Raw genomic sequence first — 71,653 nt, forward strand, 5'->3', positions numbered from 1 at the left:
AAAGTTTTATGTTAAGTGTTACCACGATTAAGACATTAGTTCCAATGTACCGTGTATTGTATCGATTGATGTTAATGCTTTCCATGCAAATGTTATGGATTGTTTTTATGACAGCAAGTGTGACCAATGTGCATTGGGTTACCGTGAAACAAGATTTTTTTTATGTAAGATACTTTTCTGGAAAAGCTGAGCTGAAGAAACTCATTAATAGCCAAAATCTCGCTAATAGCGAAATTGCTCCAGCAGCATTTCGCTAATAGCCAACCTGGGGGCGAAATTTCAGTTTTCTACAGAAGCTGTCAGTTCGTCTCTAGGGTCTGCAGTGGCTATTGGGGGTCATCTTTCACAATCTTTTGCACAATAGAAACCCTTTATGACATCAAGTATCCAATGCACATTACATCCTAAGATTTCCAAAGGAAAAATGCATGGACAATCATTAACGGAATCGATCCGGCTTAGGGTAACATTAGAAGTTAATGTGTTAAGAGTTAAGAAGGGGCATGAATCAGTAGTTTCGAGGTTCCGGCGTACGGAATGGACGTTACGGATGTGAAGACATGAGACGAAAAGTAAAGGGGTAAAGAGTTATGTGATATCACAAGATTCCCGGAATATGTGAAGTTATGGGTATTCCTCGAGCTTATGTTTTGCCTAATTAACTTGCTAAGGCTCGTTGCAAAGATGGATTTTAATATCTGCAAAATTTGAAAATAAATACATGCATATGGGTGATTGGAGTTGGCATACCTAAACTAAATAAGGGTTCTGTAGGTCCTGGTTCGTCACGACTCACGTAGAGTAGTAACCAGGATGATTAAGCAATGCATAGCATGCGAGAATACAAAGATGCAATGTTGGATGTTCAAGGAAGGCATGTGCGAGTACATGAAGAGTCTTCCATGGAAAATCATAAGAATGATTCATGGAAATGGTAACTATGTAGTAACCAGGATGTGAAGTTTCACTCGTTTCAAAGGGTTAACATTTACGGCTAAAGTCGAATGAGGAATCAGAGTAGTGCAGCCGAAGTTTGGCCGGTAAGAGTTTTAATTAAGTCCACAAGGTCTTGGATATTGAAATAAGAATCACTACGAGAAGATTAGGAAGTTTGATGTATCAGATGCAAGGTAACAAAACTCGAATAGTTGATGAAAGACGTGGAAAGAATATGATGAATATGTTCTCTTTTAAGTGTGTCAAGAGAGGTATACGTAAGGTCTAACCGGATTATGATCAAAGATGCAATGAAGCTAGAAGAGTGGTAAGAATCATGTTTAAAGTACCATACATTTCCTTTCTCTGATTTTTATTCGTCTTGGGCGATTAGAGTTGATACGCATACTTAGGTCTGAGGTCCAAGTATTCAAAAATGAAAATTCTACATGATGATCTGATAAAGTTCGCTGATGGCGAAATTTTATAGAATTTCCAGTAGTAGTTCGCCAATAGCGAAATTCAGGTGATGACATCAGGTTAGTACATGTCTATCATTTATTTTCTAATTACTTATCCTAATGCTTTGTGCCATCCCTCATGTTCATCTATGCAATCATATATAATTCAAAGGAAATCCTCAATCCTTAAGAATGTGATGTGTAACCCTAAACCCAAATTTAGAAGGATAATGCAGGGAACACATGAACTTGATGTAACAAACAATGACACAATAAGAGTGCTTCTAGGAAGGAAGACACGTCCATCACATTTTACACGATGAGATTCATACCCTTTTATGCCATTCTTGTTAAGTGATAACGATACTTGATATAATAATGTCAAACGATGATTTTATAACTCCAAAAGTTAAGATGGGTGTTAAGGGACTTGGAAACGATGTTTATTCTAAAAACATGATATCTTTATATTCTAAAACTGATGACACACGTCGTAAGCGAGTAAGCTCACTTGAGACGTGCAGACTTCAGGACCAACTCGTCATTGGCGATCTTGGGGTGAGTTGTAAACCTTTTTCAAAAATATAGTGACTCGTCCTGTGGTTCAGCAGTACCGTTATGGGCTTAGTTTCGCAATGTCCTTTTAAAAGTCATACATCCATTCGTTCCAAGAACCCGTATACCAATGTTTAGAAGATTTCTTGAAGCAAAATGTTAGAACAAGTATCATTATTATCTAACAGGATGCGGCACTTGAAAGTATGTAAAACACTAGGGAAGTTATGGTTTGACTAAGTGAACAACAATGTTCGTCGAAGGACCGTATAGATTCCCGCTAAGAGTACTCAGGTGCAATTGGGATAAATCGAAAGGTTTCCTAGGACTCTGAGACGAGATAAGAGAATTGTAGAATCGTTGGATAACCAACGTAAGTAAGAGACATGAGCCTCAAGGTACAGTAAGGAAGGTTACGTATGAACTATGTGTGTGCACAACAAGATACTTTAAACACAAGTAAGCACTGCATGGCAAACCTGGATTCCAGTAGGACCCAAGTTGAAAGGCAAATCCTGAGTGTTCCAGTTAATGATAAGTTACTTTTACGAATGGTTAATGCTAAGCGGATAAGATATGGATCCGAGATAACCAGTCCACATGCAGCAAGGGTAAGTTTCAATCACGATGTTTCAAAAGAATGCCGAATTCTGAGGAGGATATCAAGACTAAGAGAACTATATTTGGTTATATGCGGATTAAAAAAAAGCAGGATGAATTACATGTTTTGATGAGGAAAGTATACTTCGAACTCTTTTGAGTGTGTATGATCACACTTTGTATGACTGAAACCGAAGATGGAAGGTTTTAATCACAATGATTGGTAAGTAATCTCTAAATTTTGAGGACGAAATTTCTTTTAAGGGGGTAGAGTGTAATATCCCACTCGTCAGTATTGGAATAGTACCAGTCAAACGTGTTAGAGGACAAATGTTCATGGAAAGTAAGTATGATGGAGAATGTTTATTAAACGACATCAGTCAAGCACGAGTTAAGTATCGGTGTCGGTATAAACACGATCAAGAAGAAGGAAAAATGGTAAAAAGCCACAAGGGGCTATTTAAGCCACAAGGGCCATTTTCATTCATATTTACAAACTCTTTATCTCTCTAGGTTTTGAGAATTGGAATTCTCTCCTCCCTCTCTCTAAGTGTCGTGCTCCCTCTCTTCTCCGACCCTTCCTAAAGATTGATCCAACCTTGATTCAAGTTAAGCAATGTTCCCTCATGATATCATAAGCATATGGAAGCTTAGTTCTAGTTTGATTTCACTCTTTTCATCACAAGGGCAAGATTGAAGAAGTTAGGGTTTGAATGATGTGAAGTGAAGGTGATGCTTGGAGGCTTGGGAATCAAGTGCAGATCATGTTAGGTGAGTTCTTAGATAGAACCCACCTTTGGGATTATGTGTTTAATTTTAAAAGGAAAACATGAATTCTAGGGTTCTATGTATTGAGATTAGTTTCCCTTTTCATGTCATGCTTGCTAAACATGTAAATACTTTTTATATGAATGTTTTTCAAGTATCCTATGATCAATAGAGTTAAAGTATACTTTGAGTCACTTGGTTTTGAGGTTTTTGAGCTAAAAATGCCATTTTTACAGGTTCTGAACTGTCATATCTCGGCGAGGCGAGCAAGGACTCGTCATGGCGAGTTTGACCACAGAACACAGGGTTTACTCGCCATGGGCTCGCGTTGAACCCATGGCGAGTTGACATCACAAAAATGTGTTGTTGGCTCATTCCAGGCAGTTCTTGGCAGCTTCGTGTCTGGTTTCTCAATGCTGTCTTTATAAAAGTAAACCCCGCAAATCAAGGTCCTCTTTGATAATATTTTAAAAGGTTTTCTTGGGAATGAAGCAAGTATTTAACTTATTTAGTAATGCATGGCATATGAGAGAAATGATATGTTTTAGGTTGGGTAGCAAACTAATCTTTAAGAAAGGGAATGAATGTAGAGCCTCGACATAGCTTGTCGAGAACTAGAATGTTAAGCATGAACCCTATGTATGTTAAGTCGTGAAGTGATTAGTGTATTCTCTTCACACATGAACAAGTATGTAGTTTACCACTAATCAGATTGATCAAGGATCCGAGGTAAATGAGTAAGCATGTATAGGTTAAACCCTTCATGTATGTAAGATCAAGACTATAATGTAAGATGCAGTTTACCGCTAATCGGATCGATCACGGATCCGTGGTAAATGAGTAAGCAAGATGTAGGTGTCGTGTCTCTTGTGATCCACGCAAGGTTGGGATCACAAGGGGTTCTCGCCAGGGGAACGGGATAAGCTCCGCAAGGGAGGCCCGCACGTCACTGAGGGAGTCCGATGTACCTTAGCTAGGTTTTCATCAGTCATGTATGGGATTGTACCCGGGGTTACTCCACCCGGGGCTCTCCGTAAAATGAATCAAGATAATAATGTTTGTTCAACGCTAACATCTAATCTAATGAATGAATGAATGAATGAATGAATGAATATGACTATGTATGACATGAAATGATTATGATTATGATATGATGTTAAACATGTAAAGTTTATGAAATAGAGCAAGTTATGAAGTTATACCGATGACGTTCATAGGTTTCCCTAATCGTCCGGTTTAGGACCGTGTCATGAATATGTTATGTTAAGTCTTGATGCGTTTAGCGTATCTTGAGTTAGCGGTCCTAGGATCCCTTGACCGCTGTAACATCCCAGACTACTTTTAGGATTGCCGACTGACCCTACAAACCAACACGAGTCTTTTCAGCGTGTTTTGTCCTCACTCGCACGCTTATCGGGAAACTTCCCAGTAGGTCACCCATCCAAAGACTACTTCAAGTCAAGCACCCTTAACTGTGGAGTTCTAATGGAATGGGCTACCAAAAAGGAGATGCATCTGGTTGATATAGGTAGTACCAAACAATTCTTATAAGTCTTCCTTCAACCATGTAGTCCCATACCTACACGGCCTCGGAATCCCTCTCATTCCGGTGTGATTCGGTTCCTCTAGAATCTGTCAGGAGCCGTTCATTGTCGTGCCTGGTGCATCGGCGACCACTCCCCTTCCCTCATCAGTCGTGGGTGTTACAACCGCCATGACACGTATGATGTAAGCAAGACCTATGACAAGTTAAGATGAACCTACGATGGATCTAGTATGCACGACCGTCTGGGCAAGCATGACCACACACGTATAATCAACCGTCAGGTTGTATTGTAGACACGTGGTAACCGTAGGTTTCCCTCGAGGTTACCTATAGCGTAGGATTAGGTAGAACTCACTGACACATTATGTCTCATCCCAATCCTTGTTTGTTTCAGATAAACATGTTGGTATTGCAGGCTCGTAGCCTGATGGATATTTCAGAAAGTGCTCGTTCGTACCCGTTGCAGGATGTCATGGATTTCAAGGATGTATTCTTTATGTTTAGACGAGTAGTGATGTATTATTAATGTATGAACGCATATTGTTGTATAAAATATTCATTTGAATGTATTCAAGTTGTAAATTTTAATGTATCCAGTACTAAAGATAATGCACATGCTAAACTTTCTAGATACGTTTAGTGTGGGATTTACATACATACATACATATATATATATATATATATATATATATATATATATAGAGAGAGAGAGAGAGAGAGAGAGAGAGAGAGAGAGAGAGAGAGAGAACGTATACTATGAGAATGACATTTCTATATGAGAATGGTGAGAATGATTAGGAGCTATCAGATCAAAATAGATGGTTCAAATTAAAAGCTATATTTTAATTAAGACATGTGTCTTTCCACACTCAATCAACCTTTCTCATTTCCATTAAACTTTCTCTCTCCCCACCATCAGAATTCCTTTTTCTCTCCCCACCATAAAAATTCTTTCTCTCCAACGGCCACCTCTATTCCGGTGACCACCTATATTCCGGCACCACCTCTCTCTCAGGTGAAGTTTAATGGTTCTGACAAGAACAAGGACGTCGGAAAACCTGACGGCGGTGATATGGAGAGGAAGAACACGAATTCTATTAGCTTTGAAGGAATTAATAACAGTTTGATTAGATTTAAGGAAGAGAAGCTTTTCCATTGATGAAGAAACACGATTGATTTGAGAAGAGGAACTGTGATCGATAAATTGAGGAGAAAAAACAAATTTAAAGGAATCAATGATTCCCTGAAAGAAACTCATCCCTTTGTTTAAAATTTCCATTACTTTGTTTTTTATTGTTTTCCAACCACAAAATCGTCAACTGTGATTGAGGTTTTTTTTGTTTAAGATCATTTACAATTTTCATCACTTTGTTTTTTATTGTTTTCTCATCTCACGTAAGCCAACAATGGTGGAATTGGAAATGCCGGTAGAATTGGATCGTAAATGGTTTCAAGAGAAACAATAGGATAGGAACAATCACACATATTCTTTAAATTGGATTTTTTAATCTTAGCCGTTCATTTTAATTTGATGGCTCCTAATCATTCTCATCAATCTCGTATAAACATGTCATTCTCATATGATATGTCCTCATATATATATATATATATATATATATATATATATATATATATATATATATATATATATATCCTTATATATTAATTTTGTTAGGTCTACAGCAATTTAACCTAATATTTTTCCGCTCATTTGCTGTATTAGGTTAGCAGTAATTTAACCTAACAAATTTCATCTAAAAAAATGCATCGCACCAATTTCATTCCTATCCTTTTGCCTTTTTTTTTCACAATATTTTGTACACTTATGCCTTTTTTTGACAATATTTTGTACACTCGGCTACCCTAATTTCCATGTAAACTTGGATATATCATCCTTATTTATTAATTTTATTAGTTCTGCAGCAACTTAACCTAATAATTTCCCTCTAAAATGCTGCATTAGGTTAGCAGCAATTTAACCTAACAAATTCCCTCTAAAATGCAGCAATCCCTAATATTTCTACTCACTGATGAGTTTTTCATTCAATAACTTCTTCGGTTGCGAACACATAAGCAGGCCTCTCAAGGCACCTAATAATGATCAATGGAACATCATTTCGATGATTTACTTTGATCATAGAAGATAAAGTAGCTAGAGCATCTGCCGTCTGGTTCTCGTCACGAGGGATGTGGTGCAGCTCCACTTTGTTGAAGAAAGTCAGCAATCGCCTTGCACAGGAAATGTAAAATCATCTTTTAGACTAGCTTTGTTCAGGTCTCGGTAATCAACACACATCCTGACCTTACCATCTTTTTTCGGGACCGACACTATATTGGCTAGCCACTGAGGGTACTCTGATGTAACGAGGAAACCTGCGTCAATTTGCCTTTGTACTTCCTCTTTGATCTTGAGAGCCATGTCAGGATAGATTCTTCTCAACTTCTATTTAGCTGGCGGACATTCAGGCCTTAAAGACAAATGGTGCACCACGATATCAGTATCCAATCCTGGAATATCCCGGTATGACCATGCAAATACATCAATGTACTCTTTGAGAAGTTCTAGCACTCGCTTCTTGATAGTCACTTCAAGTGATGCCCCAATTTTGACTTCTTTCTTTTCCTCCTTGGAACCTAGGTTGATCACCTTTAATGCTTATCCATGAGGTTGAATGGTCTTTCTTTCATACTCGAGCAATCGAGAGATTTCGTTGGGAATTTCTTCATCCTCCTCTTCTTCAGCTTCGTACACAAGGAACTTAAAGTTGGGAGAGAGCATGGGGTTATGATGTTCAACGGGTTTATTGATGTTTAATCTACACATATGATTTATGATTGATTTTAGGAAATGAGTAAATGCAGATATTTTGGAAATGATTATTTTTTGGGTTTTTGTATTAAAAACGACATTTTTATTTGATGATGGTAATTTGTTGATGCAAAAAGCCCTACATAAGTTCACTTTCGCCTCGGGCGGGACGAAAGGATTTTTTAAAAGCATAAAAACGACAAGTATATTACTTGGACAAGTGAGTAATGTAAGGAACGTCTACAGCGACCCAATTGTGGCTAATCCCTCCTCATGTCTTAAATTTGTGCGGCACTTCTTCAGGATCATCTTTAATAATAGCAATGGCTTTTGGTGGGGAATGAATGAACCCGGCACTATGGAAAGTATCCTTGATTATTGGCTCAATGACGATACTTGGTTTGGAAGTTCCTGCAGATGGAGAGAAACCCAGCCCCTCTCGACGGTTGTTCTCTGGAAAGTCTATCACCTGCCCCCAGCCTGTAGACACGCCATCTTATATCACCTTCTGTGTATCTTTTAGGGAAGAAATGGATGCATCACTCCTCTTTGTGTTCTCATCTTCTAAGGAAAGTCCTTGGAATGACGTCCCGTCAGCAATATCAGCACTAATAAAAGAGAAAGCCGGTAGATGGCTCTCCAACAAAGCTTTTTCCCCTCCTACGGTCACTGATGACATCTCATCATTACGTAATTTTTAATGTAATTTTCTGAAGAATATTGGAGTTCACAGCAAGTTTGAGCATGTTCAAGTGCAAAAGACAGGAAAAATTGAAGACTTGAAGCAAGTGCAAAAACGTCTTACAATTTGGTAAAAACGTGACACGATTTTGTGAACTAAAAATGCATGCTCTCGACATTGGGCAAAATGTGTCACGATGGGAAAAACATGACACAATTTCAAGAAACCCTAATTCAGTTGTTTGTTGCATAAGCTAAAAATGTTTCACGATTTACTTAAAATGTGACACGATTTGGGTGAATTTCTGAGCCTATTTAAGCTGAAGACTATTCTGAAAACAAGGGTTACAAATTGAGAAGAGCAAAGTACGATTTTGAGACTTAAAGACGGCTAGTAGGCCGATTTCTTCAATCTTCTATCAGTTCATGTATGTTTTAATTCCTATATTGATTATGCTATTTGTAAACTCGATTATGAGTAGCTAAATCTCTAAGAGATTAGGTCTGAGATGATTCTTTGTACCCTAATTGAAACATGTTGATGTGAAACTCTATCTATTGTGAATGACAATCTAGTTTTTATTCAATTCAATTGTTTTTAATGCTTTTTATATCCTGATAAAATATAAACATGATTTAGTGAGAATGAATGACTACAGACCATAGCTTTCAACTTAGACCTAATTGAATTGTTCAAATAAACATGGTCAGTCAAGGAATGGATAATTGTTTGTTTGTGATATTGAGTTAACGTTCTTAAAACCTTCAAATAATATTAGACCACCTAAGGAATTAGGGGCTGTAATCGGAGAAGATGGTCCTAAGTCAAGGGATTGATTAGGGCTATTTTGTTAACCATCGTGAAACTAGAGAAGCATTCATAAGAAATAGGTGCAGTATACCAATTAGGGGAACTTAGATGATTCGAAAGACCTAATCTCATCTCTCTCTCTCTCTCTCTCTCTCTCTCTCTCTCTCTCAAACTTTCTAATCAAATCTTTACTTTTTGCTATTTAAATCTTATGCAATCAAACTGTACTTGCAAAAGTACGGTAAGGATTCTAGGGCTAAGAATCGTATACTAGGGTTTTAGACTGATGATTAGATGCCTTGAGAATGCTCTCAAGAGTGGTATTTATAGCCTGCTATGGGCTTGGGCTTCGGTTGCTTGGTTTCCAAGTAACAGGGGTATTTGTGTATTTTTTGGGGCTTTTGGGCGGTTTCTAGAGGCTTCTAGAAGTTCAATGAGGCGGCGCCCTTTAGGGGGCGCGCCAGGGCTCAGGGATCCTTCTGGAGGGCGACCAGGCCTTTCCAGAGGGCGCCCAGGTCTCTCTGGAGGGCTTAGAGCCTTCTTTGGAGGGCTCCTATGCCCTTAGGAATGGGATGACGGTCCACAAACCAATCAACTGCCTAGGGCAAAACAATATAAATTTTACACATCCTAAGTAATAACGCTACTGTTTTATTGAAGTTAACACAGTCCTCGTGGATACGATCTTTTCTTTACTACTTCGATAGTTTTCGGTACACTTGCCAGATATCTATCAAGTTTTTGGCGCCGCTGCCGCGGACTGTTGAAATATTTCAACAAGGCAATTGCGTTATAATTTAGGAATTTAGCAATTTATTTTCGTGTTTTAAAATTTTTAAATTGTTTTAGTGTTCACTATTTAATTTGTAGGCTAAAGTGCACTTTTCACCCCTTAAGTTTTTAAAAGTTGCGATTATTGCCCCCTATGAAAAAAAATGACAAAAGTAACCCCCTATGTTTAGGGAAATATGCTCTTTTGACCCCTTAACATAAGGGAAATATGATTTTTGACCCTTTATCTTCTCAAAGAGTTGCGATTATGACCCCTTTATTGGGACATGTGGTGTCTTCTCAGCAATTTTGGGACGAAAGGGGCCAAAATTGTCACTTTTTTAAATAGGGGGCCAAAATCGCAACTTTTTGAAAATTAGGAGGCGAAAAGTGCAGTTTAACCTAATTTGTATTGTGTAGTGCTACTAAGGTATTTTGTTGTTTATACGTGGTAGAGGACGTTCAGTTGATCTACAGTACGACCCTGAGATTGAGAGGACTGGAAGAGCAAATTGGAAAGCTGTCTGGTTATCAAAATCAGTCCCACCTAGTCCAAGAACACGATACACTAGTCCAACACCTACTGAACCTGAATCGATCCAATCTCCTAAGTCTATCACAATGGGAGATGTTAATGATCCATTGAGACCTAAGATGGGTGACTATGGTTCCAAAATCACTTGAAAGATAGGCAGTTTGATGGGTCGGATAATGTGAGTCCTTATGAGCACGTGAGTCACTTTGCTGAAACCTGTGAGTTTTGTGTACCCCTAGCAACTGTAACTGATGACCAAAAAAAACTTAGGTTGTTTCCTTTCACCTTGACCGGAAAAGCTAAAGATTGGTTGTTGACCTTACCTAATGGAACTATCCAAACTTGGGATAAGCTTGAACTGAAATTCTTAGAAAGATTTTTCCCTATGTCCAAGTATTGGGAGAAGAAACATGAGATCTCAAACTTTAGGCAAGGAGAGAATGAGTCACTTTTTGATGCCTGGGAGCGATTTAAATTGCTGCTTAAAAGGTGTCCTGGCCATGAGTTTACCGACAAACAATACCTCCTAGTCTTTACCGAGGGGTTGACACACAACAATAGGATGTCTCTAGATGCTCCGGCTGGTGGTAGCATGAGAGTGAAAACAGATCATGAAGTTCAAACGTTAATCGAAAACATGGCCCAAAATGAGTACTGTGATGATGCCGAGAAAAAGAAAAGGGGAATTTTTGGGTTAGTGACAACACCACCATCTTAGCAAACCAAGCAACCATGAACAAACAGTTAGAATTTCTTACTAAGAAATTTTATGGGTTAAGCATTGGAAAACAAAACCAACAGGTAGCTGCAATAGAGTGTGATCTTTGTGGTGAGGGACATGCCAATGGTGAGTGTGTACAAGAAGGAGCAAGTGAGGAAGTCAACTACATGGGAAACTATTAGAAGGGAAACCCATATTCGAACAGATACAACCCAGGTTGGGAAAATCATCCTAATCTCAAATACACCAACAACAACACCTTGAACCCTTTGCTACCTAACCCTCAACAACAGCAACCACAGCAAAGGAAGCCATCAGCTCTTGAAGAAACCATGGTTAGCTTCATGAAAATGACTCAATCCAACTTTGAAGAGATGAAAGCAAGTAAGGAGGCCGAGAGAAAGAACAATGAAAACCGATTCATTTTCAAAGCAAAACCAAGTTAAACCTCATTGAAATCATTCACAATCATTTCTTGGAATCGGGAATACAATATACAACCTTAATCCCACCTCCTTTTCTTAAGAAAAACAAGTTTCGGAAAATTTGATGTTTTGGCGTTTTTCAAAAGCTTAAGGTGCGAATCACTGAACTAAGTCCACTTCAATTCACTTGATGTTTATAGAGCTTTAGAAATTTCATTTACATTTAACTACATCAAGTAATCAGTTTGGAATGGTCCGGATCAACCCAAAATCCTAAAAACGACAAAATATGAGCTACTGCACTGTACAACTCGCCATGGCCACTAAATCACTCGCCATGGCTAGTTGACATCAACAACTGGACATGATTTTTGGATAGGAAAATTTGGATTGTGTTAAGATCAACAAAATCGTCATCGTTAGGGAATAGTATAAGGCCATAGATAAGTAGGGCAAGGATAGACTCAAAAGCATTGGTACTGGCTGCTTCGGCAAAGTTGAAGGCTTTATTGAATAGGAATTTGGAAGGTAGACATTGGAGACCTCCTTTGGTAGTAAGGTTAACTATTACCTCGGATGTTTCAAAGTGAATGACTGATGTGATGACTGAGGGCTTAGGAAATTCTAGATCGCTGAAGGGTACTTCGTCGGATACTGGCAAACCAACCCAGTAGGAATATTCTTCTAAGGTGGGGACCAGTTAGCAGTCGGGGAATGTGAAACAATGATAAAGTAGGTCATAGAATTGGAAGGTATCAAGGATTCCTTCCTCAACATTTGTCTTGAGGATGCTAAGCAGTTTTCCATAACGAACTCGAAAGTCCTCTGGGCTAGTTACTAAAGATCCTAGCTTCCTTAAATTTAACAAATCAGGGCACTTGAAGTTATATTTCTTTGTGCTCCTCTTTACAGGGTCCATATCTGTGATGTTTACAAAAAAAAATTATTTAAGTCCTTCGATATGAATGAGAATTTTTTTTTATGAATGCATGCATGCATGATTATGCTAAAAAAATAGGGAAAACATGGGTAAATGCGCCATATGGTAGGGACTATGGTTAAATTTGTACTTGTATCACGGGTTATACCAAATTCCCAAAGTCATTGACCCCTTCCGGATATTATTAGATTACAGGACTGACTCCTGGTCCAACAACATTAGCAAGAAAGTATCATTTAAGTGTGCTTTCAGGTGTCAACTAATTTCAAGACTACTCTTGATTAGTCACCGCACTACGCCCTAAAAGGCCAAGATGGGTTAAAGGTAACACTAAAGGTCCTCAGTTTCACGGGACGCTCAAAAAAGAAATAATGTCAATCACGACTACTCATGACGACATAGTATTACCTTCAAGAGGCCTCCACTGAGCGGGGTTATATCACATGTGTACACAAAACCCAAGACTACTCTTGGTATGGCACTTTGATTATACCACCATCCTATCTTATTGTTTCCTTCAGGTCCACGTATAGGACTTATCTGACCACTCACGAAAAAGAAAAAAAACACATAGGCACGTATTTACATATTTATTTTCTTTTTTTTAGAAAATTATAGAGCAAAAATAAATAAAACCAAGTTAGGCTCAATCCTCTTAGGGGAAGTCCCCAGTGAAGTCGTCATTTCTGTCGCGGTGATTTTCGGAGATCAAGCTATTGATTAGCGTTGACTCATAAATTTAGGTTCATCACCGAGCTTTAATTTTTTCCAAGGGAAATGGGGAAAAGTTTGAATAACTCACAATTTGTTTAGTGTTTTTTATTTTAAAAGAAATGACTCAAATGTGATTAAAATGGATTAAAGTTTTGTTAAGAAAATAAACGGGAAAAATCACTTGACTGAAAATCAAGGTTTTTTTAGAAAGAAAAAAAGAATTCTTTTTTTTTTTTTGTGAAATTTGTTTTTTTGATTATTTGAATGTTTTTTGTTTTTATTTATTATTTTTAAAAAGCCTAAAAATTTCGTAATGACATTGGATCAAAACGAACCCCCTTTCCCTTGGATAATTAACTAGCCTAATTTTTTGCATTCTTTCTTTTAATACATAAAAACGGAATAAATAAATAAAAATAAAAGCAGATGCATGATTTTTTTTTCTTTATAGTTACAATTGTCCTAAGTACATTCTAAATCCAAACAAATAAATAAATGACAAAATTAAAAATGCACATGATGATGATAAATATAAATAACATGAAATGCAAAATAATTAAATAAAATGCACGAAAATAAATAGTAAAAAAAAAATAAAAGGAGAGGGGATGCAAGTAATAAAACAGGGGGGGTGCAGGAAGCAAAAAAAATCAGATTTAGGCCAAGGAGTTTAGATCTGCGCATGGGCCTTCCATATTAGATCTGGACCGTTGATTTACTCAACGTTCCAGCTTTGATCTGGAAAGAAGGATATAAATAGTCTTTTTGCTGAAAAAATTTCATGTCTTGTAAAACCTTCTCTCTCATCTCTCTTTCTATAGAGAGGCTCTGCCCTCTCTCTAGAAATCCGGTCTTGCTCTCCGGCGAGGTTTCCAGTTCCGGCGCGGTGGCCGGCCACCTAGGGGGCGGCGCTGCTGTGCCGTAATAAAAAAAACACTTTTTTAAAAAAAATTACTTTTTAAAACCCTTTTCCTTTCCTCTTTCTTTTTCTCACCTTAAAACTCAAAAAAAAAAACCAAGGGCCCTAGAACTAGAAATATAAAAAGAACTACCTATTTATGTATTTGGATCGGCTTTGATTGTGTTTGGGTACGGTTGATGTTTGTTTCGTCGATGTGTTGTTGGTTCTGTGTTCTGGATTCGGTTTGTGTGATTGTTTTGGCAAGGTTTGTGTTTTCTAGAACAATACAGCTTTGAGGTGTTTGTGTCGTGATATTGATCTCGGGTTTTGTTGGTTTGTGAGGGTTTTGATTGTGTTTGGATTGGAGTTGGCTTGTTGCTGGTTCGTGATATGTGATTGGATCCTTGGTGTTGGTTTCGTGATTGGTTTTTTAACAGTCACGAATTTGTAGCATTTTTTTTTGTGGTTTTTCTTGTTGATTTTCGTTGTTGACAGTGTGATTCTAGCTTTTTCTTTTATGTCCCTCGTCTCTGATTCCTTGGTTCTTTTTAAAGGCTTTTCATTTTTTAAAAAGGAAATTTGATTAAAAGGCCTTAAATTGGATTGAATGAGCTTTGATGGGAATTGGACGCGTTCTGGTGAAATTGCAATGAAAGAAAGCTGACTCTTGTAACCTGGCCACTGATTGTGGCGTGAGAAAAACCTTTTAGACCCTTGACATGTTTTCAGACTTACTCTAAGTAAATAAATAAAAAAAGAATAGAAATAACCTAAATAAAAAATAAAGATAAAAATAAAATAAGTAAATAAATAAAAACTAAAAATAATAAAAGTAAACTAAAATAAAATAAAAAGACTAAAAAAAAAAAAGCAGGCCCGAAAACGAACCAAAAATGAGGTATTTTAAAATACCTCTCTGCCGAAATTTTCTTTGAAAAGTCAAAGAATATTCCGGGTCAAAAACATGTGACAGTGGGATCTTAGGTCAAAAATTGGGGTATGACATTCTTGTTATTGGAGTGTTGTTTAATTTGAAGTTGAAGGAATTTTGGATGTGGGTAATTTGAGAGAGATTTGAGATTGGAAATGAGAAAATGAGGTTCTGTCTGGCCTTAAAACAGCAAACAGCGTAACTTAACTCACGCAGCGTGAGTTAAGTCACGCTAGTGTAAATTTCTGGGTGAGTTAACTCACGCACCTTTGGCCAGTGGCGTGAGTTAACTCACATACCTTTCTGCACCACATTTGTCACGTTTTTTGGATGGTTTGGACAGTGGTCAGATGGTTTACCACGTTTTTTACACATTTTTGACCCACCATAATGGTTAGATACAACCTAGACTTGCATTTCCCCTATAAATACTATTCCAACCTTCACCATTTCTCACATTCTCTCCTCCTCAATCTCTCCTCCTCTTTCTTCTCCGATATAAGTCTTAGAATCAAGGTGATGTTCAATTGAAAAATGAGAGTGATAAGAAGAAAGCAAAATCGACTCTAACATGGCACGGAGTCGAATGTGATGGTTTCGTAAAAAAAAAAAAAACCAATTTGAAGGTGCCCATGTACAATCATTCCAGGTTGAGGATGAGCGGAAGGACTTGTTATTTTGGTTCTCAACCAAAAGCAGGTGCCCCAGGGACTGTCGAGGACAACCCAATTTACTTAAGCGACGAAGGAAATAATTAAATGTAATGACTTGTAATAAATTTAAATGTTATTCCACATTCCTTTCGAATGTATGGCTTGAACAAATTTGAATAAAGTTGCATTTTGAATAAAATTGCGTATTAACTAACTAACACTAGCGTGAATTAACTCACGCAGCGAGACTTAACTCACGCAGAAAACACAAATAGTGTGAGTTAACTGAAGCTGCGAGTTAACTAACGCAAGGGCAATATGGTCTTTTCAGTTGGGAGCGAGCAATTTCTGTTGGGTAAAGTACATAATTCATATCCGAATACATTTGGGCTTAGCTAAGTTACAAGACCCAATATACTCACAATCTTTCAGTTTTTTTTATTTCATTATTTTTCAAGTTTTGTCAACCATACGTTTTGGAACAAGTAGTTATTTTTTTAAGAAAGGAACAACCCAAACAAAGAAACTTAGTGCATGACCAAAATTAACTTTTTTATAAGTATGAGGAATTGTTGATGGGATATAGTTTTTAGTAGTGTGAAATAATATGATTTTTTATGTATATATTTTTTTTATAGAAATAAAAATTATATATTTAATTACTACCGGTCTGATTCCGGTTGAACCCCGGTCCGAACTTTAAACCCTAAACCCATGCCTACACCGGTTTAATGTCCGGTCCGGTTCTGATTACCTTGCTAGAGAGAGTTGAGAGAGAAGTGAAGATAGAGAGAAAGGGAAGAACCCAAGTGAAGAGGAGTGAAGAGGAGATCTAGGAATCACAAGAGGAGTGAAGATTTTTATAGATTAGCTAAGTTTTAGAGGAAACAAGGTAAGGGGGGATAGGTTCGTTCTACTTAATAATCTACAATCTCTGTTCGAACAAAATGTGTTTAACAATAAACCTTTGAGAGTTTTGATGATAACAAGGTATTAAAAATTGTCAATTGGATAAGCTAATATTTGTTCAAGTGTACAGGACCAAAGACAAAATTTGACATCTTAAGTAGGTTCTAGATGAACAAAAGAGAAGGAATCAACAAAAAAGAAGCTTAAAGCGTCTGAAGAGAAGTGCTCCTGAAGTCAAAGTGCTCCTGAAGACAAAGTGCTCCTGAAATGATGACGTCATCAGAAACAAGTTCATCAGAAGCATCTCATCAGAAGCTGAAGATCACCAGAAGCTGAAGTTCATCAGGAGATGCAAGACTTAAAGCTTCAAGAGTTGTTCAATGGTTTTAAACTCGTCTAAGCATTGCAGAAGACTGGAAATGTAAAGCAACGGCCAATTTGAGAGGATTTGAAGGCAGTGGATGCTTATCTTCAAAAAGCGTTGACAAAGTACAATTGTACGAAGTGTACAACCACTACCTCCACTACTCTGTTTCTGTCTCTGCTACAAGACAAGAAAAACAACTCTGCCTGCAACGATGTTCCTTCACAATGTGAATGAATTTGATAATGATCCTTCATAGGACAACTACCATATCAGGCAAAAGATCATTGGTGATTGATCAATGCTTCAAACGACTCTTTTTGATGTGCTGGCAATTTCACAACGTCTCTTTCACACCTCTATATAAAGGAGTGAAGACTTAGAGATTGGTAGAAGACTCAACAACAATTTACAAGTGCCAAAAATCTGCTGAAATTGTTCTGCATTCAAAAGTTCACTTAGAATTTCTTATCAACTTTCATATCTTAGAAATTCTAGAGTCTTAAGAGTCTGTATCTGATTTGTATTGTGAACACCACTGATTCTATATCAAGTGTTCAACCTCAAACATTTTTCTTTGTAATTCTGTTTGATTAGAAGTCTCTTTCAGTTGTGCTTGAGCAATAGAAGTCTCTTGATTGTGTTCAGGAGCAAAGGAAGTCTCTTGCAGTTGTGCTTGAGCAGTTTGAAGTCTCTTGCTAGTTGTAGCAGTGAGTAGTTGTAATCAGATATTACCTTATAGTGAACTCTCCTTGGAAGTGCAAGGGGGATTCCGGTTTATGGAAGGAACCTGTATAATTGCTTTGTGTCTTTATTATCTCTCTCTCTGTTTTTATCCGCTGCAAGTTAGTTCTGAACATCACTTCAGAAGCAGTACTCTATCTGCTTCTGACCAAGTGTTTTCAGCTTAGGAGAAAACGAAGAAAAAGCTAACATAATTCAACCCCCCCCCCCCCCTTCTGTTTTTCTCACCTTCAATCTCATTTTTAGCTTATGGGTCATAATGATTTTGGTTGATTTGTGAAATTTGATGATTATATGTGTAATTTTATTGCTCATGATTAAGTGGTGATTTTGGATAAGTGAAATTTGTTGAAAACTTGTTGTTACGTAAATTTCATTGTTGATGTATGATAAGTTGTTTACTTTGAAGTTTTCGCTTAAATTGGTGAAAATAATGTTATTGTTGTTGATTGTTGATGAATTCATGATTATGTGCTATGAATGTTGTTGGGTATATGTTGGTGTTGTGAATTCATGGTTTTGTTGATGTTAAGTATGATGTTTGGTTAAGTTGTTGTGTTTTGGTGATTTTTGAGAAAATGGGTCATAAGAGGATAAGTTTGATTTTGATGGATTTGAATGGATTAATGAAGTTATTATGGTGCATTAAAGTGAGGATAATTTCTCTTTTTTATTGTTATGTTTTGGTGAGGAATCGTTTTGGAGAAAATCGGGTTTTTGAGCTAAAAGTCGTTTTAAGCATTTTTCAAAAATAAGTCATTTTGATTGATTTGAAATAAGTTGTTTTGGGTTAGAAAACAATATTTTGGGTCCGTATTGACTGTTTGAGTGTTTGGAACGAATTCGGTGAAATCGTAATCGAAAACGGATCGAAAATAGGACACTTCCCGCGCAAGAAAAACACGAGAATGTGCAATTTTGCGGATAGAGGAAAACGCACGGTCTGCTTCAGAAAGTGCACGGACTATACATTCTCTTGGTGGTCCGGAACAGGATTTTTTTTTCGTACTTTTAAGGTTCCAAATGTATCCCTATGAGATCCTAACACCTAAACCTACTTGATTAGAGTTTAATTGAGCTTATTTGATTGGATTAACATGGATTATTTTGATAAAAGAAAGTGACTTCAAACTTTTAAGGTTCCAAAGGTATCCCTATGAGTTCCTAACATCTAAACCTACTTTATTAGAGTTTAATTGAGCTTATTTGATTGGATTAACATAGATTATTTTGAGAAAAGAAAGTGATTTCAAAACATGAAGACAATGAGACGAACTTGAGAAATTTTGAGAAATGAAGGAACCTTGTGAAACGAATATGCTATGATTGATTACCCTAGACGTTAGATGATATGTAGGGATGTCTTGATGATGTGTAAGAATATGGAATCCTACTTTTGTTGAGAAAAATCGAAAATAGGTGATTTTGTGAAAATAGACGAACTTTGTCAAAATGAAGGTTCATGGTTGAATAACTTGCAAATGGTTTTGTATTCATGATAGTGTGATGAAATAAGAATGAATCAATGATGGTTGAGTGTTTAATATTTTGTTTATCATGATGTGGTTGATTTTCCGTCTATTATGTGAAATGTGCTTTGTGAAACAATGTTGTTTCTTTGGATGATAATTGTCGATGATGTTTATGATGATGACTCTTTTGTTGATTATGACTTGTTAAATGGTATGGATGTTTGATAATGCAATGGTGAATTTTGGTGAAGATATTATATAATGGTGTGAATTGTATAATATAGAATTGGTGATTTGTGCATGATAAATATGCATATGCATGATCTTACCTGGAAAATTCTATAATGCTACTTGTTGATTATATTTTGTTGTGTGAAATATTATTTAACTCCCAGTGGCCGTTTGGTTGACCACCTACCTATTTGTATGAATGGGTAGACGGCGTGCAGGACTGATAACTTATTGCTTGTGAGTTGCTTGAGGATTAGCTTGGAGCTACCTCATTTTCGTTCTAGTTAGGCTATGATTAGGGTGTCGGGCATTTATGTTTATTGTCATTTATCCTTGATGGATTTATTTTGGTTGAGTATGTTATTATGTATTTGAGACCTTGGGACATGGCGTTGGAGTTTTTTGTTCATGTATTGAGGATTATTACATGTTGAGATATTTTTGTATGAAGATTTTTCCCTGCGAGTTTTGAAAACACATTTATGCATGTTTTGATAAAACGAAGTTGTGGCATCTTGAGCTCTTTTGATTTAATTGAATTTTTGCATGATTTATTGCATATGGAGTTTAGGGTGTTATAAAATTTCAACATATGTTCCTACGAGGAAGCTTACCTCTTTTGTTTCACCTTTCAAACACAATCACAATCTTTGTAATAACTTGTTTGCATATATATGATACTCATTCTCTCATTGTTATGTCCTATCAAATTACAACTAAACTATTTAGAACCAATAGAAGGATCAAACATCATGCAAGAGCAAGAACATGTGAATGTTCCTCATCCAACACCAGCAGCATCCTATATAAATTGGGAAGAGAAAATGGGGGGAATTCTGCTCTTTACCCAAACAGTTTTGCTCAGTCCCAAAGTAAATTACACATAAGACCCTACGTAACTTAACATGCGCAAGTACAAAACGTACGTAACTTAAGTCACGTAGCATGACTTAAGTTACGCTAGTACAAACTATCACGTGACTTAAGTCACGTAGCGTGTCTTTAGTCACGCTAGTGTAAACCATGGTTCAGAGAGCAAGCCCATGCCTAGGATCTGTTGTGTGACTTAACTCATGCTAGTTTTAACACTAGCGCAACTTAACTCACGCTAGTACTAAAACTAGCGTGACTTAAATCACGCTGCTGCTGGTGCACTGCTCGCAGCAGAACAGACTGGCAGTGGCACCAGAACAGAATGGCAGTGGCACTAGCTACTGTCTTGTTCCTTCATTCCCTGTTTACAGTACATGCATTCATTGATTCAACCAAAACTCTTAATTTAGAGAACATGCATTCATTCAATAATAATTTAGAAATGCAATTTTAACGATAATTAACGCAAATGTCATAAAGAGGCGCAACCGTGCAAATGTAAATATCATACAAAATGCCAGACCTAAATGTAAAAACCAAAAAGTCGAGAAAATACTACAAATATATCCAAAAAGTCATAAAATGTAGTCTTAAAATATGACACTACTGGTCCTCATGTGGACTCCTAGACCTCCTCCTCCTCGGAACCGGCTGCTGCTCAAACACGCTACAGTCGGTACGGAGGCCCTCCCAAATGCCAAAGAAGAGTGAATTAGAAACCACCTCTGGAATCCCCATTGCATGCTCCACTCTCTCTCATGCTGCCGATGACCTGCAATGGATCGGGAGGATGTCTGGCCCACGCCTGGTCAACAAGAATATCCTGGTAGACAGGTCTCGGCATGACAATACCAGGCTCTGGGGCAGGGTTGACGATGAGAGGATGGGACACACGGTAGAACCACCTAACGTACCTATCTGAATGGTTCCAAGGCTCATCGTCTTGGACCAAGGCACCCCTCTGGTGGTGGGGAACGAGATGCAGAGCAAACTCCAAGAAGGCAGCAGCCACATCTGCTGGGGCAAGAGGCATAACTGCAGTAGGAGGTCGGGGAACCTTCTGAACATGTCCGTACTGCCTCAGCACCCGCTCCGGGAAGGGACGCACCATCCTCTGACTGCCGGCCGTGATCCATCCGAAGTACCAGCACACGTCCTGAAAAGGCGTCACGTCTCGTCGGTGCTCGTACGGCCTCCAGGTGACATGACAATGCTCCATCGAGTCCAACAAGCCTCTGAAGTGGTCAGCATCAACAAACCCCCTTTTAGGTTTCCATCTACCCAAATAGGGGTTCTCCCGGTCGTAATCTACATATTTGGACCTTGGAACCACATGTCTGAAGTGAGCTCTAACCCATCCCTGCAAACATAAAGAGACAAATTTATATCAGCACACGAGGTTCATACAAGAAACTATACATTTACGTTTAACTTAAAAAGGGAAGAAAAATATATTACCACAAGCAAGCTCATGTAACCACCAACTGAGCCATAAACTATAATGTCGACAGTGTCATTTGAATGCATAAACTACCACATTGCATTCAAATTAACTATAATCAACATTAACAAACATAACTCTAACTAATTACATCATTAACAATCCAATAAAACAAAAAAATTATCATTGAGACATTTCACCGAACACGTAGTGTGCATTTTTCAAACAACTATTTAATCTAGCATTTTCAAAACCCTAAACTACCACATTGTACCCTAAACAACATCTAAACAATAGTTCGTAAGTTAATTCGTCACTAACAATCATCAAAACTAACATGCAAGCAAAATTTGAAAAAACATAAAAATGTCCAATTTCTACACAAATTCGAAAATTTCAACCAAAATAATGCAAAGAATTAGGATAATCATCACTTACTTGATGTTGTGGACGAAATTTGCTTTGAATGGCGCAAGATTGATGAAATTCAAATTTTGGGGTGCAATTTTCGTCTTTGGAAATGTTGGGAAATGAGGGTTCTATGTTGCTGTGTTGCTGATAACCAACTTAAGTAACGCTGCGCAACTTAAGTCACGCTGCGCAACTTAAGTTGCGTGACCGTTATAACTGGCGCATGTTAACTTGCGCGGCTAGAGTTAACATGCGTAAGGGTATTTAAGTAATTTACTTTGGGACTGAGCAAAACTGTTTGGGTAAAGAGCGGAATTCAAATGGGGGAAATTTGCATCAGAAATAAAGGATCAAGGGAAGAAAAGCAAAATATGGTTAGAGGTCTATGAAGAACCACAAATGGCAGCAGCAGCATATGATATGGCAGCTTTTCACCTCAAAAAAGGATCAAGGGAAGAAAAGCAAAATATGGTTAGAGGTCTATGAAGAACCACAAATGGCAGCAGCAGCATATGATATGGCAGCTTTTCACCTCAAAGGACGCTCCGCGAGGCTCAATTTTCCTGATATGATTGAGAAACTTCCAATGCCAGCAAGCTCCAAAGTAGATGATATTCGTGCGGCAGCTCAACAAGCGGCACTGCAGTTCAAGAGGAGATCAACATCTGAAGGGTGTCAATAGCAATAATGGCAGTGTGTTTTCTAAAACATTATGATAATAATGTTTTAGAGTTGAGCGAATGGGAAGAAATTTAGAATGAGTCATATCAATTGGCGCTTTTTGTAATGATTGAGTGAAGCGCCAAAGGGAAAAGAGTAACCACCGAGTAAGCATCAATAGAGTGAAAGCCGTTGTGGATGCTGTTTCTTAAAGGGAGTGACATATTATGAAACAAAACTCTCCCATAGAAACTTATTCATATACAGCTTTAGGAAAATGTACACTTCATGGCTATTGATGATTACCGAAAACAATTGATATAACTGTCGCTAATTTTGGCAATGCTATATTACCTGAAACAGGTTCTATGATTACTTACAACATTTAAGGTTTACATCTAAACAGATCTAAACACGAACTGCAAACCGGATTAAAAAAACCAAAAAACACACGAAATCTGTTCTATTTTAATCTTTTGATTGGATGATTTTCCATCTCAAAACTGATTCAAACCGAACTACAAAAAACCTAACTGTTTAGCGCAGAAGTATACTCCCTATTTAAGCCGAAAGAGATGCCAAGGATCGAAGACTATCAATGACAGAGTTGATCACAGTATGAGAACCACTTGTAGCATTAAATGAAAGGTGTTTGGGAGCTTCAGCTCTATCAAAATAAAATGCACCAGATACCAACTTCTCCTTTGGTTGTAGTGCCAACCAGATAACCGTGTCCGCGCCTTCTTCGCTTGTTCTAAGCTTCCCTGCAAGCCTGTAATTAATTAGGTCAGTACATAATCATTAGGATTTAGGACCACCCCTGGTAAGTGGGAGGTAGACCATCCCCACGAAAAGAATCTGACTTCAATTCTTGGAGTCGTGTATTTGGGAGGTAGACCATCCCCACGAAATAAAAGTCACATGCCCCGCTACGAAATCAAGGATTATAGACTCATAATGGACTCAAAGGGTCTATGTCGTGGGATACTTTAGGGCACATAATGAGTGCAATGCAAGAGTCGACACAACTTGATCGTTAGACGCTTTCTTCCCATGAATGGTTTTAATAATCAATAGTTTTTCTACGGATGATGTTAAGGACAAGCATTACTTACGATTTTGAGAAGCCTGGCAAACTTTTTGCAACACCAGGAGTGTCAGCCCAACCTGGATGCATCGAGTAAAATCCTATCCCTTTGTTCTTGTATGTTTCACCCCAATTTTCTGTTAGTGCAACCTGGCATTTCCAATATATCACAAAATTTGCATAAATAAACAAAATAAAATAAAAAAGAAATCACTGCAGTTATCTCTTCAAATTGTTGCCTAAGTCCTAACCTCTATTCAAGAAATAAGGATTGTCAAATATATGAATGCAACGATTTGATAAGCCTGCACAATTTAAACCCCTTCCTACATTTGTAACTCGGGGGAATCTTCGAGGCTATTTTTTCGTCTTTGCAAATCTCTATACAACCTCAATTAGTCTCCTAAGGCTTGGCTTGGTTTAACAGCTTAACAATGTTGTTCAGCAATTTCACACGACTCAAAGTGAGTCAGATTGCTCGATATTGTATCACTATTCAGTCACAGGTTATATATACTTGTTTGTGTATGTTGACAACATTGTCATTGACAACATTAGTCATTATGGTATCGCTAACAAAAAACATATTTGTCACCACTACAATGCGATTTTTTTGTTAATTGTTCAACAATACAAGAGAAGAAAAAAAGCTGTATTCTAACAGTCATCAATAGCTATGAAACACTGGCACGGACATTGACATCAGACTTGATACTTGACACGTCAACATAATTTGAGAAAACAGAATATTTGACTGTAACCATCTGTGTCAGTGTTGGATACTCGGATACTGGACACGCCTTGAATTTAAAATATCAGTACTAATTTGATCAACATAACTGACCTGAACACGCTTGTTTCGAGCATACTGTAAGGTCCCATTAAAGCTGCTCTCGGAATACTGGTACAGAAAACAGAATAAATTATACTGAAATCCTATAAATGATTGAGTTAGTTGAAATGTTCATAACACAGTTACCTGTAGATCTTTGGTCAAGGGAGTACTATACATTCCACCAGAAGAAACAGTAATGACACGTGCATCAGGGGAAGCTTTCTCCAGTAACGGTACCATCAATTCAGTCATGGCGTAAGTGCCTAATACATTGACAGCAAAGTTCAACTCAAACCTGAACAAGAATAGGTAAACTTAAGAGCAGTTTTGTCTGATAGTGGCTAAAGCATAGCAGGATTTGAACAAGTGTTATCGTTTCGGAAAGCACGATTTAGGCTAAAGCATAGCGGGATTTGAACAAGTGCTATTGTTTCGCGAAACACGATTTGGTATAAAGCGTTTTCAAATAGAAACTATAGAGGCAGTATAGCATAGCAGAAATTGAACAAACTATTTGTTGTGATATGCAATTGAGAACACTGATTATAAGACAGCAGCAGATCAATGACCACTACAGGTAGAATAGAGGAAAAACTAATTTCTACAATAAACAAAAAAGACTCACCCTTCTGATGTAGTAACTCGATTTTGCTCAAGCAAGCCAGCATTGTTAACCTTGATGCAATAAATTGTTCCATATTAGATTTTCAAGAGAATAAATTGACTAAAATCATCATATCAGCAGTTAAATTTGTCTTGCAAAAAATATATAATAGTTTTTATTTTGTTGAATAAAACAGTATCCAAAAGCAAGATACAAAAGTCCCGTGAGTTTCTTATTTAAAATTTATCAGCAATTTCAATCTTGCAGTGAAGTATTGTAGCTCCGACACTTCAGATTAAAAGCACGTTCGGTGTACTACACGTGTTAGTGTCCAAGACCAACACGTGTGGTTGTATTCGGTTATTTCATTTTTGGTGTCGACGTGTAAGTGGCAGTATTGCGCGTGTCCGCGTCTGTGTTAGTGTTTCATGTATTATATCATCTCGCAATATGATTAATAATTTACCAACACGTGCACTGGAACATTCTTTTCAGAAAACCTGGAAGCCAGTGACTTGATATCCTTGACAGATGACAGATCACAAATCTGCAAGAAAAATCAGCTAGTCATGAACAATCACAGTGCATTTACTATTACCAAATCAACAAAATTGTGAAAAGTGACAAAAAGTTTATGTTCAATACATGAAATTTAAAAAGTCTAATATGCTTTTGGTAGTTACGGTCTTGTTTGGACGAATAGCTTAATTAATTGCTTGTAACATAAATGTATATTATTATATGTGCTTTTGTAACCTCTTTTTTATAACAAAAGATAAAATGAAGTCAAACTGTTTTGATGTAAGCTATTTGTTTTCATACATTATCCTAGAGAGCTTATGGAAATCGGCTGAAAACAATTTATGAATATGTTATAGTAAGTTATTTCCATATGTTCTGAAAACAGTTTCACAAGTGATTATGTCATCAGATAAGCTAAAGTAAGTAAATTCAAACAGGCCCTAAAAGAATTGGCGGCAATACCTCCAAATACACATTTTGATTGCCAGTTTTAGTCTGAATTTGGGAAAGAGCAACCTCTCCTCTCTCCTTATTACGACATACAAGATAGACATTTGCACCACTGGCGAAAATCACTAACCACAGATTAGCATATAATTACAAATACTGAAATAAAAATTCCAGAAACAAACATCGGAAGAAAGGTCAAAACCGCTGTGCAAGACCCTCAGCTGCCGCATAACCAATTCCAGAGTTTGCTCCTGTTACAATGCAATTCTTCCCTGGTATTTGTGTTTCTGTTTCCTCTGGTTTGAAATTCTTAGAATGCTCGCTGTGAAAGATAAAATTTTATACATAAGGAATTAACAGAAAACTACCACTTTTCTACATTCTTCTTTTCAATATACTGTATAGATTATAGACATAATAAGTAGCAGTTATCGCCATGAAACTAGGGTCAGTCACACACACCAATTCAATCTCGTAAGCTCCTCAACATTCAAAAATAAATGAAACAAAGACAATATTAGTTCAAAATGATTGTTTCAACACAGTAAATGTTGATACCGGAAAAACCAATCAAAATAAACAAACAAAATAAACTTGCTTTCACTCTGTTAAAATTAACAATCTTTAAATATTTCTTTAATTCTACAACTTCCCAGATTGATTGTTATTACTTCTAGAGTATAGAACTTCCTAGGCTAGTGCTTACTAATTAAGCATTCAATGCACTTATTGTAAAACCATTATAAATACAATGTGTGTGATCTCATTATAATTGACACAGAATTTACACAGCTTATATATATTTTAGACACTCAAAGAAAAGGGAATGAATTTTGGATTGGTTTTGCATAAGTCAGACCAATGTTGTGTTCTAAGATAAGCATCAAGAATTTGAGGAACCACTATAACTCAGTTCATATAATTCTTAGAATTTGGATTTCAGCTTAACTCGACCCCAAAAGCTAGATTGTGGGAGGGTTGTCCATGCATTCTTCGAATCCGATTCACCACCTCACACACATAGGACTGAATATCTGGAGCATGAGGTTTGGAAGTCCGACCCACATATTTTGGGGTTGGAAATCTGATTCACCACCTAACTACTTCACCATATTACTGGTTGTTCCGAAGTGGACTTTTGTGCTTGCCGAATCCCAATACCACATCCTTCAAACTTATATAAGTCTCATATCATCATCAATCAAGGTAGGTCTCTTTTTAAACCTCTCATCCACCTCAATCATTATACTGACTTGAGCGTTGGAGTGCATGGAAGTACACCCCCACCATTGGACATCATCGATGTCATGGATTCACAACCACACACAGAACCTTTCTTTCCTCAATCTACCAACATTGTAAGATCCTCTATATATTTATTGCATAATCTATGTTTGTTTTGAACACTAGTCAATGTGAAATCTCCAATAAACATCTTCATACCTACTATTGAACATCTGGAACATAAAGTTTGGAGGACCGAACATCTATGGGTGGCCAATTAACAGGTTGTCTAACAACAAATTAACGATACCGTCTTATAACTTGGATTTAAGCAAAAAATAACCCCAAAAGTTAGTCAATGAGAGTTATATCCAACTTATAGCAACTATTTTTGTCCTATCACATATCATTAGTCAACATATCTCCAATAACAATAATTATTATCATAATCATAATTCTAAGACCATGAACAATATAATATAGCAGCAGAACAATATAATAGAAAAAGATAACAAAATTTCATATTTGTACAACTATGATAAAGTCCCTTACTTAAATTGAATATTTAATTATGTTTTTAGTACTTACAATCATCTGAATTACCCACTATTTAATCACTACATGTCTGAAAGTGGGAATGTTGTGGAGACCGAGGGAACCCCGAGAGCAACACAGGTCAATGCTCCATAACCACAAGAGAGGGAGACGCAACATCTCAACCGAAAACTTTTAGACATTAAGTATATGGGTCACCACCCTTATATATCCAACACTAAACTCATTCATAGTGGATGTGGGACTAACCGGTCACACTTAAACCCAACAAAAAGCTAGATATAAATTTGTTTTTGTTCCCATAGCCATAGGTTCACTAATCCTATTCTAGGCCTGACATTAAATGTGGTCACCTCTCCTGGTCGAAATTCGAACATTGATTCATCAGGTTGTGGAGGTGTAGCCCCTTCAACTGAACCCAACTCCAGTTGGTAAAACAAATTTTATACAGATTAATAACACATTTAATCCTAAATTGATATTTGTGCTCTAAATTAATATGCTAAATTCATATTACACCTGACTTAAGAAATTCAATGATTTTGAACCTAACAACAATAACAATAATAATAATTTGTTAATATGACTATTATTATATATCTTTTAGGAACTAATAAACACTCTCTCCGGTCTTAATTATAAGAGACATTTCGGTCAATAAAAGAGACATGTCAGGTCAACAAAAGTTGATGTATGTGGTTTAAAATTTTGAACCAGGTACATCCATTTTGGTCGACCCAAATATCTCTTATAAATAAGACCGGAGAGGAGATAGTAAAATAGTTGATTAAAAATGGAAAAAGAAAAAAGAAATTACATACAGAAAAGCAGGTTTGGTGAAATTCATATAACCATAAACACCAAAAGCAGTTTGTCTCCATGTCTGTTCAAACACAAACAAACAATTTAACATTAAACAAACATGGTTAATGAAATGTGAAATTAAGGAAGAGAGAGAGAGAGAGAGAGAGAGAGAGAGAGAGAGACAAGAACCTTGATAAGAAACATTGTGAGAGATACAATGTTAAAGGAGAAGTGAAACTGAAGTTGTAACTGCAATGTTCCACTTCTTTTCATTTTATGTTCCGTTTTTTATGGTTGACGTGTGTGTGTTTGTATTGAACCGCAATTGTAAACTCACGTGCGTTGCAGGTGTGGAAATTGTATAGGCAACGTAGCATCTATTACCACCACTCCTCTTTTTTTTCTTTTTCTTTTCTGCCTTGCTTAATTTTCTACAAAATAAATTTAAATTCTCTCTCGTGAGCCGTCACCAAAAAAATCCTAGTTACTTCTTCCTTATTCATCAAAGATGAGTGATTTAGCGTCAACTTTTGACCTAAAATCATTTATCAAATTTGTTTTTCTCTTTCCCTTTTATTGAAATAAGTAATTTTCATATCTATTTTGTTTTTCTTTCATCATTTCGTCATTTTAGTGCGACATTATTTTGTTCGTCGTCTTTGTGTGGCGCTGTTTGCTTTTCTTGTTTCATTTAGGTATTTGTTCGGTTCAGATTGTCATATTAACTTCGATCCAATGCAGATCTAATCAATGAATTTGATATCGTCAACGTTGGAAATCCGAAGACATGTGTATTCAGGAGACTTGAATATAGTAATATGTGTAGGCTTTTGTATTTTGCTGTTTTATGTTATTAACATTGATGTTGTGAGTTTGTTCACAATTTCATCTTTTTTATTTTTGGTGAATTTGTATTGTATCGATGTAATCTATCAATTTGAATGAATGAATATCATTTATTTTTGTCAAAAAAATTAATTTTATCTCTCAAAAAAAATTAATTTTAAATTAATTTATATTTTGCTGTTTTATGCTATTAAGATTGATGTTGTGAGTTTAATCAATTTTATACAAACTTTAAAATATTAAAGAATTCTTATTTTTTTTTTTTGATCTGATAAGTCAATACACAATTGTAAAGATTAATTATTTGAGGTAAAGAAGTTGACTTCTCTCGATATGTATTTTAGGAAAAGTTTGTTAGAATGATGGGTGATTGATTGGTATATATTGTATCCATCCTTAGAACTTAAACTAGCTTTATTCAACAAAAAAAAGGGAAAGAGTTTGAATTAGGTTAAATTTATTTTTATCATGGTCGTAAGTATTTCTCTTAGATTTCTAGCACCCATTGGAAACTTCTCAATTGAACATTTGTAGCGCATGTGAGGATTCCCTCATTTGATGTCAATACAATACAGTGTTGTAGTTGTTCCAAAATCATCTCTGTCCTAATTGGTTAGTTTGAAATCTTTGCAGCAGTGTCTTTTATTTTTAAGGTTGAATTACACCATAAGTCCTTTAAGTTTGAGGTTTGTAACATATTGGTCCTTTAAGTTATTTTGATCACACATAAGTCCTTTAAGTTTGGGTTTTGTAACAAATTGGTCCTTTAAGACTTAAGTTATTTTGGTCACACATAAGTCCTTTAAGTTTGTAAATGTTTTCAATTTAGTCCTTTTGTCACATCATTGTTTTGGACAATAGAAGGACTAAATTGAAAACGTTTACAAACTTAAAGAATTTATGTGTGACCAAAAGAACTTAAAGGACCAATCTGTTACAAACCCCAAACTTAAAAGACATATGTGTGACCAAAATAATTTAAAGGACAAATATGTTACAAACCTCAAACTTACGGGACCCTCAGTGTAATTTAGCCTATTTTTAATTATAAAATATTATATATTTTAAATGTTTTAATTTTTAAAAATTGATATTGGTTTCATTTTTAAAGGGATCAGATGTGCAAAATTAATTTTGATATGTTTGGTTATTGTTGAATAGAATTGATTTTGTTTCCTAAACTGATTTTACTAAAAGCTAAAATTTGTAGCTTCTGATTTTAAAATTGATTTTCACACAAATTTACAATTACAATTATTTTTACATAAATATATTCAAACACAAATCACTTTTAATTATAATCAATTTTAACCAAAATCAACTCTATGAAAATTAGTTCTTCCACCACGCAGCCAAACACACCCTTCAAATAACAAAGATAAACAAACAAAATCTTTGTATTTAAAAATACAAACCAATAATGGAAAGTGGAAACATACATTTTTTCAATATATAATCACATATAGAGTCTTAATTAAATTTGTGACTCATACAAAAAGTGGTCATTTGTCGGCATCTTCTCTCTAAACAACATATCATATTCATTAAACAAAGAATCACTTATAAAATAAGTGCTTCTTCCATCATCAACATTATATCTTTGTCTCTTAACTTTTAGAGCTTCTGTAGCTTCATCAACAATATGGTCTTCAAAAGAATGCTTACCAGTTAGCTTCTGCACCACAGACTTAAAACTCATAGCATCAGTTTCCACATATTCTGTAGTTATAATCACAATCTTCACTGGCGTTTTAGAATTGCTGCAACCACCACTTGCCATATTCAAATATTTCACTCTAAATAAGCTAGAAAAGATTATTTGTTTTTTGAATCCCAAAAAGGGTTTTTTTGGAAGTTTTTTTCTTCTTCTTTGGGTATTGACGTATTGTGTTTATTATTATGCATGTTATGTGAATTATTATTTATATTTGAGTCCTTAGGTGACATAAGCTGACCGTTACTTTGTTATATGTGAAAATGAGAAAAATAAGGGAATGAGTCCAAATGAAAAGTAGGATGTGGTCAATCAAAGATGCTAACCTTCATCAATATTAGCCACAGAAAAATATTGTGTATTGTTACTTATGGTAATGTTAAATTGAATTTTTGTCTTTCACTAAGGCACGAAACAATTTATTTTTAGAGTATAAAAAAAATATAAAAATATCATTTATATTTTCCAATTTAAAAAATACATTCATGTCTCTCAAGTACAGTTTTGTCTTGTCCTATACCATTTTTTCTTGTTTTATAATGTTTTGTTCGGTATTTAATTTTTTTTTTTTTAACAAACAAAAATGAGATATATTACCACAAGTGAAAAGGTCTACTCTCTAGCACAAGGTGTGCAAAGAAGAGCAGAACAAAATACAGCAAAGTATCTTGAATAATTACAAAAGAGACAGTCAATCAATGCCCAAACAGACAGGAGGTTGCTGCCACCACATATAGTAACCAAAAAGAAAACAAACATTATTATCTTTCAACCACTGTAAAGAAGTAATTTTGACTTTTTCCATAAGCTGCATAATTGATTTAGCATTATTAGAGAACATCCTGTGATTTCCTTTCATTCCATTTCACCCAAACACTATAAAACCAAATAAGTTGCAAAAACGATCGACGGGGTTTAAAGCCTCCCGAAGGATAAGCAAACTAATAAAATGATCCAATATATGTTGGGGATCCACTGAATGCACACCAATCCAAGTTTTGAAATGTTGTCATAGCACACCGAAAGTAGGACAATGAATTAAGAGATGATCTGCTGATTCATTAGAACCACATCCGGACACACACAATTGAGAGTCAAACGAGATGATAAAGCGACACACCAAATTATCCTTTGTAAGCCATTTGTTGTGAAGAAGATGTCACACACAAATTGAAACCTTCAGAGGAACCTTTGTATGCCAAACTGCGTAAGCTACTGCATCGGGGCTATGCATCTCCTGCATCATGAGCATTTGATACACACCACGAGCATTTTAGCTTATAAAAACAGGTCTCTCTTTCTTCAAATTTCAGCTTCATTTATTGCCTGTGGGTCACAATTGACTTGATTAGTTATTAGTAGCTGTCCCTTTTTGTATTATGGGAACATTTCGTTGTTATATAGACATGACTTAGCACATAAGTTATTTGTTGTGTAGTACGACGTGGTTTTATTTTATTTTATAAGTTTTAGAAGTAATGAAAATTGAAAAAATTGAGAAATGAACAAAATATATCACTTAAGTAAAGGGGTATTGACTTTTGAATGTACTTTGAACCCAATCTCAACTTCAACCTATTCCTTTATATACAACTATGAAAAATATTCAAATTTCAAAATACCTATTGAAGTATACCATTCAAATTAAGGTTACCCAATCAATATGCAAATGGGAAAGAGACATTATTCTATTTTTATGATCAAATAGACATTATTCTAGAACGAGTTATGCTATTTCTAGAAGAAAATTATCACAAGCTCTTCGCAAATTGTAATTTGGATTGTTGGATCTTTCCATTGATGAAATACATGGCGTGTTAGAAAGTAAAGAGGTGGAGTAGAGATTAGTAAATTGTAAGCATTGTGATGATGTCGTCATAAAAGTTTTCGCTAGAAGTACTTAAAAAATGCGTCTAGATTGTGAGGTTTTTTATACTATTTTTCAAAAGATTATGCTAACAAGTGTCCTTAAGACATTTGAAGTTTTTTTTTTTGCGAACTACTAAACTAAGAAAACATAAGTTAAATGAATAGCAGGTAAACAAAGGTAAAATGATAGTTTGATTAATTGCATGTGTAGAATGAGATTTATAAAGCGGTATTTTTAGACAATGTGACAAAGCATATAATTCTATTGGCCTTATGAATGTGGCATATAATTGCTACAACCACCACTCTCCATATTCAAATATTTCACTTTTGAGGTAGATTTTTTTTTTTGAAAAGACTTTTGAGGTAGTTAAAACTAGAAAATATGATTTTTTGAATCCCAAAAAGGACTTTTTTGGATGAGAAATGATATTTTGACAACCACTTTTGACAATTTTTGGACAACTTTCTCTCTCATAATCACATGATGTTGTTATTTTCTCTCTCCATTGATTTTGACCAATAAGAAGTGAGAAAAATAAGGTTATCAACAAAGTTGTCATCAAATAAATATCAAAATATCATTCATCTTTTTGGATTTTATTTTTTTCTTCTATGGATTTGAAATTTGATATGGTGTGAAGTGGGGTCGAGTTGACAATTGAGAAAGGTAAGAGTGCTTGGATGACATAAGCTGACCATTGCTTTGTTATATGTGAAATTAAAGGAATGAAAAGTAGGCTGTGGTCAGTCAAATATGCTAACATGAATACTGGCCACGTAAAATCCTTGTATTGTTTTTTTTAAGGAAAAAAAATCTTGTAATGTCAAATATGCTAACATGAATACTGGCCACGTAAAATCCTTGTATTGTTTTTTTTAAGGAAAAAAAATCTTGTAATGTTGCTATTTATGGTAACGTGAAATTGAGAACTATCACTTTGACCTTCAAAATTATATGGAACAAACAATTTTATTTTTTTAAATAATAGTTATGAATTATAAATTCTTTTTTTTAAGGAATTATAAATTCATATAAATTGTCAACTAATTTATTTCTTTTATCATATTTTTTTATAAATATATCATATGAATGAATAATTCATCTTCTTTAGTAAATGACTAATCTCTCTCTTGGAGAATTTTGTTGAATGCATGCCAAAACTAAAACTTTTAAACTCGATTATTAGACCTAAATAATTGTATTGATTAAATTACAATTTTTTTTAACAAACCAAAATGAATTATATTAATAAAACGAAAGCAATCCCTTCAGCACAAGGCGTGTCAAACAGACTACTAAAAGTACAATCAGTCCAATGAGGAACAACAAAACAGAGCTAGCCGATAACCAAACACATTAGGGATTCGACCACCATAACTGAGTATCAAAAACAAAAGCAACCTGCTTAATTTTCAGCCACCACAAAGAATAATATTTTACTTTTTTAAGTAGCTGGTAATTACTAACTAGTGCATTCCAGATTTTTAAACAACCTATTATTTCTTTCAATCCACTAGATCCAAGAGTACAAAAGCCATATGAGCCGTCGAAAATTACGCCGTGCTTTCAGACCACTTGTATAATAAATTAGAAATCTAAATCACACATTGTGTTGTTACCCTTATTTTTAGCTTCTACTATCTACATAACTCTAACTAATTCTAGTTAGAAATATAACTCTAGTTCATGGTTAGTTAACAAAGTGATAGTTAGTTGACTAATTTCCTGCATAAGTAACAGTCTAATCTTGCTTACAATCACAATTTACGCCAGGTGTGTTCATCTCTCCCAATGGGGTTTTCTTTCTATGCAATAGTTAAAGATCGAAATTCTGACTATTTGTTTAAAGTGCTTGAATCCTTAACCATTTGCTTAAGGGGCATATTGTACTATATATGTTATTGGCATGGAATTTACATCAATTGTGTTGATAACTAATCTTTTTTATATAAGCAAAAATGAGTCAACATAACTTGATGTATTTGGTATAAATTTTGAATCAAATACATTAACTTTTGTTGACCAATTTTTACTTATATTTTGGAATTTGATATAAATTTTGAATCAAATACATTAACTTTTGTTGCCAATTTTTGCTTATATATATTTTGGAACGGAGGGAGTAGATAGTTCCGCCCTTATACTCACATGTATTTTTATTCTCTCTCCATCTTCTTTTCTTTATTGTTTTTTTTAATAAAAAGAGGCGAAAGTGATTTCACAAAAGTTGTTTAAATTTATTTGTACAAATATTATTTCTCTCTCGTTAAACATAGGCTCAAATGCATATAGAGTCACTCAAGTTCAATTAACTCATTCAAGATCCTTTGATTCCACTAATTAAGCATTCATTTTGGTTGGTTTCACACACTTCCCAGTTAACCAAAAATCACCAAAAACACAACAATAAACAAAACAACATCTTAATGTTAAAAAATATATAGAAGTTTTTTTTTGAAGAAGCAATGTTAAAAAATATATACAAACAAGAATGGAAACATAACATTTTTTTAATAAAATTATCAAGATGCTATATATTAATTAAATTTGTGACCCAAACAAAAAGTGGTCATTTGGCATCATATATTCTCTAAGGAACATATCATACTCATTAAACAAAGAATCACTTATAAAAAAAGTGCTTCTTCCATCATCAACATTTTCACTAGCAGGCACATGATCAAACCCACTTAAGTCATGCTTTTCCCTCTTAGCTTTTCTACCATCTCTAGCTTCATCATCAACACTACGGTCAGAAGAATGCTTACCAGTTAGCTTCTGCACCACAGACTTAAAACTCATAGCATCAGTTTCAACATATTCTGTAGTGACAATCACAATCTTCACTGGCTTTTTAGTATTGCTGCAACCACCACTTGCCATATTCAAGTATTTCACTTTTCAGAAAAGGGGTTTTTTTGAGTTTTTTTGTTTGCTACTTTTTCTTTTGTAAGGGTTTTGACGTATATTGTGTTTATTTGAATGTGTTGTGAAGTGAACTATATATTTATATTATTGATGTGGTGTGCTGTGGGGTTGAGTTGACCGATTGAGAAAGGGTAAAGTCCTTAGGTGATATAAGCTGACCGTTACTTTGTTATATGTGAATATGTGAAATTAAGGGAATGATTCTCACCAAATCTATGAAAAGTAGGATGTGGTCAATTGAAGATGCTAAACGTTACTCTTCATGCATGTGTGGTGGCCACAGAAGGTTCTTGTGTTGTGTAGCGTTATTATATTCAGAAATTCAATAAACATAGATATATGAATGGAAAAATAAATAAATGATGTGCTAATATTTTAAAATGACAGGGTAATGGCAGTATGACTCTGTAAATACTTTCTGGTGGTTTGACCTTTGCACACCTTGTGCAGGTTGAATCACTATGGTTATATTGAAATCTCATTTTGATTTGTTCAAAAAAAAAAAATTTTAAAATGACAGTTATTTTTTTGGTGTTAACCATCTGGGTCTCAGAGAAAAGAAGATAGGGTGTTTGATTCGGAGGTAAGTAAAATCTGTCCAAAAAAATATTCCATTTTTTTTAAGATAGAAAAAAAATGCAAATGTTACATTTATCGTTAGACGGAGAGAATATAGGAAAGAGATGAATATATTTGTCTCTAAATATATGACTACATGATAAGAAATAATATAGTCGGTTGTAATATTAAATTTATTAACAATTTGCATAGTTTTACAAGTTCAAATTATGATATTTGATCAATTAGATTTTTGCTCATCAAACATGAGAGAATATGTGGTTATTATTTGTAAGCAAGGGTGCATCTGTACGTATGTTATGGATAGGGTATCATTGAGACATTGACTACCCCAAAAATTAGTTTTTAATTTGTATGAGTAAGTATGTTTTTCATTTGGCTATCTAAATAAAATATATTTATCTATTTAAATAAATTTAATTTAAAAGATTCAAACAATAACTTAGGTGTTAATATAATCCATTTTTGTTTGTTCAAAAAACTAATTTGTTTTTTTTTTTTTGGCAAAACTAATTTGTTGTTTGCTGATTTTTTTTTTCGTTTTTAACAACGTTAAATTTGTGTTGTTCTGAATGAATTCTTTATTTGATTGAATTTGTTTTTCAATAAAACAAACGTTAATACAGTCAGAGTAATTTATATCAGAACATACTTCTAGAATCTGGACATATGTCATATATGATTGAGTAATCATAGGCATAGACCGGAGTCACAAAAGTTCAGAAATTCTGAATAAAAAAAACAGTTCAGAAATTTTGTCAAACTCTTATTTTTCTATTATTTCTGGAAAAAGAAAAAATCTCTCTCTTCAGATTAGTCTATTTCATATTGTAACCAAAAAAAAAATTGGTCTATTTCATACTGGTTAGATTTTACTTACGGTCCACAAATTGCAGCTTCATTCATTGCCTGTGGGTAACACAATTGAATTAGTTAGCTGTCCATTTTTTTTTTATCATTGGAACATTTCATTGTTCATTTTATTTATTAGATAGACACATCTTTGACTTAGCACCAAAGTTATCTGTTCTGTAGTGACTTATGACGTTGTTTTAATTAAATTGACAATGACATTACCTTTTATTTTAATGAAAGATGAGTAAAATTATTCATATATGTTGAGTTTGCACAAATAAAAAAACATTAATTTATTTTTCACTATTTATATTATAGATATGACTCTAATAATGAAAAACAAATGAATGGTTTTAATTGGTATCCACTTATAATCGTAGATAACTCTAGCCATCTTAGGTTGATGGGTAGAGTACAATAGTTTATGATAACGAGCTTTAGACTTGTGTTAGCTTATAAATAGAGTTCACCATCATTGTAACTCATTCAATTAAAATAGTAGCAATCTTCCTTCATTATGCTGTTTAATATTGTTGTCAAAATCCTGACTTAAATCATAAAATTCAGGATTTTGCGACTTTTTTCACCTTCAACGACTCAAATCCATAACAGAATCTCAAACTAGACAAAATCCATCGATTTTGATTGCGATTTTACGATTTCTTATAAACTAAGTCATTTATGACTATATACCGTTTATAACATATATTTAGTATTAATTTTTTTGGGTAAAATCCATCGATTTTGATTGCGATTTTACAATTTTCTATATCGATTCTACAAAAGTTCTGATTTTGATTGCGATTTTACGAGTCCGAATTTTGCTATTCCTTTTCGACCTAAAGTAAAGTTCCGATTTTGACAATATTACTCTCTATAGTTTCCCTCCACAAATTCTTAGTCAGCACCCATAAACATTTCAGATTACTAAGACAAAGTAATCAAGAAGAAAAAATGTGAGTTTAAAAAATTCAAACAATTCTTAAAGCAATTGGCAAAACAAAACACTAAATGAGGAACATAACACAAGGTATGGATTAGAAATCCATACATAACTTATCCAGCACTATATCACTTAAATTGAAAAATGTTATCAATTCCAATAAGTCAATAAAATAACCATATTATATTGTGTTAATATTAAATTATATGGACAAAATGTACTATAGTGTAAATGTTAAATTTATTTACTTACAAACATTATGCTCATGTATAAGGACACTTTAAGCACCTATTAAAAAACCAACATGTAGCAGTAGCAACTATTGGACTTTCATTAATGTGAATTATTTGAACTTTGATCTTCATTTTTGTTGCTATTTGTGTGATTCTCATTAGATGAATTTGACAAGTATGAATTCTCCATGATTTTGCTTTGAGTTTTCTTTCCACTTGATGACCCTTTCTCATAGGTGTTGAGTGCAAGTTGGCCAGAATAAAGCAACAAACCAAAAGAGTTTATTCCATACACAAATGTAGCTAGGTAGCATAAACCATTTATTACCGTTCTGTAGTGGGATAAATATCAATTATTATTACATGTACTTTTATCATAAAAAATGAAAACATTAAGGACTTATTTGAGATAAGTTTAGGGAAGGTACCTTATAGTGATTGTTATCTGGCGAACCTGAGAAAGCATAAGACATTCATGTGTTAAATTCAAAATTATGCTTCTTAATCAATTCTACCATTAAGATGAAAGAATATTATTATTTTTTATTTTTTTACTACAAGATGAAAGAATTTAATAATTATATGTTACAACACTTTATAAAAGTTTTACAAAGTTATATTTTAAAAGTAATAACAACGGACAAACCTTATGTGCATTTTCTTAAGTGCTTTTGGTATGATTCTTAACTTAAAATACACTTCATTTGTATAGAACAAAGTTGGCTTAATTGCACTTTTGGCCCCCTATCTTTCCAAAACTTGCGGTTACAGCCCCTAACTAATTTAAATACAAAACAGCCCCCTAAGTATTGAATCTTTGGCAGTTTTGGCCCCCAACGCTGACGTGACACCCTAAATGAGGTGCCACGTGTCATTTTTTTAATTTTTTTTTGGCCTTGGGGGGCCAAAACTGCCAAAGATTCAATACTTAGGGGGCTGTTTTGTATTTAAATTAGTTAGGGGGCTGTAACCGCAAGTTTTGGAAAGATAGACGGTCAAAAGTGCAATTAAGTTTTAGAAAATTATGTGTTCTAGATTGGCCTAAGACCCAAAACTCCCTATATGCTAAGCCCGAACACAACAGACTTATCACAAACCCAACCGTGTCAAACTTTTGCTTCCGAATATAAATGCACTACAATGATCACTGATTTCGTCATTGATACCCACGGTTTGTAACCGGCCCTCGGCGACTACTCCAACAACTCTATCCTTAGTTGTATAAATAGGTCCTAGGACCACAACACAAAGGTACACAACTTCTGACCATTCAATACATTCTCATACTAACTTAAGCGTCAGAGTGTTTGCTGGTATTCCCAACTCGCATCTTGATGGAATGTTGATTGAGGCAGGCCCACATCAATGATCACCCCATGTCATTATGGATTAAAGGGAATCATAGGGAGTTAAGTTAAAACCTATGGAGACATATCAAAGAAAATGCACCTAATTTTTCTCCCTAGAGATAAAATAAACACATTTTCCAATGAAATGACATTAAAAGTGTCAACAAAGGGTTATGGACTTATGGTCCTCATATGAACATAAACAATGGTAGATATTATGATCATTTTTAACTATTCATTCATAAAAAAGGACACAAGAAAAGATATGATATACAAACCGAGAAATTATCTGAAATTGTTTGGCGATATAGAGATGCTTCTATAGTTGTTGTGAACTTATAGAGAATAACAGCAATAACACCAGCCATAACTGCTCCTAACAATGCTTTATCTGGTGAAGGTGGATTCTTAGATTTCTTTTTAGTTGATCCCATAAGTCCTTTTGTGCTATTCAATGATGACTTCTTCACTCCAGAAGACCTATATTTCTAAAATCACCAATCCATTTCATCAAAGAATATTATGTGGACTCAATTGAAAATGCAAGGCTGTGTACCTTTGTATATCATCTAAAGAGGATAACTTATTCAAAGAATATGTATGTGGTCTATAATAAAAATCATATACATCATTAAATAAACGAATCTAAAATACAAAGTTTTGTTTATAATAGTGACCTGAGGATGTACAAAATTAATTACTTTTCAATTGTATCATCTAATTAATATTATTTGCACCACTTTCAGTAAAATATCTACCAATTTTTTTTTTTGGTAAAGGTGAACGAATACATCAATACATGATCAAGGGCATGAAAGTTTAAAAATGCTGGGATCCACATAAATTTACCAAATAAGAGAGCATGTGTTGAAAAGAGAGTATAAAGTGAATATTGCTAGTAATATTTAGGTTTAATTGCAATTTTAGTCCTCATATTTTCATCATTTTGAAGATTTAGTCATCCTATTATAAATTATCTTATTTTTGAACTAAAAAATTGATGATTTAATATTTTTTAAATGACGCAATATATGATATGATGATAGGTAAATATCAACATTGGTGAAATCGTAAGGAAACCCCCTTAAAAATTTATTCAAAACATGCATATCATCCTATTTGATGGCTGGATTAAAATTTACAAATTTTAAAATATAGGATGATCAATTCCATAAAATGGTGAAAATATGTGGACCAGAACTACAATTAAATCTAACATTTATATGAACCAATTTCTTTGTAGAAGGGTTGCTAACGCCTAACAAAAGAACCTCAATAAAATTTTCCAATAAAAAGAGAAAAAATTTAAAAATTGTTAAAGCGAGTGTTTCCAGAAATTCTTAGTAACTAGACATGAATTGCTTCAAGAAAAAAGCAGAGTATATACCAATTGTTTTGCTCTTTTGATCCTGCGCTGGATAGTGGGAAAGAACAATACAGCAATAGCTACGGAGAGGACAACACTGATAGTTACTTGGTTTGAAGAAGAGTCATCTATAGCATCAAAAATGGGGCTTAACTCCACTTTTGCAGTGGTTAGTTTATTTAGCAACGGTAAAAATACTTCTTGAGAAGGATTAATGGCTGAAACAGTATGAGGATTAATTGTGGATTTGTGGAAATTATTATAATGGAGAAGTGGAGATAATGAAGAAAAATGGTGTGTGGTGATTGAAATAGGGAGGTTTGTGAAGAGAAATTGGTGATTGTGGTGTAAGTGAGAGTGCAACATTTGGATGAGTTAATTAAAGATACAACAAGTGAAGGGAATGTTGGAGTGATATTAAGATTTTTGTTCCTAAACTTAAAAGTAATCAATGAATGAGTAAGTTTATGTGTCTTTTTCTTTGTTTTGTTTTACCTTGGATATTTTTCGAATGGAATGAAAAATCGGAACATGTAAAATATCTCAAGTCTTTTTCTTGTGTTTATGATTGTTGGTGTGTAGAATCTATATCCTTTTCTCATTTGGAGTACTATTATCTTCCTCCACAAAAATTTACAAAATTAAATAAACGAATAAATAAAATTCTCCTCCTCAAAACAAGATGCTTCTACTTTTCATTTAACTACGGAAAAAGAGATGACTTTTTTTTTCTCTTCTTTTTTTGACAATGGAAAAAGAGATGACCTTGTTCCATAACCATTAAAATAAAAATTATATATAAGAAATTGTTTAACTTTCATTCCTTAATTAAGAACGATATGAGAGTGTAAAAATTAGGGTGACAAAATAGGTATGATATGCCGAATCAGTTTGTTTATCCCGCTATTTTTGATAGACTGATCAGCCGATGTTTCAAACTTGTCTCCTTTAGTTGGCCTAATCCACTTCCGCGTTGAAAAACCAGGGCGAGGCGAAATGATATCGCATGCCAACTCGTCAACTTGCTCTTTTTTGCTGTTTAGTTTAAAGCGAAGCGGCCCAAAAACCTATCATAACCCAACCTAATAAAAAACATTTATATAATAAATTTGGGGAAGTTATACCTCACACCCCTACATTTATACCTTCACCCTAATATTTGATACAAACTACCAAATTTACCCTCTTAATCTTTTCATGTGTTTATTCTCTTAATCGTTCACTATTTGAGGATTATGGGTTTGACAACGTTTTCTGGATGAGTGGGTCACGAGAGAATAGTGGTGAGTGGGTCAAGAGAGAATAGTTCACGTAACCGTAGTCTGGGTTGCAGGAATAGATCTCGAAATCATTGATTCCCAAAAAACACATGCAAAACGTTTCGGTTGATTCTTCCCGAAATTGGTTCCAGCAATTTGTTTGTTTAAGTTCTTAATTTTTTGTTACTCAAACCTCAGCCGAAATAGTATTCTTCCCAGAATGTTAAAATTAAGAATGGGAATTATTACCATCTTTATTTAGATTAGTAAGACTTGATTCGAAGAATAGGTGGGTTAATTACTTACCTTGCTCTGTACCCAAAAGAAATTGGTTACCATACTTTTCTCTATCCCTCACCAATATCATTCCATTATTTTTTGCTTGGAACATAAAGAACAATAAACCAATAGTGATTGTTCTGTCACTACTACGCCCTTATCACTATTGGATCCACATTATTACGGAAATATACACATAGAGTATTCTGAATAATTTTTGGAAAGGTTACTATGAGTATTCCTGTTAAGAGTCCCACATCGGTTAGGAGTTGGCCTGACAATTTGTTTATAAGTGGGGGCAATCCTCACCTCACAAGCCGGTTTTGTGGGGTTGTGTTAGGCCCAACCACGATTTCTAAGATGGTATCAGAGCCTCTTCACGATTTTGGGCCACCTGTTGTCAGGTTTCCGTTATCGGGCCACCCGTCATTTATGTTCACGCTTCAGATGTGTAATCCTGAGCGTGAGGGGGTGTGTTAAGAGTCCCACATCGGTTAGGAGTTGGCCTGACAATTTGTTTATAAGTGGGGGCAATCCTCACCTCACAAGCCGGTTTTGTGGGGTTGTGTTAGGCCCAACCACGATTTCTAAGAATTCCGAAAAAAATTGAATAATTTTCGGAAAGGTTAGCATGAGTATTCCAAAAAAAAATTGGAACCTTTATATCGGTGGGGTGAACTCATACCGAATGGTAAATTAATTGTAAAAGGGTTAATAACAAAAGGGGTGAAACTGGAATATTTAAATATTTGTAGGGGTGAAAGTACATATGTTGGACACGAATGGCGTTGATAATAATTTGAGAAAATGATATAATTCAATGTAATCACATGAGTAGTTTCGTGTTCATGTTAGACATTAACACATGTCAGACTTTGAGACATACCTTCAATAAACTCTTATAGCCATTCATTGTCGTGGTTAGGCGCCTAACAATGTCTTCTACCTTTTTTTTTATGCCTGATGTGCCTTGTATGAACAGCCATGTCGTAGCTATGGAACCTATGAATCCAACAAATGTGATTCTTTGTTGATCTTTCTATGGGTTTCAAATGGGAGATAAATACTCGTGAGCGCTCACAATTGTTCTCATTAGTGTTTGAATTAAAACTATGCAATTAGAACAAGCTTTTTTATGTTTGGCTACTTTGCTTGACGTAGCTTTTAGGGATGTCTGTCCTACTGTAAAAGGCCCGACACCTGATCCCACAAGTGGTGAAACCCTAGTCAAGTCCATACATGCAAGTTTTCCTCCTACACATCCATACACCATAACATCCGCATGCCTGAGTGTTGATCTTCTATCTAGTAGGTCAGTCATGAAGTTCACATTCGCCTCCTTCTTCACTGATACTCCCGCCCGTCTGAATATATCAAAAAGTACATCCCTAACAAAGTCATGTCTGTACTTAAAGCGTGTTCTGACAATCAACATGCTTTTAATATACCACTTTCTTTTGATACTTTCGATCGGTTTCTTAACACCATAGGCTGTTGACCTTCTATATAGAGTTCAAAAGGTCATGCATAACAATGTCATGTTTCTAAGGCCATGAACGTTGTGTTTACGAGAGGATTGATTTTGCCATCTAAAAAGGTCTAGCGGCGAGCTTGTTGCCCGCTTGCCTTCTATTCAAGTGTAAATAATGGTTTATATATTAATTGTATAATATTTTCTCCCTTGCACAGTTACAAGCATGCATGCAAAAAAAGTAGTTAAGAATCCATAACTACAAGGCTACATTACATTTGACATAAGTGTTTCGATTCTGGTGTATGAGTATTTTTATGTGGTATGGATCTTAGCTTCAACAACTCAACCATTCCTTAATTACCTTATGTATGAAGCTTATGTAGTCTGTACATTTCTCTCTTCATCTCACTGCTATGTGTATAAATCTTACGACATGATCACAAGGTTATAAGTATCACAGATTGAGAGAGGAATAAAGAAGAGTAACGGGACTAAACAAAGAGTAACATGCTCACAAAACTATAGATATAACGGATTGAGCGAACAATAAGGAAGAATGACATGATCACCGTTGGTTTTTTATTGTTAGCGGTTATAAATATAATATAATAATATTAATTCAATACTAACAATCATATTCAACAAACAAAAAACCTTTTGTCAAACAAAAAACCTTTTGTCAAAAAAAAAACCTCTTTTTTCCCTTAAACATTCAAATCCATATTGAGTATAACTAAGTGTTGTTTTTTGGATTTCCAAATTCTATTATCTACCGAAGTTGTTACTAGGTCGAGTCACGACCAGGTCGCTCTCTTTAAGACGTTTCGTGGCACTACCCAAAGTTGTGCAAGGTAGACTATCAACCACGCCGCCTCCAGGATAAAACAAGTCCAGCTACAATTGTTCGATTAACTACTGCACTGTAGAAAATCGTTCGAGAATTACACCCTCAAATATGGTACTAAGACCACTCTTTAATACTGAAACCACTTTAATATGGTATTATTACCTCAAATATGGTGTTTCCACCATTTCTCCTCAAATAAAAATATTGAATAATTTTTATATACCGTTAAGATCATTCTTAATTCCGACGGGACATTGTTTATTCCAAATAGGGACTATGATCTTAAAAGTACTCTTTATTCTGAAGGAAAATATATTATCGAAGGGACTATGAACTTAAGACCATTCTTAATTCCGAAGGGACATTAAACCGAAAAGGGACTATGGTCTTAAGAACACTCTTAATTCCGAAGGGACAGAAAGGAGTAGAAAAAGGAGAAGGACTTGTTAACACAAGTCGAAGGAGGGAGAAGAGAGGAAAGACTCGTCAACACAAGTCAAGAAAGGGAGCAGAGAGAAAGAGTTCCCGACAACTCAATGAAACTCTTTGGTGTGTGGAATGCACTATGTGAGTTCTCTATTTATAGGGAAAATTCACAACTAATAAGTGAGAAACTTTGGGAACAAGTAACACATTACTTTGTCATTAAGTAATTCACATATTAGATCTAGTACAAAAATATCTCAATTGAGTACCAAAATATATTATATTTAGTACAAAAATATATTATATTATGTACCAAAATATATTTCAGATTGTGTTCCAAAATATTTTAGATTGCGTTCCAAAATATTTTAGCAAAACTTGGGGACTAAGAAAACACTTTCTAATAATGATTAAATTAATTATTTAATTTATCATTTCCAAATAATAAAATATATATCAATATATATTTTTCTCTAGTGCTTATGTACCCCCATTAATTAGAGGTACACCCCCACTATATAAACACTACTAATGTGTGTGTTCCATCCGAGGTGGGACACTAGTTCTACCCAACATGGGAATTTGTGTTTAGTCTTTTTACTCAATTTTCACACATGTTCCAACACTAAGAAAACGAATAATAATAAGCTCCTTGTGATCCTGTCGTTCTTCCTTATTCTTCTGTCATCTTGTTAGTCTTCCTTGTTCTTCACTCAACCCGTAATATTTGTAGCCATGTGATCATGCTCTTCTTTCTTACTAGTGTGTATACCCATTTTAATCTATTCTATATTATGAAAAACACAATTATATCCTATTCTAATAATTTGACACAATGGGATATAATTGTGTTTTTTTAATATAGAATAGATTAAAACAGGTATACATACTACTAAGGAAGAATAACAGGATGATAGAAAGCTACAGATAAAACGGGTTGAGCGAAGAATAATAAAGAATAACAGGATGAGAAAAGAATTAGGAAGACTGACAGGATCAGAATGATATAAATATAACAGATTGAGAGAAGAATATGGAAGAATGACAAGATTGAGCGAAAAGTAACATAATCACAAGGCTATAGATACAACAGATTGAACGAAGAATAAGGAAGAATGACATGATCACCGTTGGTTTTTTATTGTCAGCGGCTATATGTATAATATAATCATATTAATTCAATACTAACAATCATACTCAACAAACAAAAAACCGTTTTATGAAGGGTTACAGAGAAGAATGACACGGTGCATTATGAAGGGTTACAGATAAGAATGACTCATTTGTTAGTACAAGAGGATATGTATTGGAGACAAAGAGCGAAAACTCACTGGTACAAGGATGGTGATCTCAACACAAAGTTCTTCCACGCTTCACCCACGACAAGAAAAAAGGTAAATAAAATTACCTCGTTAGAAAAGGATGATGGAACGAGGGTGACAGATGAAGCTGGGATGGCAAGTGTAGCTAGAGATTATTTTCATGACTTGTTTCAGGCCAAAGATAGTGTAAGAACACCGGTGTTGAATGCAGTTAAACATGTAATTACCGATGAGGATAATATTCAACTTATGGCACCGTTTCAGATAGAGGAATTTAAGGAAGCAATGTTTTCAATGCAGTCAGACAAGTGTCCAGGGCCAGACGGATTTAATCCGGGATTTTATCAGCATTTTTGGAAGGTTTGTAGTCTTGATATTTTTAGGGACTGTGTTTCTTGATTAGCCAATGGTCAATTACCGGCATCCCTAAATGCTACTAATATTGCACTCATTCCAAAAGGTACTGAACAACGAACTATGAGAGATTGGCAGCCAATAGCTCTTTGTAATGTTTTATACAAAGTGTTGTCGAAGGTGTTAGCGAATCGGCTAAAGGTAGTGTTGCATAAATGTATTTCTGACAACCAGTCAGCTTTTGTTCCAGGGAGATCTATTTCAGATAATGCAGTGGTTGCTATTGAAGTTGTTCACTATATGAAGTTGAAAACTAAAGGTAAGCAAGGTAATGTGACCTTGAAGCTTGACATTAGCAAGGCCTATGACCGGATTGATTGGTTGTATTTAAAGGAAGTGCTGTTAAAGATGGGGTTTTGCCAGCAATGGGTGGACTGGATTATGATGTGTATAGAGACTGTGGATTATTCGGTGTTAGTAAATCAAGATTCAGTTGGGCCTGTTATCCCTGGAAGGGGACTCCGTCAAGGAGACCCGTTGTCCCCGTACTTGTTTATATTGTGTGCTAAAGGCCTATTGGCTCTTATACATCAGGCGGAAGCTAGAGGCGAATTACAAGGAGCAAAAATATGTCGGAACGCACCTATTATTACTCACCTTTTATTTGCCGATGATTGTTTCTTATTTTTCAGGGCCTCGGAAGAGGAGGCGCACACAATGAAGAGTATTCTAAATATGTATGAAGCTGCCTCAGGTCAGGCTATTAGCTTCATTGGGTTCAGGCTGTGATTACTTCAAAATGTGAATACTTCGACACTTGGGTTCAGGCTGTTCTAGGGACTGGAAAATATTTGGAGCTGCCTTCTATGATAGGTAGGAATAAGCAAGCAACTTTCAGTTATATTAAAGACAGAGTGTGGCAAAAGATTAGTTCATGGAGTAGCAAATGCTTGTCGAAGGCTGGTAAGGAGGTCATGATTAAATCTGTGCTGCAAGCAATTCCATCCTATGTCTTGAGTATTTTCTTATTGCCTACTAAACTTATTGATTCTATTGAGAAAATGCTCAATGGCTTCTGGTGGGGAAATGGAGGTAGTAGCAGCAGAGGCATTCACTGGCTTTCTTGGGATAAGCTCACGGTTCATAAGACAAAAGGAGAGGGATGGGTTTCAGAGACTTAACGGCTTTCAATTTGGCGATGCTAGGGAAGCAGGGATGGAAATTTCAAACTCAACCGAAGTGTTTGGTTACGAAATTATTTAAAGCTCATTACTTCCCTCGTAATGATTATCTTGATGCTAAGATAGGACATAATCCGAGCTTTGTGTGGTGTAATATTTTTAGTGCTAGACGAGTGGTCCGTGAAGGTGTTCGATGGAAAATTGAGAATGGCATAAATATTCCAATTTTTGACGCGCCTTGGCTAAGGAATGGAGGAAGCATCTCGGGTGTAGGACAATCAAGTGAGGTAATTCAGCAAACGAGAGTGCACTCTCTTATTGATCATAATAAGTGTTGGAATGATTATGTTATTAACTATTATTTTGATCATTGTTATCAAAAACCCGACTTAAGTCTCAAAATCCTTGTTTTTGCGACTTTGCGTAGCTTCAACGACTCAAATCCATAGCAAAGTCCCAAAAACAGGCAAAATCCTATCAAAATCGCACAAAATCGCATAAAATCGTGAAATCCATTCAAAATCGCAGGATTTTGAAGGATTTTGAAGGATTTTGTTTATTTTTTTGATAAGGGTTAATTTTTGACCGGTTCGTAAATTGACCCGATTTGAATCCATGACCCGTTCTATAAATACCCAAAAGGCCAAAAAAATTCTTTCTTTCACTTCCCCCACATTTATGTATATGTATTTTGTGGACTTTGAACTTTAGTCATTTATGACTATATGCAATTTATAAAATATATTTAACATTATTTTTGTTTTGGTAGAATCCTCGATTTTGATTGCGATTTTACGAGTCCCGACTATGCTATCATGCATCGATTCTACAAAAGTCCTTGAGTAAAATCCTTCGATTTTGATTGCGATTTTACGAGTCCCGATTTTGCTACTCCCTTTCGACTTGAAGTAAAGTCTCGATTTTGATAACCTTGATTTTGATCAAGACACCGTTCAGCAAATTCTTAGAACTCCTCTTTTTCATCAAGTTGAAGAGGACAAATTGATTTGGAGAGTTGAGAAAAATGGGCAATACTCTGTTAAGAGTGCATATAGATTGTGTATGGTAAGTATAGCCGATAACTCTCATTTGACTCGACCGGGAAACTGGTCTAGCATTTGGAAGCTTAAAGTTCCTCCGAAGGTAAAGAATATGTTATGGAGAGTTTGTAGGGGATGTTTACCAACAAGGGCAAGATTATTGGATAAAGGGGTGAATTGTTCTTCTATGTGTGTCATGTGTGAAGAAAGCTATGAAGATGTGAGCCATGTGTTGTTTGATTGCCCACGAGTAAGAAAGGTTTGGCAGGATAGTTTACTTTTCAGCAAGGTAATTTCGGTGATGCGAAGGAATAACACAGCGGCTGAAATCACTTTTGCACTGATGCAGGAACTGTCACAAGGTCAAGCTGAGTTATTTGCAACAATTGTGTGGAGTTTGTGGAAGAGTCGCAACCTAAAGTTATGGCAGAATGTTGAGGAGACATGCCAAACTATTTTGGAGCGAGCTAGGCAGTTGTTGACTAATTGGAGAGTTGCAAATAATAAGCGAATGTAGGGAGGGCTGGATGATGTTGCTGCTGTCACGAATACAGCAGATCAGCTGGCTGCTGTTGCTGCCGTCACAAACACTACATATCAGTTGGCTGCAAGTGCTATTGGTGTTGGGCAGCAGGAACAAATTCGGTGGAAGAAACCGGGTATTGGAAGGCTTAAGTGTAATGTAGATGCGTCATTCTCGGATAATTTAAACCGTGTAGGATTTGGTTTTTGCATTCGAGATGAAGCTGGAAATTTTATGAGAGCAAAAACAATGTGGTTAAACCTTGCTTGTACACCGGAAGTTGGAGAAGCCTTGGGTCTTTCATATGCTCTTATTTGGGTGCATGATTTACAACTTACAAATGTGGATTTTGAGTTGGATGCGAAGAAAGTAGTAGATTATTTTAACAAAGGTCATAATGACATTTCTGAGTTTGGAGCAATAGTTGAGGAATGTTGGAGAAATTGTGCTACTTATTTTGAAAACTCTAAGGTAGAGTTTAGTCGGAGACAAGCGAATGAGGTCGCTCACACACTTGCTCGAGAGGCCAATTTCTTAGCTAGTCCCCAAAATTTTAATGTTGCACCTCTTTGTATTTCGACTTTGATTATTAATGAAAAACTATAAGCTATTTTCTCTCAAAAAAAAAAAAAAAAAAACCCGCTTTCTTTGCTCAAACATAATAAATAAACAAAAATAAATAATGCTTATTCACTAAGAAAAAAATGTAGCTGGAAGAATAGGCTCCACTAAAGTCCACCAATCAAGTTATCCAAACAACAATGACATGTTTGTAATACTCAGTTTCAAAGTTAAGATGATAAAAACTAGTCATGATTGAAAGAGACTACATGGATTCTTATCCGAAATGTTGCTGGTTATTAATCAAATAAAAGAACTAATTTTAGATTTCAGATGTACTTCCCTCCATAAATGCAAGCTTCTTGTGCAGCTGCTCTTGTTGATCAGCAAATTTTATAAACAAATCTCTCTTAGCACTGGCTATCTTGAATTCTTGAGTTCCAGAATGTACAATCTTCAAATTGTTGCTTGTTCTATTTTTTCCTTCTTGTGGTGTATTCTGAAAAAACAAAATGTGTTGCAGTTAAAGACAATTTATGCAAAGAATTACATTTAGGTATCATTGCAGGCACCTAATCAAATGCTAGTTGGTATTAAGGTTAGAATTGTTAACAATATTGGGTACAATAGAGAAAAAAAAAAAAAAAGACGGCTAGAGTTTCAATATTATCAATGACTTAGCATAACATCGATTACAAACGAATATATAATAAAACATAATGGACTGCTAACTTAGTAATATAAAGGCAGGATAGTGTGTCGTTAAATTATTCTTTGTTGGTAAAGAGGAGGAAAGAAAAATGTGTATAAGCTTACCTCAAATTTAGGAAACAATGTTCCTATTGATGCTTTCATATTTTTGAGACCTACTTGTTTTTCAATTACAACCCATGGCCTGAAAAAGACGGTAAAGAAGGGTTTTAAATCGCAAATCAAAACACTCATTTATAACAAATACAAAATTTTCTCGCCAAGCCTTGGTAGTATAGTTCTTTTTTTAAGTATACTGTGGATTAAACTACAAAAATAATAACTACCGAAACAATTTGGAAGCCTAGCTAAAATAATAATTTAAGTCGACGAATCAGACATTCACTTTTCACGGTTGAACAAAAGTATGCCATTCATCAAAATATATAACACATACATCAATGTTTAAGAACTATGCTACCTGCCAGTTGAGGATGTGATGATGTAGTTTTGATCTGTCAAAAAGTCACAAAGCGTTTGGAAATCTTGTTCTGTGTGCGACATAATGGCACCCCTGGTATTTATCTCGAACGATAAACTTGGAAAAATGAAGATACTAGCTGATACATGAGTATGTTTGTGTAAGAACTCCACAGCTGTTGATGGACATAATTCTTTATCGAGATTCCCGATCAAAATCATACACACATTTCTTTTTCCTTCCAACTCTTTATCTTCCATGCTTTTGTCATGGCAGACTAAATCAAAAATGAAAATGTTAGGAAAAAGCTCTGTAGATTTATATTACAGAACATTATCGTAAAAATCTAAACAATTGAACATTGAATGAAAGCCAAAGTTGACGAATATGATAAACAAGTGTAGAGCATGTTGGATAGCAAACAAGGTCTGAATCTGTTGATACGAACATGCATAAGGGTCGAGAATAATTTATAAGTCAGGTTCCAAAATTCGCAAGTTCTACCAGAAGGATTATATTTGTATCTATAAAAGACAATAATTTTGAACCGAGATTATATTTGTATCTCTAAATGTTGATATATAATTTTAACATATGAAGAGAACCATAAAACATAAATATCATAGAAGCATAAAATATTTCTGAAGAAAAACCCAATGAGTTGAATCAAATTTTAGAATTAACCTCTACTATTACATAGAATGATAGAAACAAACCTTCAAGAGAAGAGGAACCCAACACAGATCGTCTAGCGCGTTGTTTTCGCTGGAGAGGAATGTATGATGTCAAAAACAAAAAGACATCCAAAATTCTTATCCTATTTATACAAATTTCTCAACAAAAAAACTAATGGAAAGTACTTTGCAAATATAAAGATACATACACTCATCTTTTCCATTCTTTCGAAAAATCCCATTTTGGTCTTAGTTTTTGTTCCTTTCTTGCAGTGCGCCACCATTTCTTGTCTAGAGTTCGATTCTATTCTCCTCCTTGAAATCTGCAAGAACGAAGCCATAGCTGGAACGTGCTCTCTTATCGGCTGCACAATGAAAATGTCACCAATTCCTGCTGCAGACAACTTCCCCTCATTTGGCCCTTGTAACCATGATAGGTTAAAGGTACACAAGCACTTTTCGTCTTTTTTCTGAGAATGATTGCGTTTTTCCACCTATTAAAAACATTCACAATGAAACAGAGATTCAGTGTAAAATTTAATGAAAAAGAACCAACTCATATATGAAACTTCAATTCCTGATCCTAGATGTTGCTGCTACAACAGTTATCTTATCGTTGATGGGCAAGGATTCTCTAAAGTGAGTAAAGTGTAAAGTGAGAAAATCAAGGGTTGTTATTATAACAAACTCATGATTTGTTATGACGTACCTACAATATCGCTTTAATTTTTAAATTAACAGTTGATATTGTCCACTTCACATTTTAAAGTGAGTTGCTTACTTCATATAGTAGAATACAAGAAATGCTTCTAGGTTATCTAAGAGAGATGAAGAGAGAGAAATCATTAAGAAGAAATGTGAGAGGAAGGATGTGTAGAATTCATGGATTTGCAGCTGTTCTTCATGGATTTGCAGAATTCGTTGTTTTCACAATTAAAGGATGTGTTTACTTTTGATGATTTTTTTTTAATGATTTAAAGATTTTTTTGAGTTTTTTATTTTATTTTTTGAAGATGATGAAGGATGAATGAAGATGAAGATGAGGAGAGAAGAAGAAGATAGTAAATAAATTAGGTGTTGGTGATCACTATAAAATCTGATAGACCTCCGTAATCCAACGGTCTCTTTTTTTAGAGGATTAAAATTATCAATATTGGATCAAATTAATGTACGAAAACTAAGATGACGGACCAAGTTGATGATTTTAACAGCTATGGGACCAACTTGAAGAAAAGAATTAAGTTAAGAGACCGGGAGTTCAATTAAGCCTAGGTATAATAATAAACTTAATGCATAAAATATGTTTAAAACGATATACCTATTAATACATGCATTTACTTACAAAAATATCGATGCATGAATGAACATGAATAATATGATTGAGTCCTAACCATAGTCACATAATTCATAATTCGTTTTGGTACGTGGTACGGGTTCGGACACGCGGTACGCAACCTTCAAAGAATTGGGTACGTGGGAGGGTATGCATAGTCCGTACGCTATAGCGGTTCGCGCTAATGTATTAACCGGTACTTTATGAAAAAAATAATTAAATAAACAAAAAAATGATTAAAAATATTAATTTCATAAGTAAAATTCAACTTTGACAATTTTCAATAATATATTAATTTCTCAATTATTGAATATTAATTTCTCAATAATATAATTTTTATTTAATCATGTCCTTTTCTCAATTTTTTTATTTGTTACTTTACTACTTTATTTTTATTGGAAATTTTTTCCCATACCCTCACATGTGTACCTTCACCCCTACAAAACACTTAAAATCTCAATTTTACCCTTGTTTTTCACTTTGAATGTTTACTCTCACTTTTTCTACTTTTTAACTTTTTACTCTCACTTTTTAACTTTTCTGAATCTATGATGAATTACTCCAAATGACATTTTCGATACACTAAAAGTAACAATTTTCGGAAAACTTTATACAACATTATTTCCGTTTGAATTATTTTTCTTCTAGAAGACATAAGATATATTTATTCGGTTTGTTTAAGTTTTACCAACTCAATTGAACAAACTTCAAAATTGAAATCTATAACTAAATTTGAGAGAAATAGAAATGAATAGAAAGTAGACACTAATTAGATTCAAGAAGAACCAATCATAGGAATAAAATATTTGAAATCATAGAGTAAGTGAAAATCATAGAGTATAACGGAGGCAAAGATTGAAGAAGAATTTTTGACGGAGAAGGAAAAAGTTACAAGGCTGAAACGATTGACAATTATTTAAAAGAGACTGAGGAAGATTAAAAGAGGAAGTGGGAGAAAGGTTACTAAATTTTTTTCCATAAAGTTTGTGATCCAGAAAACTCAATAAAAGGTGTCTGATTCTATCACTTACTCTATTTTGTTCTCGAAAAGCTAAACAAATCCAGAGAAAAAAAAGATGGGGTGGATTTTAGTTTATATAAAAGGGCGAAATTGGTATAAATGTATAGATGTAAGGGTGTGAGGTAAAATTTTGATATTTTTTCATATATTTTTTCTTTGACTTGAGGGTTCAGTATCTTTATTTGCTGCATTGGGCCTTAATTCTTCTATAACCTAATTTTTGACTCGTCTCCTTCAACATTTTGAGCAAACATCCGCTGGTAGACACAAAAAACTGGATACAGAGCAAGAAAACCAAGGGGTTGTGGCCGGAAAACATAGATCTGACCGAAAAACATATATTTGTCGACGGAAAATGAAGATCTAGTGACAAAAACTCTTTCTTTCATCCTCAAAAGGCCAATTTATGTCTCTTGATAGGTTCGTACGAATTCTCTCTTTGGTACTTGGTTTCTGGCGAATTAGACTACAAATTGAGATGAACCAATTCGTAAAAGAACCAAGAACCGGTTAGCGCGAACCAATTCATGGTTCTCCACCCACTCTGGCGAATTATGTTACTATGGTCCTAACCCATCAACCCAAAGAATGGCAATACAATGCTTTGATATGGAATGCTTCTAGATTTTCTAAAGCTAGGTTTAATATTTACACAAAACTATGGATTCTGTAACAGCGTGCAAAGACCTAATAAGAAATGCTTCTCGGTTTTCTAAAAATTTCACAAAATAACATTTAAAAAAAGTGAGAAAATGACAAAGAAACCAACCTTATCAACAACAGCATCATAGAAGCGAAGGTCATTATAGTTGAAGCGTATCGAGGCGCAAACCCTAACACCGTGAACGAGTTTATGACACTCGTGATCCTGAGCTCTAACAGAAACTGGCCGAAATCGTTTCTGAAACTCATGTAGCTCTTCCAACGAATCAAATAATGATGAAGGGAACAAATTGTGGTACACATCATTGAATTTTTTGTAAGTAACTTGAAGTGTTTCCTTTTCTTGCAGCGTAACCATGACGGCGTACCAAGCGTCGTCTTCGTAGTTTTGATACTCTGTCACATAATTATGCTTATGTTCGTGATCGGTTAAACTCATTTCTTTCTTCGTCGGCATCTCCATCTCAACTTTGGTGTAGAAGGGATCAACTTTGGCCCCCTATTAAAAAAAACCGAGTTCCTAAAATTTACCCTTTTTGAAAATGGCCAATTTAGACCGGTCAACACCTACGTGACACCCTACAAACTAAAAAAGAAAATTATAAAGTCCGTTAATTAGTGATAAATGAAACCGATTAATTCAAATGAAGAATAAGGAAGGAACAATGATGATTTTGTTTGGAACAATGATGATTTGGGTGTGAAAGGGATCCCTCGTCTCTCAAATTGGTTTTTCGATTTGGGAATAAAGGATTGTGATATGCTTGTTTTTTGATTTTATGGGTTGTGTTGATTTGGGAATAAAAGATTTAGTTTTTAATTTTGATGAGTAAGGATGGATATGAACACAAAGAGTGCGAGAGGCAGTTGTGTTGTGATTTATGGGTCATGTTGATTTGATGGGTTTATAGTTGGTGGGTTGGGGAGGGAGGTGGTACTGATAGTTGTTGGGAGAAGATAGGAGGAGATACGTGTTTCAGATAAATGATGACGAATATGATAAACGATGATGAATATGATGTTGAAGGGGACAAATATTATGGTGAATTAACGAATTTTCTAAGATTTTACATTTTTTGATTATTTATTTATTTATTTAATTATGTAAAAGACTAGCTGGCTTTTAATATTTTTTTAATTCCAAAATTACACATGTGGCAGCGTACTCACTTAAGTGAGGTGCACAATGGTGCCACGCGGCATCCTTGCAGGGGGGTATAAAGTTAGGGGGATCAAAAATGCGTTTAAACATTGAATATATATATATATATATATATATATATATATATATATATATATATATTTGGAACTGGCGTCCCCTTCCCAAAATCAGTTCAACCGAGACTATTGCCAACAAATGCTAGAATGAATCTAAGATAAAGAGTGCAATTCAGACGAAAGACCATGATGTTCCTCCGCTTTATCCTCACCTAACAAAGTAACCTCTCCTTTTTTGTCCAAAACCGAAATAAGATCCTTCACATTAGAGATTTTACTGGAAATATGTGAGTATGATTATGATGCCACTCTCAAAGCGCCACTCTATTCAATCTTAATATTTTCTTCATCACATATCCACCACAACCCTTCACTTGAAACGACCCCCACTTTGAATTAGAGTGCACCAATGAGAGGAGAGAGACAAATAAGGTTTTTGCACGCCTATCATACATTAACTGTTGTAACTCCTTATTCTGAGAAATAACCAATTTGTCCCTTAACTTCTTAAACTGCTTCATACCTAAGATTTCTGTATTTTTGTTAGCCAATGGATCGTCCATAAACACAATTTTATTTTTATCAAGATCCCTCATAGAATAATGTTGAACATTAATCTGATTATTTCTTGAGGAAGAACATCTTACTGAGACACTTCTCCTATGATTTAAACTGCCGGAATGTATGAGTTCAAGAAGATTAGAGATCTCCTGATGTTTCAACACTGTATGCAACATTCTAGATTGTTTTTCATTCTGACTTTCTTGTTGTGGAACCCACTTGTAGAAATTATTATTTTTATCTAATTCCCTTCATTAACACTTCACCTTTCTTATTAGTTATCAGACAATTAGATTTGTCGAAGTGAACTTCCACCCCGTGATCACACAACTGACTTATGCTAATTAAGTTTGAAACTAGTCCTTTAACAAAAAAAAACATTCTCAAGCTTTGGTAACTCATCACTGACCAAACTACCAATACCCATGATTTTCCCCTTACCTCCGTCACCAAAGGTAACGTAGCTGTTATCACAAGATCTTACATCTTTAGATAACCTATTCACTCTAGTCATGTGTTTGGAACAACCATTGTCAAAATACCAGTCTTCACTAGATGAGACTCTCTGAGAGGTGTGAACCATTAACCCAACATTGTTCGATTTTGATAACCAATCTTTCTTGACATTTCTTACTTCTGATTCAGATAACTTATACTTAGATTGATTGGGATATCCATCCAGTTCGAAGCAGAATGGTCTTATATGACCCCTTTTTCCCACAATAACAAAATAATGACAAATCCAAGGTCTAATACCTTCTTGTTCTTAGACTGATGTTCATCAGGATGGTGCAACATTGATTTGTTCATATTGGGATTTTGTATTCCTTCAGTAGAAACAAATTTTATATCTTGAACTACCTCTTTCTTCTCTACCTTACCAAAATCTTTCCAGGTAGAAATAAAATTCTTATTTTGTTGCTTCTTACCTTGACCTTCAGAATCAAAGCCTATACCATTTGGTTTTCCTTTGATTTGACTTTCTAAGATCTCTTCCAGTATATCAGTTCATGTGGTCATCATTTTTACTTGCTTATTCAAATGCACAAGTTGAGAGTTCAATTGAGTTACCTCATTGTTGAGTTCAGATGATCACTTCTTTCAGTCTAAAATTGACTGATGACCTTCTCTTGCTTATCTAGTAACCTACAAACTTCTTTAGTTTTACTATATAGATCTTTGTATGAGACAGCCAGTTCTTCATAGGTCAAATCTTCATCACATGATTCAGTATCAGACATGTATCTTCCAGTCAAGGCAGTGACATCTTTTGCATATTCATTTTCCACTTCTCCTTCTGAATCCACATCAGACCATGAAACAATCAAGCTTTGCTTCTGTTTCTTGAGATATGAAGCACACTGTGTTCTGTGTCCAAACCCTTCACATTAATGGCACTGAACTCCCTTTGATTGAGTGTTCTTCTCGTCAGTTCTTGTATTTTTCACATACCCATGTTTATTGTCAATGTTGGACCTAATGTTATGAACATTCGTTCTAGGCTTATTATCAAATTGTTTCAAGATCCTTCTGAATTGCTTTCCAAATAACACGATACTTTCTGACAAACTATCATCATCCACATGATTTCCTTGTATCTCATCAGTGTCAATATTTGAAGCAAATGCAATACCTTTGCTATTTTTGCCTGTTTTGTGAGTGATATTTAATTCAAAGTTCTGAAGAGATCATATCAGCTCATCTACTTTCAAACAGGAGATGTCCTGGACTTCTTCAATAGCAGTAACCTTCATATCAAATCTATTAGGTAGGGATCTGAGAATTTTTCTAACAAGCTTCTCATCAACGATGTTTTCTCGAAGAGAGTCAGAGAATTGGCAATATCAAGAATATTCAAGTGGTAATCTTGTATGCTCTCATCCTCCATCGTTCTCAGATTCTCAAATTTTGTAGTAAGCAGTTGAAGTCTTGCGCTTTTTACCTTAGTTGTACCTTCATGAGCAATTTTGAGAATGTCCCAAGCATCCTTGGCAACTGTACATTGCATGATCATTCTGAACATGTTCTTGTCTACCCCGTTGAATGCATTCAATGCTTTAGAATTTCCAAGAGCCAGTTCATCTTTAGCGGCTGTCCATTCTTCTCCTGGTGTCAAGATAGATGTCTTGTTCCCATCTTTGTCTAGGGCCACAAGATGTTCCTAGCCTTTTAGAACTACTTTCCAATTTCTGCTATCAATAGATTTGAGGAAAGCACTCATACGTCATTTCCAACAGTTATAGTTAAACCCATCAAACAGAGGTGGTATGTTAACAAATCCTCCTTCCTTGTCCATCAAGCAAAAAAGAAACTTCCCTAGAGCTCACCCTAAAAACAGGTAGGGTGCCTGCTCTGATGCCAATTGAAATTCTAGCGTACTTGTTTTAAGATATTCTATACGATGTTTCAACGTTAAATACACATAAAGCATAGATCTAATGTTCTAACATCATGCAGTAAACAAATAAAAGAAAGATTATAAAAGACAAGAAGGTAAAAGGCACAGTGAGTTTGTTGACCCAGTTCAGTGACAAACACACCTACTCTAGGGGCTACCAAGTCGGGAAGGAAATCCACTATTGTAGTCCTTATTCTAAAGTTCTCACCAAACTACTCGTTTACAACTTAAGACCTAGGACCTACCTGTCTAGACTTCAACCTAGGAACTCCTTGATCTGAGATCACATCTCACTATCCTACAATCAATCACAACCCCTTTGATTATGAAATTCAAACACACAAATGGTGAAATTACCTTCAAACACAAACTACAACCTTGCTTCAAAGCTTTGGTGTAGCACAACGAGTTACAACTCAATAAACAGTCATGAACATGTATCAAGGTGATACAAAAAAGCTCACAATAAAAAAAATAGTACTAAACTTGCATCAACACAATACAAGAGTAGACACACAAAGAAAACGACTCAAAACCCTAAAAAAATTAATCTTTTAGAATGGCGACTTGAATACCTAATTTGGTCTTGAAGCAATACGGTCTCAATAACCTTGTTGGGCTTCATAACAAATTGCAGATCGTTCAGCTGATCTACATCACCATAATCAGTGACAAAAAGGAAAGTCCTAATATGTAGGAACACTTTTAGGAACTTCTAAACATATCCAAATATTCCCTAAAATATGTTCACACCTTTAGGAATATAACACAACTGATTCTGAACAGATATGCGTGTTGCTTGGTCAGCAAGATATGGGAACGTGGATTCCTTAAAAAGATAAAGCGCGCATACAAATAGGCACGAAACTAGGCACACTGAACCGTTCCAGGATGTTGGAACATCATATCCAACATCTTACAGAATTGCCTAAAACATGTTGGAACATAGTATCCAACAACACAAACATGCATATTTGTTTTAGCAATAATGCAGCCAATAGAAATACAAAGCACATAACATCGATCCTCTTCACTCTATGTCACAGTTATAGGATTCCCCATCATTACTCTATGTGGACCGTTTATATCATCACCTTACCTCTTCATTAATCCAACCCTTACGTGTAACTCATTTCTACGGCAATGTCCCTCTATTTTATTTTACTATTCGTCTTACACACATACTCTATTCTCCCATCTACTCTAGGCTCTCTATAATATCCTACCTTGTTCCTCATTCTTAGTCTTAAGATGTTCTCATATTCATTTTAATTACATATAACGTCTCCTTACTATACAACTAGGTCCTTCCTCACCATCGTTATTAACTCTTTCATACTTATTATCCTCATTGGAGCGACTTTATATCTTATTACCTCGTTCTCACATTCGCCATCATCTATACACCAACCATCATCATTACCTTCAACGTCAGCAACTTTCCTCACTAAGACTTCATTATTGTTTAAGGTTTTATTCTCTCGATACCGATTGTTATTATTTTCGTGAAACATTATAACTATTACCTCTTAGTTTCTTTCCTATTCATCTTGCTCTCTTCAAATCAATTCCCGTCTCATTCATCACTCTCATCATTCCTATTACCTTTCATTACTTAATATACAACTCTCTATCTTCCTTTACACTTTGTCTTAACCTCCCTCTCATCGTTTACGATCATTTAAATTCGATTTATAAATTATTTATTCATTTTCTTAACTTTATAAGTTCCTATATAACATTCTCTTTAAGTTCTTTAATTACCTTGAACCTCTCACTCTCCAATTTGCAGTACTCCTAAGCTCGTTATTGGTTTATAGAGATTATGGTTAACTTCGAAAAACACCTACTTCATATTTCCACTTATCATCGTCCTCTATCACTAATTTATTCCTTTCATATTTTATACCCTCTTAATTGAATTGCGACATTAGACCCGTTAAAATATCCCAATAGCTTAATCTTATGGTTATCACTCTGTTGTGAACTACCCATTTATATATCTTCTACTTCTCCTTCTACTACTTAAACTACTTCACCGTTTTAGGCTTATCTCTAATTTGAGGGACCTATATTTACCTTAGTCGTCTATCTTAAACTTCTCCCTTATCCCTCCTCCTATGATTTTATTTCACTCCCTATTGCTAGGCCATCATTAACATCATTAGGTTCTCATAGGTTACTATCTTCGGTTCATATTTAGACTTGCTTTTATCTTGCGACAACTGCTTCTATTTATACTCGAACACACTCCCTCATCTATATATGTAGTTTAGGTATCCTTACTTTTACTTTACACGCTAATGGCTTTCTTAAAATCACTATTGTGTTTATAGTTGTTGAAGAGCCCACTAGAAGGATTGTGCTGAAATCTGATTAACAACGCAACATGACCCATGCGTGGTGTTTAAATCATAACTCCAGTTCTAGGGGTGATAGTGGATTCAAACCAATGGGAAATAAAAGCTAAAATAGATATCTACATCTTTCATGAAGGAACCTAAATCAAATTCTGAAGAGAAAGTGGTAGAAAAGTTTATTTTCATAAGGCTAGGAGAGATGCACGATTGTGCTGACACATGTGTGGTATTTTGATGATAAGTCACATTGTCGATGTGTGATTGATGTCAAACTAAAGCCAATTGAAAGTTAACATCCATACCTCTAACTTTCATGATTACACCAAGACCCAACTCGGAATAGAAATGGGTTAAAAACACCCATAACTGGTCGTTAGGCGTCAGGAACAGACATCTGAGGCGCCAGCTCGGGTTGTGGGGTTAGGCGCCCTTACTGCAGCGCACCGCTGTGATGCTTCCAAGTTCTACGTTTTTGAGCTTCGTGAATGCTTCTTAGTTTCCTAAAATGTCCACTTTCAAAGCCCTTATGATCCGAAACTGATATGAAACATTACCTAAGATTACCCTATCATCCAAACACTACTTTCTCACACCATTTAGCTAATTGCATCACTGGCTCTAAATCCATTATCCTAACCTTGGTTTTTGAATTTTAATCTTTCAACCACAAAAATAACCCTAACATTTTTAGTATCTCTCCTTCTCAATCATTCCTAAAGCCCAAAAACAGATAAATAAATCCTAGAGATGAAGAGATTCTCCCGCGTACCTCGAATCCGTAGAAACATTCGGTTTGACTCGATGTCGCTGCACTAGGGTTCCGCTTCTCTCCTTCTGCTTCTCTTCTCTCTTTTCTCTTATCACCAAAACTGATTTCTAATCCCTAATATTCTTATGGCTAAACTACAATTTTGACCCCCTAAGTTTGCCAATGTTGCAATTTTGGCCCCCTAATAAAAAAAAATGAAAATTTTGCCCTGTAATATCCCGCCTGTCAGTATCAGTATATTACCCCTTAATCGTGCCAGAGGAATTAAATTCATGGAAAAGTAAGTTAATGGAAAATATCTTATGAGATGTCAGCTAAATACGGATAAAGTATCAGTGTCGTATTAAACACATTTAAGGCAAGAGCAATTTGGTAATTGCACGTTTTAAAGATATTTATATGATTTTGGCCAAGGAATATCCCATTATTCCTTATCCTTTCTCTCTCTTAAGTGTTGGCAAGACATTCTCTTCCTTCCCTCTCTTCTCTCACGCCACTCTCTCTTCTCCTCTTCACCAATCTTTCATGAAACTTCATCCTCTCATGGTAAGATTTCACTCCATGTTCCTTTGTGATCTCTTAAGCTTAAGGAAGTGTGGATTTTGTTTGATTTCTCTATTTCTCCTCTCCTTCATGAAGCTAGGGTTTTTTGTTAGTAAAGAGGAAGCTTGAGTTTGTGTATGTTATGGTTTCACCTTGATCAATGAAGAGACACGAAGTTTGGAATGGATTGATTTCATCACTTTTTCTCCTTAAGAGAAGTTCATGAAGAATTATGGTTTTGGGTGGTAAAAACTATGATTTGGGAAAGGAACTTTAAGATGGATGAGGAAGAAAGGATTAGGGAGTCTTAGATTGCAAGAAATCAACAAGAATGAAGTGATATGATCAAAAGAAAACAAATGATCAAGAGCTAGGGTTTTGAGGTGTGAAAGGGAAGTGATGCATGGAAGCTAAAGAACCTTGTGCAGCTTTGTTTAGGTGAGTTCCATAGCTAGTGTTCCTACCCTTTGGGATCATGATTATGTCTTGTAAGAATAATATGAAAACTATGATAATTCTAGGGTTTAGTTATATGATTAGTTGCCCCTTTTCTTGCCATGCTTACTAAATGTGTTAATACTTGCCATATGAGTGTTTTACAGGTATTTTATGATCCAATAGGTTCCAAAATACTTAAAGACACTTGGTTTGAGGTTTTTGGGTCAAAAATACCATTTTTAGGGGTTCTGGACTGTCACAACTCGCCACGGCGAGCTATTGCTCGCCACAGCAAGCAGAAGCAGCAGAACACATGATCTGCTCGCCTCCTACTCGCCATGGCGAGTAGGTACTCGCCTCCCCAGTAAAGTTGCTCGCCATGGCGAGCAAGTGGTGCCTTCTGGTACTGCTTGCTCGTTCTGGCAAATTCGGTGTTTTTCGTTCCGAATCTTTTTGTGCAGTCTTTTATAAAAGTAAACCCCTCAAACCAAGGTCCTATATGATGATTTTCTAAAAGAGTTTTCTTATGAATGAAGCAAGTATTAAACATGTTTAGTGATGCTTGGTACATGAGAGAATGTTATGTATGATTTGATATAACCGGGGTAGCAAGATATTACTTAAGCAAGGGAAAAACTAGAGCCTCGACATAGTAGTCGAGAACTAGCAAGTTAGCAAGAATTCCTAGAATGTTAAGACGCGAAGTTTATTATCTTCGCACATGATCAAAGATAAGATAGCAAGCAAGTTAGGTTGTGATTTGATTAATTAATCTCTCCACCATGATTAAGAATTTACAAGCATGAATAAGTAAGAATTTACCGTTAATCGGATCGATCAAGGTTCCGAGGTAAACATGTAAGCATGATTAGGTTTAACCTAAATAAACGACAAGACTATGATTAATTTAATGTAGGTGGCATGTCTCTTGCTATCCACGCCAGGGGGATACAAGGGGTTCTCATAATGAGAACGATTCAAGCCGTAAGGGACCCGCATGTCACCGAGTAACAAGACGTAGGTGTTCGTGTCTCTTGCTATCCACATCAGGGGGATACGGGAGGTTCTGGACTCAAGGGGAACGGTTCAAGCCGTAAGGGACCCGCACGACACCGAGGGAGTCCGATGTACGTACATCGGTCATGATGGGATTGTTCTCGGGGTTACTCCACCCGGGGCTCTCCGTAAAATGAATCAAGATAATGATTGTTTGTTCAACGCTAACATAATAATGAATGAACTTATGTACGTCCATGCATGTTATGTTTATGATTATGTAAGAATGATTCCATGCACGATTATGTTCAAGAACAAGAGCACTAGATGCTATAAGACAAGTACAAGACATGTAATATAGCAAGACAAGTATGTTATACCGATGACGATCTTAGGTTTCCCTTGATCGTCCGGTTTAGAATCGTGCCATGATTATGTTATGCTTAGGCCTTGATACGTATAGCGTATTCTTGGCAAAGCGGTCTTAGATTTCCCCCTCGACCGCCATGACACGTATAGGAAGTGAAGCCTATAACAAGTAAGATGAACCTATGACGGGTCTAGCGTGCACTATCGTCTAGGAAACCTGACCACACACGTATAATCAACCATCAGGTTGTATTGTAGACACGTGGTGACCGTAGGTTTCCCCTGAGGTTTCCTATAGCCTACGATTTAGGGGAACTCACTGAGACATTATGTCTCATCCCAATCCTTATTTGTTTCAGATAAACAGGTTGGATGGCAAGCTAGTAGCCGAATGGATGTTTCAACAAGTGATCGTTCGTACCCGCAGCAGGATGTGATGGATTTCAAGGACATATTTTATTATACTTTAGAAAAGATGAGTAGTATATCTTTGTACGAACGCATGTTGTTGTAAATAATATTCATTCGAAATTTTATTGTTGTATAATTTAATGCATCCAGTACTAAACTTAACTCACGTGCTAGACTTTCTAGATACTGGTATGAGTGTTACATGCCCCCTAAGTTTTAGCCCCTTTGTAAAAGTGACATTTTGGCCAATTTTGACCGGGTCAACGCATAGGTGGCATGCCACGTGTGTAATTAATGATTTTTAAAAAAATAAAAAATCCACATAATCATTTTTAAAATTAAATAAATGAAAATGAAATTAAAAAAATGAAAAAAATCAGATATTATTTTTAAAAGAAAAAACCCAAATCCTAATTCATTTCTTCATCTTTTCATATCAATCCAATCCAACCCAATATTAACCTGCACACCCTAACTCCACTTACTCTCTAATCTCTCCTTACTCCTTTTATCTCATGAATTTCTTCAAATTCGTTTTCTCCGACGACCCAGATCCACCTATGCGAATTGAACCTAAACCCAACAATGTAGACCAGAACCCAATTCCGGCAACGATGACGCTTGGAACTTCGGCAGACTCATCAAAAACATGGCATCCTAATCCAAATCCAAATCCATAATCGAAACCTACTGTCGCAATCTACAAGAATTCAGCACCGGCTTAACAAACGAGATCGAAGTTGCTCGAGATTCCGTCAGGGAGATTGGAGCCATCGTCATCAAGAAATGGATGCCATCAAGATTGGAACCACCTACTTTTGGATTTTAGTTCTGCAATTTTCTCCTTTGTGAAATGGATTTTGTGTTCGATTTTTATGTTGTATTCGTGTTTTGGGTTTTCATCGTTTGCAATTCTTCATGTTCCTTGAGTTTTCATGTGTTATGGATTTGTTTCCTTGAGTGCTTTAATTTTGAGTTTTTTTTTTCTTTTTTAAGATTGTTGTTGTTGATGATATTGTTGTTGTAGAAGATGAAGATTGAAGAACTTTTGGTTTTTTTGCTTGTTACTTCATCTTCTCTGTAACAGTAGCAGTAGTTGTTATAGGAGGGTTTAAAATTTTTTAGTGTTGATGATTTTTCTGGGTTTGAATGAATTTTGTGGGTGTTGAATGGTTGAAGATGAACTCACGTTTTTTTTTTCCTTTCTATTATTTTTTTTCAATTTCTTTTTAAATTTATTTAATTTAGAAAATGATTATGTGGAATTTTTTATTTTTTTTAATTTAGTAATTATACACGTGGCATGCCACCTATGCGTTGACCCGGTCAAAATTGGCCAAAAGATCACTTTTGCAAAGGGGCTAAAACTTAGGGGGCAAAATTTTAATTTTTTTTATTAGGGGGTCAAAATCGCAACATTGGCAAACTTAGGGGGTCAAAACTGTAGTTTAGCCTATTCTTATTTATACCTTGGCTCGCTATTTGTTATGGTTGTCCTCCTTTCCTACGCGCTACTCTTTTACTTCTCCCCTCCCCCACTTATTTAAATCTTACTTTCTACACCTCTGACTCCTTATTTATCTTGTTTGGACTTCTCTCTTCGTTTCATTTAATTTCTCAAACGACTTCTCACTCAATATTGTTATCTTATTCTCTTTTTGACAACAACTCATCATATATAAGCAAAACAACACCAATCATAATATTAATTAGGCTAAAATATGTTTTTAGTCCCTGCAAATATAGCGAATTTGGATTTTGGTCCCTGGTAAAAAAAAATTTTGAAATCAATCCTTGCAATTTTTTTTTGTTATTTAAAAAGGTCTTTGGGCCCACTTTCTTGCTTATGTGTCTGATTTTTGCATAGGTGTCACTTGTTGACTGTTTAATTGTGCATATGTGGCAGCCACGTGTAACTGATTTCATTTTAATTATTTAAAATCAATTTTTAAAAAACAAAAAACATAATTTCGAAAAAAATAAAAAGATTGAAAAAAAGAAATTAATAAAAAATCTGGAAATTAATTTTCGATATAAAAAAACTGAAAAAACGAAATTAATAAAATAAATCAGTTTATTTTTTTAAATAAAAAATATGGAATTTAATTTTACAAATTAAAAACAAAAAAAATAGAAAATATTTTTCGAAAATTAGAAAAACAAATTCAAAATAAAAAAAATATTCAGTTTTTTTTCGAACTTAAAAAAGTTTTCTTATTTTTCTAAAATTTAAAAAAAAATAGGAAATTTATCTTCAAAATTAGAAATAATTTATTTATTTTCAAAAATTTAAAAATACATTTTAAAAATATAAGAAAAAAAATTCCGAAAATTAGAAAGACAAAAAAGATTTGACCAAAAAAAAGACAAAATTTTTTTTTCATTTTTTTCAAAATAAAAAAAAAGTTTAAAAGAATAAGGAAATTAATTTTCAAAAATTAAAAAAATAAATTCAAAATTTAATTTTTGAAAATCAAAATTTAATTTTTTTGAAAAAAATAAATTTCAATTTATTTTTTTAAAATTTTGGAAAAATTAATTTCCGTATTTTTTAATGTTTTATTTTAATTTCAAAAATATATTTTTTCTTTTTAAAAAAAGGTTTTTCATTAATTATACTAAAATAATTACCACGTGGCTGCCAACTGTGCAAATTTACACAGTCAGCGAATGCCACGTAGGCATAAATGTGCCAAATCATTATTAAAGTGGGGGTCAAGGACTATTTTAAAAAACAAAAAGTTTTGCTGGGATAGATTTCAAAAAAAAAATTTACCAGGGACCAAAGCCCATACTCGCCATATTTGCAGGGATCAAAAGCATATTTTAGCTTATTAATTAAACTTCACCTATTCAATATTACTGAATTAATTAAAAATACTAAATTGGGGTGTTACACGGAGCGTAAGGTTACCGCCCCTCTCTACCTCTCAATGTTTCGACTTTTGTAAATTTTAATAAAATAACTCATCTTATAAAATAATTCATCTATAATTAAGTAGCTTTACAAAATCATATGATCAATTAATCAACTTCAATCACAAAATAGTAATTGTTATTCGAATAACATATTTTTATATAAAGGCAGTAACTCAAAGCACATGTATGTATGTATATACATTACACGGTATATAGCTTTACACAAATACAACATGAGTAGCAAATGGTAATCATAATTCAGTAGTAATCATAATTTAGTAGCTTTATCCACGTTGATATGGATAGGGTACGGATTTCATACGTAAATAATGACAGTAACTCCCAGACTATATATATACATATAATAGATTCATAGCCCATCACCAAAATAAAGTATATCGGCATCTCATCAAACTAATTGAATTTCTAAAATCCCCAATTTTTTTATTCTTTCTTAAAAGTGTTATTTCTAGATGTTACAGGGGCCAGTTTAAGATTCACATTTTATAGGAAGGGCTTTTAAATTCGTAGTTTTTTGGTGGTATTTAAAAATCCTTAAAATATGATGAAAAAAAACTTGTCGATGCAAGCATATCCCTTAAGAGTTACTGAAAAATGTTTTGAAATTTTTTTGATGACAAATAGAGTATTGTTTAGGAAGTTGACATTGAAAGATAAATGAGTAAATTTTTGGTGAAATACATGTTATCATGTTATGATTGGTGTATTTGACCTTTAGATGGTTTCCCATTATCATTGACTGATGAAAACTAATGGTGGCTTCAATTTGTTTCAATGGTGTAAAAAAAAAGTATTACATGATGAGAAGAATGAAGTAAACAATACAGTTGACTGTGTTAGCTTAGAGTCCAAGTAACTCAATATTAACTAAGCTTAGTCTAGATTACATTGATTTGCTGCCTGCTACCTTTGAATTCCTTGTAGTACAACATCAGTATAAATAACAATTGTATTCACTGATTTACATATGAATAATACATATTTTCTTTATTTTTAAGATGATATCAGCGTCTCTCTAAGATCTATTAGACCACCTGCTATAAGGTTTTTGCTATTGGGTCATCCAAGCCCACAAACCAAACCGATTTTGTGAGATTGTGTTAAGCTCAACCACGATTTCTAAGATGGTATCAGAGCCTGGACGCTAGGGTAACCGTACTTGCGCCCATACCCGTTCAAATTTGCAGGCAATTACCCAGATAATTTTACATAATTCAAATTTCATGAAGTTACAAGCATGCACACAAAAAGGTAGTTAAGGTTCCATAAAGTCTACATTACATTTGAGATAAGTGTTTCTCACAAGGGCACTACCTGATTATTGAATGTTTGAGGGAAGAAAGAAGTTTTTGGTTTGTTGAATATGATTGTTAGTATTCAACTAACTTCTGTTAATTAAGAATATAATTCAATACTATTAGTCAATTACTAACAATCATATTCAACAAACAAAAAACCTCATTCTCCTCGCAAACATGCATAAATAAATAAAATAAAATAAAATAAAATAAAAATCATTATAATGGTTATTCATCACTACGAAAAAAATGTATTTGGAAAAACAATAGTAACATGTTTACAAAAAACTCATTACTTTGTAATGCTTTCAGTTTCAACGCATGCTTAAGATGAAATACAATTGTCAAGTTTGAAAGGTTATAGTAATAATTCCCAAAAAATTATATATGAAACAGTTTCAGATTTCAGATACACTTCCCTCCAGAAATGCAAGCTTCTTGTGCAGTCGCACTTGATGATCCGCAAATTCCGTGAAGTAATCCCTCTTATCACTTGCTATCTTGAATTCTTCAGTTCCTGAATTTACAATCCTCAAAGTGTTGCTTGTTTTATTCTTTCCTTCATGCATTGCATTCTGAAAAATAAACTTGGAAAAATGAAGATACTAGCTGATACTTGGGTATGTTTGTATAAGAACTCCGCAGCTGTTGATGGGCATAATTCTTTATCGACATTCCCGATCAATATCATACACACATTTCTTTTTCCTTCCAACTCTTTATCTTCCATGCTTTCTACAAACGCAGACAAAATCAAAAAAATGAAAAACCGTGGAAAAAGATTATTTTATAGAACATTATCGTAAAAATATACACACATTACTTTTGAAGATTTATATTATAGGACATTATCGTAAAAATATAAACAACTGGACACTCAATGAAATCCAAAGTTGATGAATATGATAAACAAGTGTAGACCGTGCTGGAGAGAAAACAAGGTCTGAAATCTGTTTATATGAATATGTATAAGGTTCCCAAATTCGCAAGTTCAACCGGATGGATTGTGTGTCTATAAAACATGTAGTAATTTTGAACCGAGATTTAGGTAAAATATCTCTTGAAATAGAATACAGATAGTTATCGCCTTTTATGTAGGAACATATATAAAGTTACTAAATTCTTTATGCTCATTGACTCTACAGGTATAGTAAACAAATACTAAAATAATATAAATCTACTATTACATAGAATGATAGAAAGTAGAAACAAACCTTCCGGAGAAGAGGAACCCAACACAGATCGTTTGGCGCGTTGTTTTCCCTGAAGAGGAATATTTGATGTCAAACACAAAAAAAAACATCCAAAAATCTTATACTATTAGATTTAATACAAATTTCTCAACAAAAAAACTAATGGAAAGTACTTTGCGAATAGAAAAATACATACACTACTCACCTTTTCCATTCTTTCGAAAAATCCAATTTTGGTCTTAGTTTTTGTTACTTTAGTGCAGTGCGCCACCAATTCTTGTACAGATTGCGATTCTAATCTCCTCCTTGAAATCTCCAAGAACGAAGCCACGGATGGAACATGCTCTCTTATCGGCTGCACAATGCAAATGTCAGCGATTTCTGCCGCAGACAACTTCCCC

At 34.8% G+C, this 71,653-nt stretch overlaps 7 protein-coding genes across 8 annotated transcripts in view; all 7 read right to left on the reverse strand.

Annotated features, from left to right (window-relative positions):
• Positions 1 to 21,063: 21,063 nt before the first annotated feature.
• On the reverse strand, positions 21,064 to 21,878 carry LOC146914729 (uncharacterized). Its single transcript, XM_085721125.1, has 2 exons — positions 21,810 to 21,878; positions 21,064 to 21,711 (listed from the first exon to the last, which is right to left on the reverse strand). The coding sequence occupies exons 1-2, from the start codon at positions 21,876 to 21,878 to the stop codon at positions 21,064 to 21,066; spliced, it is 717 nt and encodes a 238-aa protein (XP_085577251.1).
• A 1,287-nt stretch (positions 21,879 to 23,165) lies between these two features.
• Positions 23,166 to 29,236, reverse strand: LOC146914730 (NAD(P)-binding Rossmann-fold superfamily protein). The gene is made up of 10 exons (XM_085717485.1): positions 29,134 to 29,236; positions 28,962 to 29,023; positions 26,564 to 26,683; positions 26,374 to 26,473; positions 25,856 to 25,936; positions 25,411 to 25,460; positions 24,930 to 25,080; positions 24,795 to 24,851; positions 23,979 to 24,100; positions 23,166 to 23,635 (listed from the first exon to the last, which is right to left on the reverse strand). Exons 1-10 carry the CDS (start codon positions 29,215 to 29,217, stop codon positions 23,425 to 23,427), a joined length of 1,038 nt encoding a protein of 345 aa, XP_085573611.1. The 5' UTR covers positions 29,218 to 29,236; the 3' UTR covers positions 23,166 to 23,424.
• Positions 29,237 to 31,170: 1,934 nt separating this feature from the next.
• LOC146914731 (uncharacterized) lies at positions 31,171 to 31,667 on the reverse strand. The gene has a single exon (XM_085716162.1). The coding sequence runs from the start codon at positions 31,568 to 31,570 to the stop codon at positions 31,265 to 31,267; it is 306 nt and encodes a 101-aa protein (XP_085572288.1). The 5' UTR covers positions 31,571 to 31,667; the 3' UTR covers positions 31,171 to 31,264.
• Positions 31,668 to 35,882: 4,215 nt separating this feature from the next.
• Positions 35,883 to 36,339, reverse strand: LOC146914732 (uncharacterized). The gene has a single exon (XM_085716163.1). It carries the CDS (start codon positions 36,258 to 36,260, stop codon positions 35,919 to 35,921), a length of 342 nt encoding a protein of 113 aa, XP_085572289.1. The 5' UTR covers positions 36,261 to 36,339; the 3' UTR covers positions 35,883 to 35,918.
• A 2,507-nt stretch (positions 36,340 to 38,846) lies between these two features.
• Positions 38,847 to 42,128, reverse strand: LOC146914733 (uncharacterized). 2 transcript variants are annotated; one of them, XM_085717486.1, is made up of 4 exons: positions 41,652 to 42,128; positions 40,543 to 40,752; positions 39,344 to 39,369; positions 38,847 to 39,247 (listed from the first exon to the last, which is right to left on the reverse strand). In XM_085717486.1, exons 1-4 carry the CDS (start codon positions 41,994 to 41,996, stop codon positions 39,016 to 39,018), a joined length of 813 nt encoding a protein of 270 aa, XP_085573612.1. In that variant the 5' UTR covers positions 41,997 to 42,128; the 3' UTR covers positions 38,847 to 39,015. The 2 variants fall into 2 exon arrangements, with proteins under 2 accessions (XP_085573612.1, XP_085573613.1); XM_085717487.1 differs by having other exon boundaries at positions 40,543 to 40,744; positions 41,652 to 42,014.
• Positions 42,129 to 51,042: 8,914 nt separating this feature from the next.
• Positions 51,043 to 56,653, reverse strand: LOC146914734 (uncharacterized). The gene is made up of 6 exons (XM_085716164.1): positions 55,865 to 56,653; positions 52,951 to 53,235; positions 52,784 to 52,832; positions 52,068 to 52,344; positions 51,713 to 51,791; positions 51,043 to 51,395 (listed from the first exon to the last, which is right to left on the reverse strand). Exons 1-6 carry the CDS (start codon positions 56,219 to 56,221, stop codon positions 51,219 to 51,221), a joined length of 1,224 nt encoding a protein of 407 aa, XP_085572290.1. The 5' UTR covers positions 56,222 to 56,653; the 3' UTR covers positions 51,043 to 51,218.
• A 13,676-nt stretch (positions 56,654 to 70,329) lies between these two features.
• Positions 70,330 to 71,653, reverse strand: part of LOC146914735 (uncharacterized) — a 2,749-nt gene continuing 1,425 nt past the window's right edge. Inside the window, exons 2-4 of the mRNA XM_085721126.1 lie at positions 71,458 to 71,653; positions 71,274 to 71,322; positions 70,330 to 70,794 (exon numbers count right to left, since the gene is read on the reverse strand). The exon at positions 71,458 to 71,653 is cut by the window's right edge and continues 83 nt beyond it. Coding sequence (XP_085577252.1) covers positions 70,592 to 70,794; positions 71,274 to 71,322; positions 71,458 to 71,653 — 448 coding nt within the window. The 3' untranslated portion in view covers positions 70,330 to 70,591. The remainder of the gene's footprint in view (positions 70,795 to 71,273; positions 71,323 to 71,457) is intronic.

The sequence above is a fragment of the Medicago sativa genome, chromosome 6 (assembly GCF_051527215.1).
Source record: "Medicago sativa cultivar Bolivia chromosome 6, Bolivia_mono, whole genome shotgun sequence".
Classification (NCBI taxonomy): domain Eukaryota; kingdom Viridiplantae; phylum Streptophyta; class Magnoliopsida; order Fabales; family Fabaceae; genus Medicago; species Medicago sativa.

What these genes read in the sequence shown, in the direction of transcription:
- LOC146914734 (XM_085716164.1), bottom strand. Translation starts at nt 56,221, where the DNA reads ATGGAGATGCCGACGAAGAAAGAAATGAGTTTAACCGATCACGAACAT. An exon ending in AAAGAATGGAAAAGATGAGT is followed by an intron (nt 52,833 to 52,950) that starts GTATGTATCTTT and finishes ATTCCTCTCCAG; the next exon opens with CGAAAACAACGCGCTAGACG. An exon ending in CATTGTTTCCTAAATTTGAG is followed by an intron (nt 51,396 to 51,712) that starts GTAAGCTTATAC and finishes TTGTTTTTTCAG; the next exon opens with AATACACCACAAGAAGGAAA.
- LOC146914731 (XM_085716162.1), bottom strand. Translation starts at nt 31,570, where the DNA reads ATGGCAAGTGGTGGTTGCAGCAATTCTAAAACGCCAGTGAAGATTGTG.
- LOC146914730 (XM_085717485.1), bottom strand. Translation starts at nt 29,217, where the DNA reads ATGAAAAGAAGTGGAACATTGCAGTTACAACTTCAGTTTCACTTCTCC. An exon ending in ATCAAAATGTGTATTTGGAG is followed by an intron (nt 25,937 to 26,373) that starts GTATTGCCGCCA and finishes TTTTTCTTGCAG; the next exon opens with ATTTGTGATCTGTCATCTGT. An exon ending in CCTTGACCAAAGATCTACAG is followed by an intron (nt 24,852 to 24,929) that starts GTAACTGTGTTA and finishes TTTCTGTACCAG; the next exon opens with TATTCCGAGAGCAGCTTTAA.
- LOC146914729 (XM_085721125.1), bottom strand. Translation starts at nt 21,878, where the DNA reads ATGCATTCAAATGACACTGTCGACATTATAGTTTATGGCTCAGTTGGT. An exon ending in GTTACATGAGCTTGCTTGTG is followed by an intron (nt 21,712 to 21,809) that starts GTAATATATTTT and finishes TTATGTTTGCAG; the next exon opens with GGATGGGTTAGAGCTCACTT.
- LOC146914732 (XM_085716163.1), bottom strand. Translation starts at nt 36,260, where the DNA reads ATGGCAAGTGGTGGTTGCAGCAATACTAAAAAGCCAGTGAAGATTGTG.
- LOC146914733 (XM_085717486.1), bottom strand. Translation starts at nt 41,996, where the DNA reads ATGTTGCACTCTCACTTACACCACAATCACCAATTTCTCTTCACAAAC. An exon ending in CAATTTCAGATAATTTCTCG is followed by an intron (nt 39,370 to 40,542) that starts GTTTGTATATCA and finishes ATGCTTTCTCAG; the next exon opens with GTTCGCCAGATAACAATCAC. An exon ending in CAGATAACAATCACTATAAG is followed by an intron (nt 39,248 to 39,343) that starts GTACCTTCCCTA and finishes ATCCCACTACAG; the next exon opens with AACGGTAATAAATGGTTTAT.